At 42.5% G+C, this 72,089-nt stretch overlaps 2 protein-coding genes across 2 annotated transcripts in view; both read left to right on the top strand.

Moving 5' to 3' along the window:
- Positions 1–3,836, top strand: part of slc2a6 (solute carrier family 2 member 6) — an 11,722-nt gene extending 7,886 nt beyond the window's left edge. Inside the window, exons 5-11 of the mRNA XM_046345428.1 lie at positions 796–895; positions 1,009–1,220; positions 1,311–1,460; positions 2,009–2,117; positions 2,362–2,538; positions 2,671–2,816; positions 3,458–3,836. Of these exons, the coding sequence (XP_046201384.1) occupies positions 796–895; positions 1,009–1,220; positions 1,311–1,460; positions 2,009–2,117; positions 2,362–2,538; positions 2,671–2,816; positions 3,458–3,619 (1,056 nt within the window). The 3' untranslated portion in view covers positions 3,620–3,836. The remainder of the gene's footprint in view (positions 1–795; positions 896–1,008; positions 1,221–1,310; positions 1,461–2,008; positions 2,118–2,361; positions 2,539–2,670; positions 2,817–3,457) is intronic.
- A 12,021-nt stretch (positions 3,837–15,857) lies between these two features.
- Positions 15,858–19,836, top strand: LOC124033401. Its single transcript, XM_046345427.1, has 6 exons — positions 15,858–16,094; positions 16,759–16,902; positions 17,684–17,749; positions 18,213–18,422; positions 18,584–18,730; positions 19,058–19,836. Exons 1-6 carry the CDS (start codon positions 15,978–15,980, stop codon positions 19,208–19,210), a joined length of 837 nt encoding a protein of 278 aa, XP_046201383.1. The 5' UTR covers positions 15,858–15,977; the 3' UTR covers positions 19,211–19,836.
- Positions 19,837–72,089: the final 52,253 nt, after the last annotated feature.

The raw sequence follows: 72,089 nt of genomic DNA, 5'->3' as shown, positions 1-72,089 counted from the left end.
ATGTTGTGTGCTCTCAGTGGTGGTAAAAGTACCCGATTGTCATACTTTAATAGAAAATGACTCAAGTAAAAGTCACCCAGTAAAATACTAGAGTAAATGTCTAAAGGTATTTGGTTTTAAATATACTTTACTATCAAAAGTAAATGGAATTGCTAAAATATACTTAAGTATCAGAAGTAAAAGTATAAATCATTTCAAATTCCTTATATTACCCATTTTTATGTTTTTTATTTATTTATGTATAGCCAGGGGCACACTCCAAAACTTAGACATAATTTACAAGTGAAGCATTTGTGTTTAATGAGTCCGCCAGATCAGAGGCAGTAGGGATGACCAGGGGTGTTCCCTTGATAAGTGTGTGAACAGGAACATTTCCCCGTACTGCTAAGCGTACAAAATGTAACAAGTATTTATGGGTGTCAGAGAAAATGTATTGATTAAAAATGTCGTTATTTTCTTTAGTAATGTGGTAAAGTAAATGTTGTCAAAAATATAAACAGTTAAGTCATTTTTGGGGGGTATCTGTACTTAAGTAGTCCTTTAAAGTATTTTTTACATAAGTACTTTATACCACTGTGTGCTCTTCTGATGCTTTATCCAATAACAAAGAGTTGGACCATTTAGATACTGCTGTGGACTTCAGAATATGTTATGGTTAACCTGATCTATTGATGTGTCCTGAAATCCCCTCTCCAGGAAATATAAACCCATCTTAGACAACAGGCTTATGGGCTTACTGTCACACCTTACATTAGTGATGATGTTGTTGTGTTCTCTTCTCTTGCACTGCTCCAGGTGTATATATCAGAGATCTCCCACCCCAAAGTTAGGGGGGCTTTGGGATCGTGCCCTCAAATCACTGCTGTGTTTGGAGCCCTGTCACTCTATGCCCTTGGTAAGAACCAATCTCCCTCTGACACATCTCATACATGGGTAGATACTGTAGGTGGCCATCCAGGAGGTCTATGTTGCTGTTAAGATCTTTGAGTTTGTTTGCGTTTGGTGAAGGGCTGGTGGTTCCATGGCGGTGGCTGGCTGTGGTGGGGGAGATCCCAGCTCTGCTCATGCTGCTGCTGCTGTGCTTCATGCCCAACTCTCCCCGCTACCTCACCATCTGTGGCAAACAGGAGCAGGCCTGCAAGGCCCTGGAGTTTCTGAGGGGGCCCGACTCAGACTTCATGACAGAGTTCAACAGGATTGAACTCAGTATCTCGTCTCAGGTACACAGACAGTACTTTGGTTTGACTGCCTCCAAAGACTTACTGTAGATGTTCGGATTGAATACATTTGGTGTTTCTCCTTTCCTCCAGGGGAGAATCAGGTGGTCCGATTTGACAACTCCATTTTACTACAAGCCCATCCTGATCTCCATAGTGATGAGGTTCCTTCAGCAGATGACTGGCATAACTCCCATCCTGGTGTATCTGGAGCCCATCTTCCACAAGACTAATGTCTTCCTGGTACGTGTCTTTTGTCTCCCTGCTATGGGGCTTTTCACACTACTGAGCCAAACCAAGTTGCACTGAGCTGGTCTGGTTACGCATCTACCATAGTTTCTGAAACTGCTGGAATATTTGGAAATATCTGAGCCAGCTCAGTTTGGTTCAGGTTGGAACGATTGTGAAAAAAGGGTAATGGATTAGGTGGGATCAAGTTAAACTGTATCGGTGTAACAGGCATTGTGCTGCTTAGCAGTATTGCTTCCCCGCTCACATCTTTACCGGTACTTGGTCTCGTGCCCTCTGCCTCGCCAACACACGTATCCACCCTGTTTGACAACGTACTAACCAGCTGCGCCACAGAAAAGCTAGCAATTTGGCTGCGCCAGTGGAGACATTTCAAGCTGTGGGGTGAGCTTACGACACAATCTGTTAGATCAGGAAATGTCTCCTTTACCTCAGTACCTTGATGTTACAGAACATGATGTTACAGAACCATGTCATTTATAACCCAGGACATTTTATATTACCTTTGCCAGTTGAAAAAAAATGCATCCACTTTGATCTAGGAACCTAAGTATGATGCTGCACTGGTGGGAGCAATTCGACTGCTGTCTGTGGTGATTGCTGCCAGTTTGATGGACAAGGCCGGAAGGAAGGCCCTCCTCTATACCTCAGGTGGGTGCGTTCGTAGGCCAAGTGACAATAACATGTTCCGTACTCTGACAGGGACCAGAGTCATGATTTTCAAACGAGTAAAGCCATAAAATCATCACTGAGCTCTGCGAATAGGCCCTTCAGAAGTGACCCACAGATTTAACCAGTGTACCATAAGTGTAACTGTATTATCGCAAATTATTTTAATTAAAAAAATTACATTTTTATTTGACTTCATTTCTGTTCACTTGTTCTTCCTCTGCAGGGTTCCTGATGTTTCTCGCTACCCTTACAATGAACATGTACTCCCACACCACACCCTGCCCCTCCGGTAACCTGACTGGTACTGTGCTCCCCACAGACCTCATAGCACAGCAGGGGGAAGCTGCCTCCAACGCCCTCACCCTCATCCCATTAATAAGCACCATGGTCTTTATATTTGGTAGGATTTTGAGTCTTGATTGAGGAAATACACGTTTAATGCGTAATTTCCCAAACACACTCAACACACTTGGGTGGTTTCACATAGGCCTGCTGTAATCTTTTTTGCCCATGCTGCTCCTTTCTCATCAAGGTTATGCTCTGGGATGGGGCCCAATCACTTGGCTTCTGATGTCTGAGATCTTGCCTCTGGGAGCACGGGGGGTCGCGTCAGGCCTGTGTGTGGGGGTCAGCTGGTTGACTGCCTTTGTCTTGAGTCATGTCTTTATTCATGTGGTGGTGAGTTCATTGCTCCATTACTCTGACTACTAATCCAATGTGTGGGTACATTTTAATGACAAATATTTAACAGACTACAATTAACATAAATCCTCTTACTATGACATTCAAAGAGTGTAATTTTCCTACCCATCTCTTTAACTGAACTTGAGGGGATCTGGGTTAGCATTTATTGCATTCAATTTGGAACCGGGCTCCTGGGCTTGAGCTGGGTGCCTGTTCTGGCCAACTGCGAAGTTGGTTAAGTATGATTCAGTATGATTATGTGTGAAAAGTGATTGCTTTTGATTAAAATGCTTTATTTGCCTTCCCAATGAAAAACTAGTTTTAAAATTAGAGCATGTATTTTATGGAAAAGAGATGTATGTATCTGAATGCATCACTGTTGCATTGTTGACATTATGATAGAGCAGCTGCAGATTACCGGTCACGTAACGGGCCATAGCCCAGCTCAGCCTGGGACAGCTTAATCTAATCCCATCCGTGTATGTTGTTAATGTGAAATATTCATCCTTGTCCCTTATACATTATTACTCACCACCAACAACATCCCAAATTACAATCCTACATTCAACGACTAATAGAAAATGGTTTTGTGTTACAAAGCTCGTGTAATGAGATGTTGTCCATGTTTTCTACAGGAGACCTATGGACTGTTTGTTCCGTTCCTGTTCTTCTCAGTGGTGTGTGTGGTGAACATCATTTTCACCGCCGTGTGTGTCCCTGAGACCAGGAACAGATCACTGGAGGAGATTGAGAACTATTTCCGGACTGGACGCAGTTTCACCATCATTGACACATAGCACCTCTTTGCTGTTACTTACTGGAGCATTGTGGACTTCATCAACATGATGCAGTCATTTGTATGAATTGATTTTATTCAGGTGTTCAATTCCAGGATTGAAATGTTTTTTAAAGGACAAAGGCACTGTTCTTGGATCTTAATGATATCGTTGTATTAATCACTCATACATATATTTAATTGTAAAAGGACTTTACATACATACACATGTGAAAATACCATTGTCTGCCTGTCAACTTCATGTACCTGTAACAAAAGGTTATATATTTGAACATTGGGAATGGAGGTTAGACTGTCAAAGTAACACACAGAAAAATTAACCATAAACCAGTTTCAGAATTAGATGGCTCAATTCCCTTTAAGTATTCAAACTCACCCTTACCCTTTTGCCTTCTTCCACAAACAGCAATGAGACGTTTCCTTTTACCAAAAAAAGTGAAGATGATCATACACAATTACCGTGGCAAGAAAAAGTATGTGAACCCTTTGGAGATACCTGGATTTGGTCATCAAATTTAATCTGATCTTCATCTAAGTCACAACAATATACAAACATAGTGTGCTTAAACGAATAACACAAACATTATTGTATTTTTCTTGTCTATATTGAATACATAATTTAAACATTCTTAGTGTAGGTTGGAAAAGCATGTGATCCCCCCTAGGCTAATGACTTTTCCAAAAGCTAATTGGAGTCAGGAGTCAGCTAACCTGGAGTCCAATCAATGAGAAGAGATTGGAGATGTTGTTTAGAGCTGCCTTGCCCTATAAAAAAAACACTCACAAAATTTCAGTTTGCTATTTACAAGAAGCATTGGCTGATGTGAACCATGCCTCGAACAAAAGAGATCAGAAGACCTACGATTAAGAAGTGCTGACTTGCATTAAGCTGGAAAGGTTTACAAAAGTATCTCTAAAAGCCTTGATGTTCATTAGTTCACAGTAAGACAAATGGTCTATAAATGGAGAAAGTTCAGCACTGTTGGTAATCTCCTTAGGAGTGACCGTAACTGCAAAGTTGACTGCAAGAACACAACGCAGAATGCTCAATGAGGTTAAGAAGAATCCTAGAGAGTCAGCTAAAGACTTACAGAAATCTCTGGAACATGCTAACATCTCTGTTGACGAGTCTACGATACATTAAACACTAAACAAGAATGGTATTCATGGGAGGACACCACAGAAGAAGCCACTGCTGTCCAAGAAAAACATTGCTGCACGTAAGAAGTTTGCAAAAGTGCACCTGGATGTTCCACAGCGCTACTGGCAAAATATTCTGTGGACAGATGAAACTTCAGTTGATTTGTTTGGAAGGAACACACAACACTATGTGTTGAGAAACAAAGGCACAGCACACTAACATCAAAACCTCATCCCAACTGTAAAGTATGGTGGAGGGTGCATCAGTTTGGGGCTGCTTTGCTGCCTCAGGGCCTGGACAGCTTGCTATTATCATCGACGGAAAAATGAATTCTGAAGTTTATCAAGACATTTTGCAGGAGAATGTTAGGCTATCTGCCGCCAATTGAAGCTGGTGTATGTAAACTTCTGACATCAACTGTCCACATGGGCAGCAGGTAGCCTAGTGGTTATAGTGTTGGACTACTAACCGGAAGGTTGCAAGATTGAATTGCTGAGCTGACAAGGTACAAAATATGTTGTTCTGACCATGAACAAGGCAGTTAACCCACTGTTCATAGGCTGAGTTGCCTAGTTGAATAAAGGTAAAATGTTTTTTTTAAATAGGGTCACTGTGGGAATGATGTCATTGCACTTATTGACGAAGCCAATGACTGATGTGTACTCAATGACATTGGAAGAATCCTGGAACATATTCCAGTCTGTGCTAGCAAAACAGTCCTGTTGCTTAGCATCTGCTTCATCTGACTAATTTTTTTATTGACATTGTCACTGGTGCTTCCTGCTTGAATTTATTCTTGTAAACAGGAATCGGGAGGATGGAGTTATGGTCAGATTTGTCAAATGGAGTGCAAGGGATAGCTTTGTACGCATCTCTGTGTGTGGAGTAAAGGTGGTCTAGAGTTTTCTTTCCCCTCTGGTTGCACATTTAACACGCTGATAGAAATCTGGTGAAACAGATTTAAGTTTCCCTGCATTAAAGTCGCCGGCCACTAGGAGCGCTGCCTCTGGATGAGCATTTTCCTGTTTGCTCATGGCGGAATACAGCTCATTGAGTGCGGTCTTAGTGCCAGCATCGGTCTGTGGTGGTATGTAGACAGCTACGAAAAATAAAGATGAAAACTCTCGAGGTAGTGTCACAATGTGGCCCTTTTGGGGTGTATATCGTGGCTCCCCCCCCCTCTCACTCTCCCACATCAGGTTTTACAATGGTCATAAATTGTAAAACTCTCTATCTTTGCTGCCATGGAGTATGGAGGGAGAGAGCCTATGGAGAACAGACATTATTCTTCCCAAAACGTCTAATCCCCAAAATTGATGAACAATATTTATATTTTTCAGAATAAGGGAATAGTCCGTGGACACTTAAGGGACAGTCATGTCAAGTGTGTTTCATTTGGTGATCTCATGAAGGACAGGAAACACACATAACTATATCTCTTAAAGTGTACATTTTCCAGCTGTCAGGTTTACTACTGAATGTAAGGAATGTAAGGAATAAGAATACTTTTGAAAAGGTAACAATGTGATTTAGACTTCTAAATGGTTGTTTTATGGTAACTAATGCACAGTCAGAGGTCCACGCCCAGTTGGGCACAAATTTGATGAGACTGCCCCTTTGCTACCCAAGTATAAAAGCCCCGTGACGCAATTTACATTAGACCATGCAAACCACGGTGTAAGCTAAGGTTGCAAGTGGTTGAATTTCTAAGACCAGAAAATATGAAGCGGGAGCTACAGTGGGGGAAAAAAGTATTTGTTCTCCTGCTGATTTTGTACTTTTGCCGACTGACAAAGAAATGATCAGTCAAAAAAATGTAATGGTAGGTTTATTTGAACAGTGAGAGATAGAATAACAACAACAAAAATCCAGAAAAACGCATGTCAAAAATGTTATACATTGATTTGCATTTTAATGAGGAAATAAGTATTTGACCCCTCTGCAAAACATGACTTAGTACTTGTTGGCAAAACCCTTTTTGGCAATCAGAGGTCAGACGTTTCTTGTAGTTGGCCACCAGGTTTGAACACATCTCAGGAGGGATTTTGTCCCACTCCTCTTTGCAGATCTTCTCCAAGTCATTAAGGTTTCGAGGCTGATGTTTGGCAACTCGAACCTTCAGCTCCCTCCACAGATTTTCTATGGGATTAATAAAGGTCTGGAGACTGGCTAGGTCACTCCAGGACCTTAATGTGCTTCTTCTTGAGCCACTCCTTTGTTGCCTTGGCCGTGTGTTTTGGGTCATTGTCATGCTGGAATACCCATCCATGACCGATTTTCAATGCCCTGGCTGAGGGAAGGAGGTTCTCACCCAAGGTTTGACGGTACATGGCCCCGTTCATCGTCCCTTTGATGCGGTGAAGTTGTCCTGTCCCCTTAGCAGAAAAACACCCCCAAAGCATAATGTTCATCTATCAACTCTCTATGTGTAATTATTATTACGTGATTAAACTAATCATGTGAACTTTAATTAACTAGGAAATGTGGTCTACAGCTTATCATAAGATACTCTATCTCAGGCGAGCAAAACCTTGAGACTTCCTTAGTGCACTAGTTGTTGTTTACAAATATACATAGTCTGGCTCGTCGGACTCGTTAAAGGAAAAAAAAGCTTCTGCCAGTTTGTGGTGAGTAATCGCTGTTTTGATGTCCAGAAGTTCTTTTGGTCATAAGAGACAGTAAAGGCAACATTATGTACAGAATAAGTAAGGAAGTAAGTTGCAAAAAAACAACAAAAAAACATAGTTGGTTAGGAACACGTAAAATGCCATCTTCTCAGGCGCCATGATACATGGCCAGTACATGATCAAATGTCCTGGTAGTTGGTAGACTTCATGATGCCGTTGACCTTAACTTAACAAGGGCCCCAGGACCAGTGGAATCACAATAACACCGCCAGATAGTGCAAAACGGCATTGGCACTTGGATTGGAACCGGTGCTATGGTCAAAAGACATGAAAATAGAGGTCTTTGTCCATCCAAACCTGCGGTGGATTTGGCCTTTGCAAAAATATGCATAAATATCCTAGTCCTTACTGTAAAAAACTGGGGAAACAGGGGATCCAATAACTTATATTCTATTTTCCTTTTGTATTACTTGTTAAACAAAATCTCTTTCTCTGAGCAATTGTATTAGTATAAAATTGGAGCATACAAATACTGAGCTATATTGTATGTATTTATTAGTCTTTTTTTCTCATCTTTATCAAGGGATCCAATAATTCCCGGACCCCACTGTATATCTGTTTCAGTGAAGACAATTTAAAGGTGATGTCACATTGGGATGTAACCTACAGTAACCTACATGCTGTTTAGCTGGAAGGTCTTGTAACTGTACCTGCTTTGTCTCCCCTTGATGACACAGGATTTGTTGATGTTGATCATTGCTTGGCAATATTCTTCCTCGCTTGTCTTTTGAAATTCATTCAGGAAATTCTCCTCATCACTTGACCACTGGCTGATGAAGCAATAAAGCATCAGTAACAGGGTTCAGATCAGATGTTATAGCTGGCTTTAAGGGACACAAATGCATAGTTAGAAGTACACAGGTACTGCCTTGGAAAAATTACAATGTAGGCGCTTTTATCTCAATATCAAATAATATCTGGTTAAGTACCTTACTTATATTATTATGTATTGTGTGTTCATTGGAGTTTTTTGTCAACAGAGGGCAGACTGTCGTCCTCTCCCATATATAATCTGGGCTCGTTTGCTCATTTCTATCACCTGAGACCTGAACTAGCAGTCATAGAGCTGGAAAGAGGGCACACCTCCTACCTACACTCTTACAGAAAAAGGTTTCAAAGGGACTCTATCAATTGCTTCATACATGGCACCTCTAAAGGTTCTATACAAAGCCCAATTAACCCTTTCCTCAAGAAAGCAATAGTGTGCTTCATATATGACACCTCTAAAGGTTCTATACAAAGCCCAATCAACCCTTTCCTCAAGAAAGCAATAGTGTGCTTCATATATGACACCTCTAAAGGTTCTATACAAAGCCCAATTAACCCTTTCCTCAAGAAAGCAATAGTGTGCTTCATATATGACACCCCTAAAGGTTCTATACAAAGCCCAATTAACCCTTTCTGTCATGCAGGTGATAGAGGACCCAAAAGCGACTTAACAGAAACAGAGTTTATTCAAGTCCAAACAGGGAATAACAGAAATCCTCTAGTCTGTAGAGGGGAATAACAAGAGAAGCGGCCACAGACTGCAGGTCGCTTCGGGTAGGCGCAGGCCGTAGTAGACAGAGACACCTGCTCACACGCAGCATCTGATGAAGGCAAAAAACACGACAGGACAGGGCGAAACACAATCACAGCATGGTGAATACAAAACAAGGAACCGACGGGACAGGAACGGAACACAAAGGAATAAATAGGGACTCTAATCAGGGGAAAGGATCGGGAACAGGTGTGGGAAGACTAAATGATGATTAGGGGAATAGGAACAGCTGGGGCAGGAACGGAACGATAGAGAGAGAGAGAGAGGGAGGGAGAGAGAGGGATAGAAAAAGGGAACGAACCTAATAAGACCAGCAGGGGGAAACGAACAGAAGGAAAAGCAAAATGACAAGATGATATAAGACAAAACATGACAGTACCCCCCACTCACCGAGCGCCTCCTGGCGCTCTCGAGGAGGAACACTGGCGGCAACGGAGGAAATCATAGATCAAACGGTCCAGCACGTCCCGAGAAAGAACCCAACTCCTCTCCTCAGGACCGTAACGAAAAACGATAAAAAGGGAAACTAGGGTACTACTCTAAAAAAAATGAGAACTAGGGACAGACTGAGACACAGCAAGGGCAGGAACAAGAACAGGAGAGATGCGATGGCAGGGAACAGACTGAGACCCAGCAAGACCAGGAGCAGAAGCAGAAAAAAATTACCAGACTTCTTCTGCGCGCAGTCTGAACACGCAGCCACGAAACGGCGCGTGTCACGCTCCTGAGTCGGCCACCAAAAGCGCTGGCGAATAGACGCAAGAGTGCCTCGAACACCGGGATGACCAGCTAACTTGGCAGAGTGAGCCCACTGAAGAACAGCCAGACGAGTGGAAACAGGAACGAAAAGGAGGTTACTAGGACAAGCGCGCGGCGACGCAGTGTGCGTGAGTGCTTGCTTAACCTGTCTTTCAATTCCCCAGACTGTCAACCCGACAACACGCCCATAAGGAAGAATCCCCGAGATCAGTAGAAGCCACAGAAGAACTAAACAGACGGGATAAGGCATCAGGCTTGGTGTTCTTGCTACCCGGACGGTAAGAAATCACAAACTCGAAACGAGCGAAAAACAACGCCCAACGAGCTTGACGGGCATTAAGTCGTTTGGCAGAACGGATGTACTCAAGGTTCTTATGGTCTGTCCAAACGACAAAAGGAACGGTCGCCCCCTCCAACCACTGTCGCCATTCGCCTAGGGCTAAGCGGATGGCGAGCAGTTCACGGTTACCCACATCATAGTTGCGCTCAGATGGCGACAGGCGATGAGAAAAATAAGCGCAAGGATGAACCTTATCGTCAGACTGGAAGCGCTGGGATAGAATGGCTCCCACGCCTACCTCTGAAGCGCCAACCTCGACAATGAATTGTCTAGTGACGTCAGGAGTAACGAGGATAGGAGCGGACGTAAAACGTTCTTTTAGAAGATCAAAAGCTCCCTGGGCGGAACCGGACCACTTAAAACACGTCTTGACAGAAGTAAGAGCTGTGAGAGGGGCAGCAACTTGACCGAAATTACGAATGAAACGCCGATAGAAATTAGCGAAACCTAAAAAGCGCTGCAACTCGACACGTGACCTTGGAACGGGCCAATCACTGACAGCTTGGACCTTAGCGGAATCCATCTGAATGCCTTCAGCGGAAATAACGGAACCGAGAAAAGTAACGGAGGAGACATGAAAAGAGCACTTCTCAGCCTTTACGTAGAGACAATTCTCTAAAAGGCGCTGTAGAACACGTCGAACGTGCTGAACATGAATCTCGAGTGACGGAGAAAAAATCAGGATATCGTCAAGATAGACAAAAACAAAAATGTTCAGCATGTCTCTCAGAACATCATTAACTAATGCCTGAAAAACAGCTGGCGCATTGGCGAGACCGAACGGCAGAACCCGGTACTCAAAATGCCCTAACGGAGTGTTAAACGCCGTTTTCCACTCGTCCCCCTCTCTGATGCGCACGAGATGGTAAGCGTTACGAAGGTCCAACTTAGTAAAGCACCTGGCTCCCTGCAGAATCTCGAAGGCTGATGACATAAGGGAAGCGGATAACGATTCTTAACCGTTATGTCATTCAGCCTCGATAATCCACGCAGGGGCGCAGAGTACCGTCCTTCTTCTTAACAAAAAAGAACCCCGCCCCGGCCGGAGAAGAAGAAGGCACTATGGTACCGGCGTCAAGAGACACAGACAAATAATCCTCGAGAGCCTTACGTTCGGGAGCCGACAGAGAGTATAGTCTACCTCGAGGAGGAGTGGTCCCCGGAAGGAGATCAATACTACAATCATACGACCGGTGAGGAGGAAGGGAGTTGGCTCGGGACCGACTGAAGACCGTGCGCAGATCATGATATTCCTCCGGCACTCCTGTCAAATCGCCAGGTTCCTCCTGGGAAGTAGGGACAGAAGAAACGGGAGGGATGGCAGACATTAAACACTTCACATGACAAGAAACGTTCCAGGATAGGATAGAATTACTAGACCAATTAATAGAAGGATTATGACATACTAGCCAGGGATGACCCAAAACAACAGGTGTAAACGGTGAACTGAAAATCAAAAAAGAAATAGTCTCACTGTGGTTACCAGATACTGTGAGGGTTAAAGGTAGTGTCTCAAATCTGATACTGGGAAGATGACTACCATCTAAGGCAAACATGGGCGTAGGCTTGTCTAACGGTCTGAAAGGAATGTTATGTTTCCGAACCCATGCTTCGTCCATGAAACAACCCTCAGCCCCAGAGTCAATCAAGGCACTGCATGTAGCACCCGAACCGGTCCAGCGTAGATGGACCGACATAGTAGTACAAGATCTAGATGAAGAGACCAGAGTAGTAGCGCTCACCAGTAGCCCTCCGCTTACTGATGGGCTCTGGCCTCTTACTGGACATGAATTAACAAAGTGTCCAGCAACTCCGCAATAGAGGCACAGGCGGTTGGTGATCCTCCGTTCCCTCTCCTTAGTCGAGATGCGAATCCCTCCCAGCTGCATGGGCTCAGTCTCAAAGCCAGAGGAGGGAGATGGTTGCGATGCGGAGCAGGGAAACACCGTTGATGCGAGCTCTCTTCCACGAGCCCGGTGACGAAGATCTACCCGTCGTTCTATGCGGATGGCGAGAGCAATCAAAGAGTCCACATCTGAAGGAACCTCCCGGGAGAGAATCTCATCCTTAACCACTGCGTGGAGTCCCTCCAGAAAACGAGCGAGCAGCGCCGGCTCGTTCCACTCACTAGAGGCAGCAAGAGTGCGAAACTCAATAGAATAATCCGTTATGGACCGTTCACCTTGGCATAAGGAAGCCAGGGCCCTAGAAGCCTCCCTACCAAAAACTGAACGGTCAAAAACCCGAATCATCTCCTCTTTAAAGTTCTGGAACTTGTTAGAGCAATCAGCCCTTGCCTCCCAGATAGCTGTGCCCCATTCTCGAGCCCGGCCAGTAAGGAGTGAAATGACGTAAGCAACCCGAGCTCTCTCTCTAGAGTATGTGTTGGGTTGGAGAGAGAACACAATCTCACACTGCGTGAGAAAGGAGCGGCATTCAGTGGGCTGCCCGGAGTAGCAAGGTGGGTTATTAACCCTAGGTTCTGGAGGCTCGGCAGGCCAGGAAGTAACAGGTGGCACGAGACGTAGACTCTGGAACTGTCCAGAGAGGTCGGAAACCTGAGCGGCCAGGTTCTCCACGGCATGGCGAGCAGCAGACAATTCCTGCTCGTGTCTGCCGAGCATGGCTCCTTGGATCTCGACGGCAGTGTAACGAGCGTCTGAAGTCGCTGGGTCCATTACTTGGTCGGTTCCTTCTGTCATGCAGGTGATAGAGGACCCAAAAGCGACTTAACAGAAACAGAGTTTATTCAAGTCCAAACAGGGAATAACAGAAATCCTCTAGTCTGTAGAGGGAATAACAAGAGAAGCGGCCACAGACTGCAGGTCGCTTCGGGTAGGCGCAGGCCGTAGTAGACAGAGACACCTGCTCACACGCAGCATCTGATGAAGGCAAAAAACACGACAGGACAGGGCGAAACACAATCACAGCATGGTGAATACAAAACAAGGAACCGACGGGACAGGAACGGAACACAAAGGAATAAATAGGGACTCTAATCAGGGGAAAGGATCGGGAACAGGTGTGGGAAGACTAAATGATGATTAGGGGAATAGGAACAGCTGGGAGCAGGAACGGAACGATAGAGAGAGGAGAGAGAGGGAGGGGGAGAGAGAGGGATAGAAAAAGGGAACGAACCTAATAAGACCAGCAGGGGGAAACGAACAGAAGGAAAAGCAAAATGACAAGATGATATAAGACAAAACATGACACTTTCCTCAAGAAAGCAATAGTGTGCTTCATATATGACACCTCTAAAGGTTCTATACAAAGCCCAATTAACCCTTTCCTCAAGAAAGCAATAGTGTGCTTCATATATGACACCTCTAAAGGTTCTATACAAAGCCCAATTAACCCTTTCCTCAAGAAAGCAATAGTGTGCTTCATATATGACACCTCTAAAGGTTCTATACAAAGCCCAATTAACCCTTTCCTCAAGAAAGCAATAGTGTGCTTCATATATGACACCCCTAAAGGTTCTATACAAAGCCCAATCAACCCTTTCCTCAAGAAAGCAATAGTGTGCTTCATATATGACACCTCTAAAGGTTCTATACAAAGCCCAATTAACCCTTTCCTCAAGAAAGCAATAGTGTGCTTCATATATGACACCTCTAAAGGTTCTATACAAAGCCCAATTAACCCTTTCCTCAAGAAAGCAATAGTGTGCTTCATATATGACACCTCTAAAGGTTCTATACAAAGCCCAATTAACCCTTTCCTCAAGAAAGCAATAGTGTGCTTCATATATGACACCCCTAAAGGTTCTATATAAAACTCAAAATAAAACTTATTTCAAGAAATAGTCTATGTAGAACCTTTAGGGGTGTCAGATATGAAGTACACGATAGAAACCTTTTGGGTTCTATATAGAACCTTTTTTTCTATGTAGAACCTTTCTGAAAAAGGCGTTGTTGCAAGTGCGCCCGCTGTCCATCTCTATGGGTGGATTCAAGGTCTAGCAACAGAGCCAGTAAGATATAAGAACAGCGCACCCTGCTGTTGCATTGAACATATATATCAAATCACATGTTTAGTTGTCATATGCACAGGATACAGCAGGGTGTATACGGTACAATAACAACTTGTGAGCTATCCTCTCAAACAGTACAGTATCAATATAAAACATATATATTCAATAAAGGCAATAGATTGGGAAGAGGTACTGTATGCACAGATGACCACTATTTCCATATTTGCTTGTTTCAACACTTTGGTTCATGCATATTTTCCAGCCTTTACTCCAGACCTCCCACTCCCAGAACTGTGTCACACATATAACATGTGTCATAACAAAAACAGAAATGATTCCACTCAGAAGCCAACTCGGAAGGAACTCAGAAGCCAACTCGGAAGGAACTCAGAAGCCAACTCGGAAGGAACTCAGAAGCCAACTCGGAAGGAACTCAGAAGCCAACTCGGAAGGAACTCAGAAGCCAACTCGGAAGGAACTCAGAAGCCAACTCTATACACACATTCTGCTTATGTTAGTAGGCCACATTTCCTCTTTCCCCTCACAGAGTTCCTAAATTAATGACTTTATCTCATTCTATGGGCAATTGTAATCCTGTTAGGTCACAAAACACAAATGGCAAATCATGTGATAATCAGTGTGCCGTGGATTTAAGAGGATTGTCCAGTATTTTACCCTGTGTAAACACTGTAATGTTATACAGGTCAGAGGTAAACATGCTAAATTATAGGCCTAGCCCTAGTATACCTGTGCAATATGCATGTATAATCACACCCCATTCTAATGATTAAAAACAGCTTCTATCTCAAGGCCATCAGACTGTTAAACAGCCACCACTAACATTGAGTGGCTGCTGCCAACACACTGTCATTGACACTGACCCAACTCCAGCCATTTTAATAATGGGAATTGATGGGAAATGATGTAAATATATCACTAGCCACTTTAAACAATGCTACCTTATATAATGTTACTTACCCTACATTATTCATCTCATATGCATATACTGTACTCTACATCATCGACTGCATCCTTATGTAACACATGTATCACTAGCCACTTTAACTATGCCACTTTGTTTACTTTGTCTACACACTCATCTCATATGTATATACTGTACTCGATACCATCTACTGTATGCTGCTCTGTACCATCACTCATTCATATATCCTTATGTACATGTTCCTTATCCCCTTACACTGTGTATAAGACAGTAGTTTTGGAATTGTTAGTTAGATTACTTGTTGGTTATCACTGCATTGTCGGAACTAGAAGCACAAGCATTTCGCTACACTCGCATTTAACATCTGCTAACCATGTGTATGTGACAAATAAAATTTGATTTGATTTGATTTGATTTTAACCAAGTCACTAAGAAGATTATATAATACGTTTGAATTGTGACACTGCATTTTACTTTAGTGGTGTTACTGGTGGAAAAATAATTGCTGGTCATTAAAGTGAAATAGACCAGATTTGTTTTGGTTGGGGGGGTTACCCTAATTGTTCTGGAATTATTGATCAATAACTGACATGTTAGAAATATATACCAAATATTATCTTATCACTCTGCTAAGATAACAAAAAATTGCAGCAAGTTTAGCAGGCATTATTTCGTTCAAAGAGTTCATCTTGTTCGTTCATTGGGTTACACTAAAGTCATGATTTATATAGTTATGCAAGTAGCATACTCGAGTCCTCAAAAGCGATTGGTCGACCAGAAACAGGAGGATTGTCCCCTGTAGAGCGAATCCCTCACCGCCTGCCATCGACTTAGCTTCCACCCGTGAGTTTCGTAAGGATCTTGTGTAAGGCTGTTGTTACATAGTCTTCAATGGCTATTACATATATATGTAGTAGCTATCTACAGTGTTTCCAGAAGTCCGGAAAATTGTCAGTCGCTCAAGTTGCATGTGAAGATGTATCCGAAAAGAAAAAGTGCAACGGATAGTCAAATTATTTCGGCAGAAATTGCTTTAGGTCTTGTTCTGTGTACAGCATATCGGATAATTTCGAAGAACATTTTCAGTCAACAGGTAGGCTATGTTTACATTACTTTTGATACAAGCTGAATTTATAATGCTAAAATTAAATAATATTAGGTAGGGGTTAGGAGAAAGATAAAATGAAAATGTAAGATGTTACTGCATGAGTAAGAAATCAATAGGCCTAGTTTTTGTCTTTTGACATATGCATTTTGAAAGTGTTATTATCCCTTTTGTTCATGATCATTTCAAATTATAGCCCACTGTTTCTTGTCTATTGATTCTTGAAGAAGCTTTTCTCTTATAACATCAGTAACCCCATACGGTTGATTTAGATCTATTGCTGCGTTCACTTGCTAATCGGAACTAGGAAACTTACATTTCTACTTGCAAATACAGTATGTTTGAACGCGGCACGTATAACAACAAACAGTTTAGTCCAAGAGTCCTAGTTCCCGACTAGCATGTGAACGCGGCATATGTGAGTCTTTGTAAACCTTGTAAACCAACAGTGTATACAGTAGCTTCAAAATATATATATAAAATAACTATAATTTAAGTGCTTCTGGCATCCATCATCTATGAATTTGACATTGTTTCCATTTCTTCAGACACATCCCTCATCTTAATAGCAAACCAAGTGGCAGGGCTGCCATTTGTTTGCTTGAATTCAGGATTGTGACTTTAATCTGTGCATTTATTTTCTATTTCTTAGGTGGAGAGTCATGCTGTTGACAGTGAAAAGTTTGAGCTAACAAGGTCAATAGTGTGTGTATGGCTTGCAAGCAACATAAAGTTCCTACTCATTAAATGCAGCAATCCAGTTTCACTGTCTGCACATTCAACATCCAGGCTGATTGTGAGTACTCGAAATCTCTCCTGAATTCATTCATTCATTGATTGTTTGTTTTTGACCAGGTAAGTTCACTGAGAACACATTCTCATTTACAGCAACAACCTGGGGAATAGTTACAGGGGAGAGGAGGGGGATGAATGAGCCAATTGGAAGTTGGGAATGATTAACACCACAAACATAGGCACGGACACATGCATACAAAAACACAATGTTGTGTTGTAGATACGTGGTAGTATAGTAGGGGCCTGAGGGCACACACTTAATATGTTGCGAAATCTGTTGTGAATTTATTAGAATGATTTTAAAATTGTAGAACTGCCTTAATTTTGCTGGACCACAGGAAGAGTAGCTGCTGGCTTGGCAGCAGATAATGGGGATCCATCATAAATACAAATTAGGTGGCCATGATGGTATGAGGGACAGACTGTAAATTTGCCAGGACACCGGGGTTAACACCCCTACAATTACGATAAGTGTCATGGGGTCTTTAGTGACCACAGAGAGTCAGGTCTCCCGTTTAACGTCCCACCCGAAAGACGGATTGATTGATACAACCTTTTATGTTATCACTCTGCTAAGAAAAAACTAATTGCAGCAAGTTTAGCATGTATTATTTTGTTCGAAGAGGTCATCTTCTGGTTCGTTCATTGGGTTACAATAAAGTCATGACTTGTATAAATATGCAAGTAGCCTACACTGAAATCTTCAAACGTGATTGATCGACAAAAAACGGGGATTGTCTTCAGTAGATTGATTGATTTATTGAGTAATTGTCTATTTACAGGCATTTTTGGCACTTCTACTGGATAGCTGCTACGGAATGAATTATCAGAGACTATATACTAACGAAGTAAGTCACCCACTATTATTTGGTTGATACAGTATTGAAAGCTTAGAAATGCTTTTATCATAGGCTACTTGCTACTGCAAATGTTATTTCAAGTTGGTAATAGATTATTATTCTCAGCAGTGCCATATAACTATGAATAGAATAAGCCAGGGGTTCTTAAACATTTTGAGCACGAGTCCAAAATGAGAAATTGACCATACCATGACCAAAATCGTCCTCCAACGACCCAATTTAAGAATAAATTGTGTGTATTATAGATGTATTCTCGTAACTCGCAACCCACCATGCCCGGGGCCCACTTTGGCTCCCGACCCATAGTTTAATAAGAAACCATGGGTTAGGTTATATGTGTATGTCAGGTTTTAAGTGCATAAATATTTTTTTCTCTAATGTTTTAATGATTTAATGATTAGATGTTGGATTGCAATTGTTTTCACTAACAGTCATTTTTTTCTCCTTCTAGCGGCCTACAGTGGACATGGCCGTGTGTTCTTTCGTCATAGTGAGCAGTGTTGTCCTCTTCTTTTTGGACCACAGCCAGCTGCAGAGCAGAGTGGACTTGCACATGATCTTCAGTGACTCTCAGAAGTTCTTCCTTCAGATGGACTTTTTTGCCACCTTTGTCTTTGGCCTCCTCTGGCTGGCCTTCCCCGATTGGCTCCTAGGATTCCAGGTAGGCTCTTAGTACCATAGAAATACTATGTGGCAAGATTTCACATAGTGGAGATGCAGGATGACTAAGAAAAGTCAGTAGCTTCCAGGTTCCAGTTTGACAATGTGCTGTTACAGGAGGGAAGAATGTTTCTGCAATAAATGTTTCCTTCACTCTTTCAGCCCATTACAGGTTCTGAGGACATCTTCCATCTTCACCTCAGTAGAGCCTTTGGCGCCATGATGGTGGGTGACAGTTTTGTCTCTTTTACAACACAGAATTTCCAACCCAACAAAGAAAAGCCATCCGTGTTCATAAGCCGAGCAGTGGTATGTGATATTTCAGCAATCTCTTATTTTTTTGTCTTTATTTTTATTTTTACAGTAGAGAGTTCTGATGCTTCCATATAAATACATAGAATCAATTGAGAATAACACCCCATCATACACACCCCTCCCCACCCACACAAAAAGTTCATGTCAGGCAAGGCTGTGACTAGGTGGCAGTTTCACACAATGAAGGCCTACATGCCATGCTCCTCCCTGTTCTGACTTGAGACCTGCATGCTTAACTGGAATTATCATGCAAGTCTGCCATTGATGTCACTGAATTATTTATGTGAAATGTGACTGCAGTGTTTTCTCTTGGTTTTTCAGGGCAGCTTGGTGCTGCTGGTGTTCCTGGTCCACTCTCAGCTGACCACCTCTGCCTGGGCCCCTGCCCAGATCTGGTTTGGCCTGGTGGGAGCCAGCCTCTGGACAGGAAACTCCATCTTAGGTTACCTCAGCTCTAAACAACAAAATATGTAAGACGTCCATTCACACAGACACTGAACACAACAGTCACAACATAACGGGCATAAGTTACATTGAACCTTCTTCTGTGTCCCACAAGACTGTTAGCCCGCTTAAGTGAAGCTGATCACGTGAGCATGGTTAATCAAACCACAGCTGTTGCACAGAAAGCAGAGGCAGATTCTCTGGGAACCTGGAGTGACTTCGAATGAGTGATTAGTTATTGTTAAACAATTTCCATCCTATGTTGTTCAGTCTTATGATATTCATACTTCACCATGAATGAGATGGTGATGGTCATTGCTGACAGAGGTGGAAAGAGACTCTTTGGAAATCTAAATGTCTAAATATACTGTACTGTACATTTGTAAATGTGTAACTCCTCTGAGAGGAGGTTAGACGCCATCGGAGATTGTAAAAGACACTTGACCCTACCATTCCACTGTACAGAAGTGAATAGTAAGTATGCAGGCTCAGCCTTAGAAACATAATTATGAAATAACTTTTGAGGAACTATTGATGGGAAGCGTGGAGGTGTTGTAGCTGCACCCATATGACTAAATAGATGTAACTGACGTTGAAATTCTGTCAAGGAATAAAAGTGAAGGGAAATGTTACTCAGAAACATTGTGATATTCTAATCTAGTGCTTCCTTTTTATTTATCCTGCTCCAAGGCGTGAACTCTCTGTAACCACTAGATGGTGCTATGCACATGGCCATGGAGTGCCTTTGAATGGATTTGAATCATAGGGAATCTAGGTTTTAATAGCCCATCATTCCTATCATTATATTTCCATGACATAGTCTGACCAGTTGAATCCAGGTGAAAGCTATCATCCCTTACTGATGTAACTTGTTAAATCCACTTCAATCAGTTTAAATGAAGGGGAGGAGACAGGTTAAAGAAGGATTTTTAAACCTTGAGACATTTGAAACATGGCTTGTGTATTTGGTGAATGGGTGTAATGGATGTGAAACAGCTAGCTTAGTTAGCAGTGCGCGCTAAATAGCGTTTCAATCGGGACGTCACTTGCTCTGAGACCTTGAAGTAGTAGTTCCCCTTGCTCTGCAAGGGCCGTGGCTTTTGTGGAGCAATGGGTAACGATGCTTCGTGGGTGACTGTTGTTGATGTGTGCAGAGGGTCCCTGGTTCGCGCCCGGGTATGGGCGAGGGGATGGTCTAAAGTCATACTGTTACATGGGCAAGACAAAATATTTGAGTGCCTTTGAACAGGGTATGGTAGTAGTAGGTGAGTGTGTCAAGAACTGCAACACTGCTGGGTTTTTCACTCTCAACAGTTTCCTGTGGTCCACCACTCAAAGGACATCCAGCCAACTTGACACAACTGTAGTAAGCATTGGAGTCAACATGGGTCAGCATCACTGTGGAATGCTTTTGACACCTTGATACCATGGCAAATTGAAGCTGTTCTGAGGGCAAAAGGGGGTGCAACTAAATTCTAGGAAGGAGTTCCTGTTTTGTACACTCAGTGTATATGTTAGCTGTGGTGAATACTTTAAATTATATAGCACAATGAGTATATATTTTGATGATTGTGCATTGACAGTAATAGGTACACTCACTTCATAGGACAATTTTGGTTGTGAGCTAAAAACACTGACAGGTTCCCTTGTCTTTCTACAAAACATCCTCACAACTGTTAGTCAATACTGACACCTTGACCTTGACCATGATCATGCTTATAAGAATTCACAACAACACAACATCAGAGAACTATAGAGGTTATTTAAATCAGTACAACTGCCAGTTGAGTACAGCAGAGAAGATTGAGGTTGAGGAAAAGGTTACTTGGCTCCACTGGTCCTGACTGCTGATGTGGTTGGATTACCAAACTTCCATTGCTCTTCATGTGCACTTCTCTCAGCTGGCCACATCCTTTGTAGTCACCCTAAGAAAAGGTGACTGGGACCCTGAAAAACGGATACCAAATGACTGACTGTGCTCCGGTGTCTAATGAGCACACAAATGAAGCAGGTAAGCAGTTTACAGAGGAGAGGACAAACCTGGGACAATGAGCAAAACTGGTTGGAAAGATGTCTTTTCAACCAGTTTTGACTTTGAAAATACGTATTTTTAACAAGTTTTGCTTACTGTGGGGTGGTAATGGGTGCATCTGCAATGGCACTTTATTCCCTACGTAGTGCACAACTTTTGAAGTTGAGCACTACAAAAGGAAATGGGTTGCCATTTCAGACAACGTCTAAGTCACAACATGTCCTTACAGATTTCAAATAAATCAGTGTGGGTTAGAATGATCCATCCTCATGAATGATGCAGATATTCTGTGAATAATAACAACACAAGTGTACTTGGTTATAACAGATATTTAAAAAATGTAATAAAGCTGCTTTCCTCTCATCAAGAGGTCAAGCAGGAAGTAGCACTCTATATGTTTTGAGTTTGGAGTGTTGCGCTCGCAAGTCAATAAGAGCCAGTGAGGTTGTTAGAGCCAGTGTGATCACACTTAGTGATTCACAATCACATGGCAAAGGCATTAGCAGCAAAGTATCCCCAGAGCCCAGCAATTCAAAAGTTTTATATCTGGATTAACGCCTATAGGATAAGATTAAATGCATAGAAATATAATGAATAGAACTCGAGTCCCCATTCTAGTAAATTATTTGTCCATTCTATTCAGTTCAATCCTATCCAATAGGCAAAATCCTGATAGATAACTTAAATCCCTAACAAAGGGATAGTTGATATATGCAATTAAACATGTCCCCATTAATGCAAATCCACTAGGCACAGATGTCAATTCAATGTTTAGTTTTGATTTAAATTTGGTTAAGTTGTCAACTAATGTGAAATCAACAACAACAAAATCATCATGTCATTGGATTTAGGTTCAAAATGCGAAATTCCCTTACGTTGATGACTTTTATCAAATCCAATCAGTTTTACAATTTGATTCAACGTCATCACATTGAATTTATTTTTGTTTAAATGATGTGTAAACAGCGTTGATTCAACCAGTTTTTGCCCAGTGGGAAGGCTTTTGCACACCAATCATTTCCTGGTGTCGGAGGATTAGACTGTGCTGACAAACACAAATCTGAAAGGCAAAGGCAATCAGTTGCTTCAAACTGCACTCCCGTGACATAATGTTTCAGTGTGTGTATCTTCTTCTCAAAGGCAATCAGTTGCTTCAAACTGCACTCCCGTGACATAATGTTTCAGTGTGTGTATCTTCTTCTCAAAGGCAACCAGTTGCTTCAAACTGCACTCCCGTGACATAATGTTTCAGTGTGTGTATCTTCTTCTCAAAGGCAACCAGTTGCTTCAAACTGCACTCCCGTGACATAATGTTTCAGTGTGTGTATCTTCTTCTCAAAGGCAACCAGTTGCTTCAAACTGCACTCCCGTGACATAATGTTTCAGTGTGTGTATCTTCTTCTCAAAGGCAATCAGTTGCTTCAAACTGCACTCCCGTGACATAATGTTTCAGTGTGTGTATCTTCTTCTCAAAGGCAATCAGTTGCTTCAAACTGCACTCCCGTGACATAATGTTTCAGTGTGTGTATCTTCTTCTCAAAGGCAATCAGTTGCTTCAAACTGCACTCCCGTGACATAATGTTTCAGTGTGTGTATCTTCTTCTCAAAGGCAATCAGTTGCTTCAAACTGCACTCCCGTGACATAATGTTTCAGTGTGTGTATCTTCTTCTCAAAGGCAATCAGTTGCTTCAAACTGCACTCCCGTGACATAAACTGCACTCCCGTGACATAATGTTTCAGTGTGTGTATCTTCTTCTCAAAGGCAATCAGTTGCTTCAAACTGCACTCCCGTGACATAATGTTTCAGTGTGTGTATCTTCTTCTCAAAGGCAATCAGTTGCTTCAAACTGCACTCCCGTGACATAATGTTTCAGTGTGTGTATCTTCTTCTCAATGGCATCTGTTTGCTCTTACACTCATATGTAACAATTCACAAATCACAACTTTATATATAAAATGATCCTGTGAACCCTGTCAATGTTTGTTTCCCCAACAGTTCTAATAAGAATCTGGCAATAAATTATCCTAGGTCAATAATATTAAACTCTGAGTTCTGAAAAACATTTTTTAAATAAAAAATGTTAACATCATTGTACAGCACTTTGCTCCTCGTGACTCACTCTTCCTGTCTGCCAAAATTTCTAGGTTGATAGAAAACGCACATTTTCCCAAAGTATCATCACCCTGCTGCTACAGACAGGATTCAATTAGTATTTGCTTGCCAAATACTTTAGCTGCACTTGATTGAGCTTGCATGGCGCAAAGTAGTCAATGGAGTAGTCCCGAAAGTGGAAACCCCATCTAAGCCTTCCAGGAAGGCTCAATCAAACACATAACATTTTAAAAAGAAAACAAATAATATTCAAACCCCGGTCTTTCATGCTAATGAGTAGGGAATCATCATGAACATTCGGTAGCCTGTGACCAAGTCTGGTCTGCCTCAGCGATCAACACATGCACGTATTCGCCTCTAATCTGTCTGCCCTCTCATTCCTATCTGTATAATAACAATACAATAGGAGAGCAGAGTTGGAACCTATATCGTATGTTGAGCATAGGCCTTTGCCTTCAAAGGTATTATTTTCCACTAACAATGTGAATTTGCCAGCTGAAAAACGCATGTTGTTGCTGTCGGATGAAAACGGATGAAGAATTGAGAAAAAACATTGCTATATTTACCATTGACAACAAAGAATTTCAAAACTTCAGAAGCTATTTTAAATTAATTGTATTGGTCCTAGAGTCATGAAATGTCCAGAGCACATTGAGGAGAGTTACTCATTTGAATACATGTAAAACAAAATGAAAATTGTCAAAGATTGAGTTTCAAGGTTTTCATCAGACAGCGGCGATGTACATTGAGTGTACAAATAAGGTGAATCCAGGTGAAAGATATTATCTCCTATTGATGTTACTTAAATCCACTTCAATCAGCATAGATGAAGTGGAGGAGACAGGTTAAAGAAGGATTTTTAAGCATTGAAGCAACTGATACATGGATTGTGTATGTGTGCCATTCAGAGGGTAAAAGGGCAAGAACATACATTGAATTGCCTTTGAATGGGGTATGATGGGTGCCAGGTGCACCAGTTTGAGTGTGTCAAGAACTGCAACACTGCTGGGTTTTTCACACTCAACAGTTTCCTGTGTGTATCTAGAATGGTCCACGCCCCAAAGGACATCCTGCCAACTTGACACAACTGTGGGAAGCATTGGAGTCAACATGGGCCAGCATCCCTGTGGAACACTTTCGACACCTTGTAGAGTCCATGCCCCGACGTATTGAGGCTGTTCTGAGAGCAAAAAGGGGGTGTTCCTAAAGTTTTGTACACTCAGTGTATATGTATACCTGTGTTGTATGAAAGTATCCTCGAGATTCTTGTGTTTGGGGTTGAGTGAAATTATGGATGAACAACAACTTCAGGTAGAGTAACCTACAGAGCATAACCACTGTCATCCCCCAATCACCAGCTGACCACCTTACTGCTGTAGGTTTCCATGTATTTAACCTGTGATTTCTGTCCCAGGGCCTTCCAACCCCATGGCCCAAACATACATACATCTTTTAAACAAATGACTGCTCTAGCCTTCCAAGGTCAGAAGAGACAAGAGTGGTTGTGATGGAGTTAAGATGATTGTCTGAGCTGTTCTAGCAATGCCCTTCTGTTAAAACACTCCTGTATGAATTATAATGACAAATGAATTCTGCACAGCTGAAGGAGGTATCATTGGTCTCTAGTACTAGCACATTGTGAGAACCATAATCATCCTTACAGCTCATTTTTCCAATTGCAATTCAAAGATGTATGGCCGGGGTTGCCTGGTTCCAGGCAGGAGAGCTCAAAGGACCAGGTTCAGTTTTGTAATTAATTTGTAGCAATTTCTCTGTGCGTTTGGCAGCTGTTTAAAAAGGCAAACTCGGGGAAATTCACGTAGTCTTTTCCAAATGTTTTATTGAGATTTGTGAGCTGCTCATTTAATCTACTGTAAGTGTGTCTCTCAATATGACTAGAGGTCTGCTGCCAAATCTCAAGATTAATAGAAATGAAACACATTTAAGGAGTTGTAGAAAGATTTCTGGCATTGAAAGTTACAATTCTAGCAAAATTATAATGTACTTTTGGGCCAGTGTCAATTTTTTCACCTTCACTAATGATCCAGAGGTCAGGAAAACAAAATTGAATATAGTGATCTTCCTTGACATATCCCTTTAGGTATTATCACCTCTCACTGCATTTGCATAATACTCTATAATATTACATTCACCTGTCATTTAGTTCCATTTGATTTGATTTGCCATAGGGGAAACATGAACAAATATGAGGTTAAAAAAGAAGGCAATGAAAACTTTCATACAGTTTGTTGTCCCCATCTGTACAATGAGATAGGTATACAGTTACTGCCAGTACCAAGGGATTATACTGTAAATATGAATCTATGAAATATACAGAATGCTGCTGAATGTGTGTGAGAGATGAGCAGAGGTCATCTACACCCTGCTAACACTGTTTGAGCTGCGTTCTGTGTTGTTATAGTCTTTGTTTCTGTGTTATTGTGTTCTATGTTGTTGTGTTCTGTGTTAATCTGTTTGTGTTGCTGCGTTCTGTGTTGCTGTGTTCTGTGTTGCTGTGTTCTATGTTGTTGTGTTCTGTGTTCCTTTTTTCTGTGTTGTTGTGGTTTTGTTGTTGTGTTCTGTGTTCTATTTGTTGAATTCTTTGTTCTGTGTTGTTGTGTTATGTTTGGTTGTGTTGCTGTGTTCTGTGTTGCTGTGTTGTTGTGTTCTGTGTTGCTGTTTTGTGTCTTTGTTATTTTTTCTGTGTTTCTGTGTTGTGTTCTTTGTTGTTGTGTTCTGTGTTGCTGTGTTCTGTGTTGTCATATCTATCCTGTGAGGATCAGAATGGGTCAGATCAGACCGTCGAGATTGTGACAGTAACCAGTTCTCTCTCTCTCCCACAGAGGGGAGAGGGGGAACTGCTGGGTGGGCGACAGTTCACACTCAGTCATAAATTACAAGACAGGGAGGTTCTCTCTCTTGCTCTTTAGTATCAACCATAGGAATGTCACAAACATTTTTGCCAGCCCAAAATCGAATGTTCAAAACGTGATAATGGAACGATATTGTTAACATACCAATGTGGGAAGTGGTCAGTGGGGAACTATGGAAAACGAATTTCATATTGTTTGTCATTTTGTGATGTTCTTTGTGATGTTCTAAAATCTGTACGGACCAAATACTGTAACTTGTGAAGCATACACCCTTTATCTGTTAAGTTTTCATTCAATATGTTGTGAAAACAATATGAAAAATGATGAAGGAATTTGTGTTAAGATATGAATGTGATTTTAGTTTTCTAATTAGATAATAGTTTTGATATCCTTTGCACATTAAGTAGCCACGCCCCAAATGAGGTCACAGAGCTTGTCAGCATGACGGAACACACCTTTTGACCAAGATTGCATAAAGGCTTGGAAGAGGAATCAACCTTTAGACCAGGAAACGTGCAGCGGAGAGCTACACATTTGAAAAAGTTTAAACTTTCAACCTCAGCAAGAGGTGAAGAAAATTAACTCACCTACCAGACCAGGACACTGCCAGTCTACAGCTGCACGTGTCAAGTGATTTGGAACTTTGACTAGCTACCACTGGTACAGCTAAGTAGCTGTTCTGAGGAATGAACACCGATGGATACCGGACAACTAAGAAGAAGGACATTGCGACCTCAGATGGACAATCAGAGCATGTACAAGTGGCCCACAGGAAAGGCCCACCAAACCCTCTCCAAGAAGGCTTGGTTCTGACAGAGATAAATGACAAATGAAGGCATTCGTCAGGGTAGCCTAGTGGTTAGAGTTTTGGACTAATAACCGCAAGGTTGCAAGTTCAAATCCCTGAGCTGACAAAGTAAAAATCTGATGTTCTGCCCCTGAACAGGTAGTTAACCCACTGTTCCTAGGCTGAAAATAAGAATTTGTTCTTAACTGACTTGCCTAGTTAAATAAAGGTAACATTTAAAAAAATTCCACATAAATGCATGAATGATTTCTTACTCCATAACGGGCGGCGGTTCATGTGGAAACTATATGATTTTATTTTGATCTTATTTTATTAGGATCTCTTTTGGTCCCTATTTGGACTAATCTTCCAAGAGTCCTTAAACATTAAAATACAACTTATAATAGGATCACATTTTCACATATAACACACTGTTACAAACAGACATAATACGCTAACATATTGACCAGATAAATACTCTAACAGTCTAAAAAGATAGATTGATTCTTCATCTACCATTGTCCAGCACAACTGTCCTATGTATTATATTTAAATGGTTTTAAAGTATTGTTGGAATTTATATATTGAAAGGTTTCTGATTTGCTCAGACAAATTATTCCATTTCTTTATTGATCTAAATCAAAATGTTATTTTTCCGATTTCACTTTTCTGTCTGGATACCACATGGACAATTGATTCCTAGTATTTACTGAATGTCTGTCTCTTACCAACTTAATACTGTTGTGACTAGAGTTTGGCCGTTTTAAATGGTGTATATTATGAAATAAAATAAGCATGTTTTTCAAGTATCTTGTTGATAATTGAGCATAACTACAACAGAAGAACCACATCTCCACCTTAAAACAATCCTTACTGCTTTGTTCCGTTCAATTTGCAGCCTCCTAATTTCACGTTCATTTCCCCAGAACAATAGTTCACCTGACTCCCAATTAATGCTTGGGTTATTTGCTTAGACTTTCCTGGTAAATATTTAGCTATCCTTCTGATCATGCATGCAGTTTTAATATTTTTTTTTACATAGATTAGTTATTTGAGACGACCATGATAAGCAGTTGTCTAGCTGCACTCCTAGTATTTTGGTTTCTGTCACTTCCTCAATTTCTACTCCCCCGATACTTAATTGTATCCCATGCTGTGTTGGCCTTTTCCTGCTGGAACAGACTATCATAACTTTCTTGATACAAATCTACTTGTATCAAATCAAATCAAATTGTATTGGTCACATACACATGGATAGCAGATGTTAATGTGAGTGTAGCGAAATGTTTGTGCTTCTAGTTCTGACCATGCAGTAATATCTAACAAGTAATCTAACAATTTCACAACAACTACCTTATACACACACACAAGTGTAAAGGAATGAATAAGAATATGTACAAATAAATATATGGATGAGCGATGGCCATGCGGCATAGGCAAGATGCAGTAGATGGTATAGAGTACTGTATATACATAGGAAATGAGTAATGTAGGGTATGTAAACATTATATAAAGTGGCATTGTTTAAAGTGACTAGTGATACATGTATTACATCCAATTTTTAATTATTAAAGTGGCTAGAGCTTGATGTACCTGTTGAACCGATTGTCTTGCTGTGTAAATGGTATTATCATCTGCATATATAGTAGCTTGAGTTTCAGATAAGGCATAAGGAAGGTGGTTGGTATATATTAAGTAAAGAAGTGGCCCAAGGCAGCTTCCCTGCAGTATTCCACAGTTTAAAGCACGAGGGGAAGAAAATGAACCATTGATATAGGTGGACTGTTCTTGTCAATTAGATATGACTGTACCCAATTCAATGTTACCTCCTTAAAACCATAATGCATTCATTTGGTCAATTGATCCAATAAATCAAATTCTGCATTAAAATCTAAAAATAGTACTCCCAAAAGCCTGCCCTTATCTATAGCATTGAGCCACTGAGCCACTGACTGACGTTACTGTGAGGATAATTCTGAAATGTCTCAACAATAAGTGTGCATTTCTTCTCTCTCTCTCTCTCTCTCTCTCTCTCTCTCTCTCTCTCTCTCTCTCTCTCTCTCGCTCTCTCTCGCTCTCTCTCGCTCTCTCTCTCTCGCTCTCTCTCTCTCTATCGTCGGAGTGCATGCTGGGAGTGAGTCGGGAAGCAGGAACTATTGTGAGAGCGACTGAAATGTTTTCACTTTATTGGGTTTCGGTGTTTTCAGTGTGTATATATCTATATATTGATTTGTTTATTTGTTTAATGGTTATATTTGTCTCATTGTCACTAAGCACGTATAGGGGAGGTGTGATAGTTCAGGTTGTTTTTCTCGAGGGCACAACCAGCATATGGGGCTGGTTGCAATGGCCACACGCAGAGGGTTGGGGTTTGAAAAGCTTAGTCAGCCGCATGGAGTAAAGATTCCTGCTGCAGCAGGGTGTTCGGTGGAAGAATGCAGCTTAGCAGCTAGCGCTATCATTGGGTATGATAAAATCTGCCTCAAGGATGAATAGCGCTGTAGTGATATTCTTAGATTCCATTGAAAAGGTGAATATGATAGTTGAGAATGGTGTTGTATTACGGGATACGCAGACGTTGATATTTCCTCTTATGAATCCGGCAAAGAACGTTATACTTTATAATGTGCCACCATTCATTAGAGATTAAGCAGGGTAGCCTAGTGGTTAGAGCGTTGGACTAGTAACCGGAAGGTTGCAAGTTCAAATCCCCGAGCTGACAAGTTACAAATCTGTCATTCTGCCCCTGAACAGGCAGTTAACACACTGTTCCCAGGCCGTCATTGAAAATAAGAATTTGTTCTTAACTGACTTGCCTGGGTAAATAAAGGTAAAATAAATAAATAAAGTGTTGGAGCGAGAGTTATCTCCTCATGGTCAAATTGTATCTACAATAAAAAATGTTATTTTTGGATGCAAATCTCCTTTGCTGAAACATGTCATGTCTCATAGGAGACAAGTGCACATGATTTTAAAGAAGGATACTGACGAACTGAATTTAGCATTCCGTTTTAAGATTGACGGATTTGATTATGTGTTATACACTTCTACTGAATCAATGAAAATGCTTTCGCTGTGGAAGAGAGGGGCATTTGGTACTTTATTGTCCCGAGAACGAGCTCGAAGAGCCCGGTAGCAGCTCTAGCGCTGGTGCAGCTAATGCACCACCGCGAAGGGATGAATATGCCAAGGATGCAGGGGAAGGGAGAAGGTGGGCAGATGTGGTTAGAAAAGTAGGAAAGGAGAGCGGGGTGACTACGGGGGAAATTGTGGTGGACCAGAGAAAAGATAGAGGGCAAATAGCCAGTGAGACTGCGACTGGGGTCGCTGACCTGTGTTGGAAAATGAAAGTGGAGTTCAAGACGAGGTTGAAACAATGGAAAATGAAGCAGCTGTATTTAAAAAACAGAGGATTAAGAGGAAGAATTCAAAGGGTGATGAATGTTATAATTCTAAGAGAAAGGAGAAAGGTAGAGATTGATAAACCAGTTGAGAATAAACAGGTTGTAGAGATGGTGGAGTTTCCTCGGGGGAGGATAGCGAGAGTGAGTCATCTGCTGTATCATAACAAAATAGTGAGAGAAATGGAGTGGAAGGGAGCTATGGGATTGAGAACGTATTGTCAATTTCTGAAATTGACCATATAAATATAAGTAGGCTAATAATTTAACAGATGTTTTTCCTGAAAGTAATTTGTTTATTGAATCAGCAAAGGTTTTGATATAAAAAAATAACGGGGGGAGGTTTGACAAGCCCTGAAATAGCTAGACTCAAGAAAGTTGTTATGACAAGTAATTTAAATTATAAAGGAAATGAAAGAGTTCAGTCACAGTCTTAACTATGTAAAGAGATGTGTTTTCTGTCTCTTCCTCTGTATTTTTCCCAGCCATGAGCAGTTTTAAGATTTCTTCTTTAAATGTGAATGGGGCGAGAGACGTTAAAAAAAGAGCTATGGTATTTGAGTTAATAAAGGGAAAGGGAAGGGACATACGTTTTCTACAGGAAACGCATAGTAATATTGAAAATGAATTTATGTGGCAACAGGAGTGGGGGGAGAGTAGTGTGTAGTCATAAAAACTCAAACAGTGGGGGTGTGGCTATCCTGTCCTCAAAGGGTTTTTTGCCTTTGTCATATGAGGTTGAAGAGGTAGTTGAGGGGAGTTTATTAAAATTTAGAGCGAGGTATGAAAACATCACTATGTGTTTAATAAATGTATTTGCCCTAGTAGTGGCAGTTGAGAGGGTATGTTTTTGGAGACATTATGAAATACCATTGAGAAATGTAACACTGAGGTTGATTTATTTCTTGCTGGGGATTTTAACTGTGCAGTCTGTGATTTATATAGAAACCACAAAGAACCTCATATAGCCTCAAGGACTTTTTTTTAAACGCCTTATTGTAACACATGAAATGTGTGATATTTGGCGGAGCCAACATGGAGGCACGAGACAGTACACATGGGGCCAAGTGAGAGAGAACATCTCTCTGGCCAGATTAGATACGTTTTATTGTTTTGAGCATCAATCTCAGGTCTGTAAATCAAGTGTGATAACCCCAGTGGGATTTTTTGATCAATTGTTTAATAAAAATAGGTGGTGTACATTAACGCTGTAAAACCCCAAAGTGCATACTGGCATTTAATAGAACTTTATTGAGTGATGCTCACTTCAGGAAATGTTTTAGTTTTTTCTGGGAGAGGTGGAGGTCTCAAAGGGATAGTTTTCTATCCTTTCAACAGTGGTGGGATATAGGGGAAATCCAGATTCAACAAGTCTGTAATCAATACACAATGAGTGTCACCAGAGATATCACCAGATCAATGAACGCGTTAGAGTCTGAAATAGTGGAACTCCTGACGTTGGTTGAGACCACAGGAGATTGAGGCCATATTCAGGCCCTCAAGAGACAAAAAGCTGCATTGGCAGACCTGCTGGGTATCAGAGCACAGGGGGCATTGGTGAGAAGTAAGTTTCAGGGAATCTCTGAAATGGATGCCTCATCCACATTTTTCTTTGGTTCAGAGAAGAAGAATGGACAAAGAAGAATTATTAATTGCCTCAAATCAGCTGAGCTCTGCAGGTGTGAGTACAAAGAGTATATAACAGTGACACAACAGTTCCTTGATGGGCTCCCACAGGTGGCAGCAGAAGCTCAAGTTGAGCCATGGTCTTTGCAGGAGCTATACACAGCATTTAAAGGCATGGAAAATGGAAGGGCACCGAGCATTGATGGGCTTCCAGTCTTTTTGGGCTGTGTTGGGAGAGGATTGACAAATAGTAGTTAACAATAGTTTGAACGGAGGGTTACTATCGACAAACTGCAGAATGGCTGTACTCACCCTATGCCAAAAAAGGGTGATCCTAGGGCGGTGAAGAACTGGAGGCCGGTGGCCTTATTTTGCACTGATTTTAAGATCTTGTCCAAGGCTTTGTCCAACAGGCTGAGGAAGGTGATGGGGCAAATCATACACACGGACCAGTCCTACTGGGTTCCCGGCAGGCATATAGGGGCATATAGGGGATAACGTTTCCCTGATATAGGGGATAACGTTTCCCTGATTCGGAATATTCTTCCTATTCGTCTCTCAGCCTATGCTGATGTAGTTATTTTAGTGAAGAATCAAGCGGGGGTAGATAGTTTGAGTCTCATGGTTGATCGGTTTAGGGGAATATCCTCTGCAAGGGTAAATTGGGAAGAAAATTTGTGCTTTACAGATTGGGAAATTGTCTGGAGGGATCATGGCTTTGCCAGGGGGTCTGGAATGGTGTAAGGGAGGTTTTAAGTATCTTGGAGTGTACTTACGGGATGACGGGACTATTGAAAACATTTGGAATGGGGTGGTTGAAATTGTGGAAGGGGGGGATGAGGAGATGGCGTTGTTATCTAGCTTGTCATATAGGGGGCGCACTATTCTTGTTAACAATGCGGTCTACACTGTGGCGGTTGTCATGTTAAGAGACACCATCTGGCCTTCTGGTTATGATACAGGCAATTATTGTAGATTTATTTTGGGATAAATATCATTGGGTTCCACAAAGTGTTTTGTATTTGTTAAAAAAGGAGGGGGGACAAGGTCTTGTACATCTTGCTAGTAGGGCTGTTGTTTTCCAGTTCCAGTTTATTCAAAGGTTGCTTTATGGACTGGAAATTGTGGTTTGGAGAGGGGTGGCAGGTCTTGTATTACAGCAGGAAGGGGGGTTAGGTTTAAAGAATTCTTTTTTTGTTTGATAGTAGCCAGATTTCTAGGGAGGGAGTGCCTCCGTTTTATAGAGGCCTTCTTAGGGTTTGTAGTATAATGAAGGTGTCCAGAAGTACTACAGCGGAGTCAGTGCATTGGCTGCTGGAGGACCCTCTGGTGTATGGGGCAAGACTGGATTGTTCAATTGCTGCTGTTCCACATCTCTCCAAGATTCTGGTGAAGGGCAAAAACCTTAATGGATGGAGAAAGGGCGGCTGAACATTTGGGGGTGAGGTCGGAAAGGATTGTCAGATAACTTCTAAGAAGCTGCAGGAAGGATCTGTCAGCAGAAGAGTGTATTATGCTTAACAGTCACAAGAAAAAGGTACAAGATGAAAACGTCCCATTTCCAAGATTAGGGATTACACCCAATATCTCAGAGTCAGAAATAAAGGTGTTATTACTGGATTTGAGAGGGTTGGAAGAGGTGGGTTTGGATGAGGTGAATGGGAAGGATTTATATAGGTGGTGTGACTATCAGGAGTCAAGGTAAGACCCAAGTGCAGACTGTGTGAAGTAACAATGTTTATTGTAACCACAGGTGCATGCAAATGACAGCTCAAGGCAGGCAGGGATCGGTAATCCAGAGCAGGAGAAAATTTACAGCACGGCAGGCAGGCTCAGAGACAGGCAGTGGTCGGGCGGGTACAGGGTCAGGACGGGCAAAAACCAGGAGGACGAGAAAAGCAGAGACTAGGGGGCAAACAGGAGCTTAGACAAAATGCTGGTAGGCTTGAACAAACAAGACGAACTGGCAACAGACAGACCGAAAACACAGGTATAAATACACAGAGGATAATAGGAAAGATGGGCGACACCTGGAGGGGGGTGGAGACAAGCACAAAGACAGGTGAATCAGATCAGGGTCTGACAGTGTCAAGGTTTTGAATAAAGATACATTGAAAAATAGAAAAGACACTCCTTGGAGGGTAAAACTGGGCCTTGATGACAAGGTAAAGCCAGCTTGGAGAGCACTGTACAAGCCACCATTACAAAAGGGTACAGGTGATATGCAATGCAGGGTTTGATTGCAGTTAACGCATTTGTTTCTTTCATTAACTCAGATGTTGGAGATGGATGTCCTTTTTGTAATATAAGATAAACAATGTTTCACTGTTTTATGAAGTGTGAGAGGATAAAGCCTCTCTTTGAAATAATAGAGTCTTTGTTTACAGCTGAAGGGGAGATTTTCAGTAACACTGTTTTAATTTGGGGGTTTCAATATAGTAAACAACAGAAAATAAAATATTTCAAATGTAAAGTGTTATTTTGGGACCAGCTAAGATTTTTTCTGAGTAGGAAATAGAGTATAAGATAGACACGGAATATGGGCAGGATGTAAGATGTGTTTTGAAGGTATTAGTCAAAGCGAGAATAAAAGGGGATTTTGAGTTCTTCTCGGGTGTAAAAGATTTCCCATTGTTTGAGGAGAAGTGGGCTTAAGAAGGAGTTTTGTGGAGGAGGGGGAACTACATGTATTTTTTGTTGATGAAATTAGTTGAATGCTTTTCTTATTTTTTATTTATTTAAGAATTACACATGTGTTGTTTAATTTCTGAAAAGGCACAGTGTGCCATTATTTGTGTTAATACTTGAGTATAAAATAAAGGTTTATTAAAAATAAAAAAAACTATCTCTCTCTCTTTCTGTTCCCCCTCTCCATCTATGTTGTAACAAGCCGTCATATTTTGTCAGCCCACTAGGGACCTTTGTCTCATGTAAAGGGTGTATGTGTTGTTTTATTTTGTGTTGTTATATTCTGTGTTCTGTGTTTTGTGTTGTGTTGTTGCGTTCTGTGTTGCTCTGTTCTGTGTTTCTGTGTTCTGTGTTGCTATGTTCTGTGTTGTTATATTCTGTGTTTCCGTATTGTATGTAGTTGTGTTATGTGTTGTTGTGTTCTGTGTTGTTATATTCTGTGTTTCCGTATTGTATGTTGTTGTGTTCTGTGTTGTTGTGTTCTGTGTTGTTGTGTTCTGTGTTGTTGTATTCTGTGTCGATGTGTTGATCTGTTCTGTATTGTGTTCTGTGTTTCTGTGTTGTATTCTGTGTTGCTGCGTTCAGTGTTACTGTGTTCTGTGTTTCCGAGTATTGTGTTATTGTGTTCTGTGTTGCTGTGTTCTGTTGTGTTGTTTTGTTCTGTGTTTGTGTGTTATTGTATTCTGTGTTATATTCTGTGTTGTTGTGCTCTGTGTTGCTGTGTTCTGTGTTGTTGTGTTCTTTGTTCTGTGTTTCTGTGTTACTATGTTCTGTGTTGGTGTATTCTGTGTTTCCGTGGTCTGTGTTGTTGTGTTCTGTGTTGTTGTGCTCTGTGTTGCTGTGTTCTTTGTTCTGTGTTGTTGTATTATGCGTTGATGTGTTCTGTGTTCTGTGTTGTTGTATTATGTGTTGCTGTGTTCTGAGTTGCTGTGTTCTGTGTTGTTGTGTTCTGGGTTTCAATGTTCTGTGTTGCTGAGTTCTGTGTTCTCTCTTGAAGTGTTTTCTGTTGTTGTGTTCTGTGTTCTCAGCACTTTGACGCTATCAGCCAGCCCATTGCAGCTGCAACAGATATTGTTGCTTTCTGTTAAGTGTTTGATAGAATAGGTGTTACTGGCTGCAGATGTTTAGCAATCCACCATTGCAATGTATGTTATTGGGCCATCAATGCAACATTTAACATAATAGATTATTGTTTTCAATTCAACTGCTCAAATATAGAACATGTAAGAATTAACTATAGCCATTGAATTCTACCGTGCAAATATACCTTGCATTACAGGTAAATAACGCACACTCTAGAATGCCATTAAGCCAACCACAAATGAGTATTCAACAATGCCATGGTATAAACTGCAGCTAAACTCAGTTCAGGATGAAAGGCTCATGTCATGTAAAGTATATAAAGGATGGGTTGGTACCATATTCTTGGCCATAGCTATGTTGCAGGGGAACGACCTAGTGACAGTGTTCTGACCTGTTGTCACTATAAAAACAGTGTGGTCGCCTGTCCCGTCAGGAAGCTTTGTCTGCATTAGAAAATCTGTGGAGAGAAAAGGCTGGCGGCGTTCTCACTGAGCCAGTATTCGGGGCTCATTGTGGTCGTAGACATTGTAGATCAACGCCATTTAGTAATCCCCCCCAGCATCCTCATTTAACCTCTAGTTGAGATTTTTAATGGCTAACATGGAAGTAATTTCCTCGTATTCTCTTCCTCTGCCCTCGCTGCCACTTTCAGTAGAAGGATGTATGTAGTCTCTCTGTGCACGGCTAAAACCACAACAACAGCATGCATGCAGGAACAAAAACAAAACCGCCAGAATGATCAAATCTCCTAAATGTTCCCTTTATTTTGGACTGTAATCTGCATTTAAAATGATTTTCCACAATTAATTATGCATAAGCTTGAAAGTGTTATTGGCTCTGTTAAGTGCATTTTAGAGCTTTGGTTCTTTATTGAAAGTTCTGTTGTATTTGACAGTAGAAAAAAAGTGGTAGTTCATAATAGTAATTTATTACATCAATGGTTGTGTTGTTTACTATGAGGAGATACTCTCTCCCTCTTCCTCTCTCTCTCTATTTCTTTCTTGATTAATTATTTGCCTCTAATGCGTTCAGAACATGGGGCTTGTTCAACGACATCTGCCTGTAGAAAAGGAGCAGTGAAAGAGTCCTTGAGAGACGCTGCTTAGCCCCTTCCTTATGTCGCTGGGAAATGTGATCCTCTTCATCACAGCTAGAGGGCTGTTATCACAGTCTGCATTTGCTCAAGGCTTTATTTATTATTTAAACTCACAGGGTGACATTTTGACAGTACAACAATGCAAGATGTGGCCACACTGCTTGTGTAGCCTTCCAGCAACAAAGGTGACGCATACTATAACCTCGAAAGACGCTCTCCCTCAGTCGCTGGAAGCAAGCCAGATATAAACCTGCTTGCAATGACATCATTTCATCCAGATATCAATATGGTTGCAATTATGTAATTTCAACCAGATATCAAATCAAATCAAAGTTATTTATAAAGCCCTTCTTACATCAGCTGATGTCTCAAAGTGCTGTGCAGAAACCCAGCCTAAAACCCCAAACAGCAAGCAATGCAGGTGTAAAAGCACGGTGAAATGTATGTTTTAGACCTCTATCCTACCAGGTTTTCCTTTGTCCCTTAAAACAAGACACTCATCCTTTGTGGTCGTCAGACATTGTGGAGACCCAAGCACAGTGGACGATGCAAAATCCTCATCACTTCCTTCGCTGTGACATTTTAAAAGGAGGTACTGTGGGATCGACCGACCTGCATGTGGGTAGTCAACACTTCTCTTATTGGGGTTAAATCACCGAACCACCAGCATGCTTTTTCATTATGCGTTGCTGTGTTGATTGTGTTCAGCCTACATCAAGAGAGAGGGAAAGATGGGTACAAACACTTATCCAAGAGCCTTTTGTAGAAGGACGTGTGATTTGCAAAGAGAACTATGGAGGACATAATGGAGTGCATAGCGTTTTTCAGAGAGAGAGAGAGAGAGAGAGAGAGAGAGAGAGAGAGAGAGAGAGAGAGAGAGAGAGAGAGAGAGAGAGTTATTTGATTTCTTCGAACAAACTCAGCCTCTCCTTGTCCACTGCCTCAGCAGCAACCTGCTGAATGTATTCATGTCAATCTCCAGGCAGTGTATTCAGACGGGCCAAAGCTAAATCAATCTGCTCATATCTGGCCAAACAGCACATAAGCAAGAAAATACAGACAGCTTTATTATCTATGCTTTAGTCTGTTGCATGAATATATTCACATTGGGATTTTACGTTGAGTTTTATCCCCTCAATTCCACCCCATACAAGCACACAATATTAATATTAATGTTGTTCTTGTTCAGTGTGTAATTTCCAACCCATTTGGCAAATCTGACCATAATTCTATCCTCCTGATTCCTGCTTACAAGCAAAAACAAAAGCTAGCAAAGACTGGAATATGTTCTGAGATTCATCCAATGGCATTGAGGAGTATATCACCTCAGTCACCGGCTTCATCAATAAGTGCATTGACAAAGTCATCCCCACAGGGACCATACATACATATGCCAACCAGAAGGCTAGAGCTGCCGCTTTCAAGGAGCGTGAAACTAATTTGGACGCTTTTAAGAAATCCCGCTATGCCCTTAGACGAACCAACAAACAGGTGAAGCGTCAATTCAGGACTAAGATTGAATCCTACTACACCGGCTCTGACGCTTGTCGGATGTGGCAGGGCTTGCAAATTATTACGGACTACAAAGGGGAAACCCAGCCACGAGCTGCCCAGTGACGCAAGCCTACCAGATGGGCTAAATGCCTTTTATGCTCACTTCAAGGCAAGCAACACTGAAGCATGCACGAGAGCAGCAGCTGTTCTGGATGACTAAGTGATCGCGCTCTCCGTAGCCGATGTAAGCAAGACCTTTAACCCTTTCATGCGTGAGTTCCAAATATCTCTAACGGTCGCCCCAGCGTGAGTTTTTTATGCACGTGATGTTAGAATGTTCTCTCCATTCCAGAATGTGATTGTTCGGTAACAGTACATTTAATCAGCGCTGCCCTCAAACCAAAGCACGCAGCCTGTTTTTATTTGTCAATTTTTAATTACTTTCTAATAACAGTGTTCCGCCTCATTCATTCACTCAATTTTTTTGTGTAGTTCAAGTCTGCAGACATTTGCTCATCTGCCGTCCTGCACACGTGTTCATATTTTCCAACTGTTGCCTGCATCGCAATCAAAGTTGTTTTCGTTATAAATAATAACTTTGGAAATGTGTGCGTTTCTATCAAAGTGCCTTATTACATTATAATAGTTTCTGCATGTCATTTCTACTGTAGCATAATGTTTTTGTGTGTATTCCTTATAACCGTAGACACACAATGTAACGTTAATCATTTCATAACATTTATGGTGTTATACTCAATGACTAGGTAGCTAGCTACATTCTTCTATTAGCTCTGGAAAACAATGCTAATTGCGTCAGGGAAGTATTAGCATGTGTTGTATTTTGAAGCTACCCTGGCCTTGTGACTCCTAAGTGGCACAGCTTCTCCGTGCTAGAGAAATCACTACAGACACCCATCTTCAAATCCAGATTGCGTTTCTATCAAAGTAAGTGCCTTATTACGTTATAATAGTTTCTGTGTGTCGTGTTATACCGTTTCTACTGTACTGCTACTGCTCACTGTGTGTATGGAGCATAATATATTTGTGTATATTCCTTATAACCGCGGACACCCTAGGTATGGTCACTCACCTTTAATGGTGTTATATTCAATCGTGCTTATGTAGCTAGTTACATTCTTCTATTGGCTCTGTAAAACAATGCTAAACGCATCAGAAGAAGATGATGTATTTTGACGCTACCCTGGAAAAATGAAAAAATATCTTATACCACTTGGTCGTTTTCTGAGTGCATTCCACAAAGCTGTTTATCATGTCAGCCTTGTCTACTGCCCCCATTTTGAGGTTATAGTCAGGCACGCAGTCTGGTTTGATGTTTCTCTGTCTGGTTCATTTCTCTCTCCCCTGTGGCCGACATGGTTGCTGTATGGACAAAGGAGAGGACATGGACGTCTCGTTTGCCATGGAACTTTACTGCCAGCTGTTAACATTTTTTACTTTGTATAACGGGTCATTTCGAATGGCAGTAGCGTTGTTGATGAAATGCAGTCATAGCAGCAGAACTAGAAAGCAGTCTTGAGAAAAGAGGGTGGCAAAGAAGGGAGTTGCAAACACAGGATCTCTGCTCCAGTATTCTCTTAGGGAGTTCTTCTTTACTGTCACCAGGAATGTATACATTTCACTAATTGTGGCTGTCCCCCCACTCCTGGCTCTCTCTTCTCCTGTAGCTCCAAGGCATAGCGATTGGTCTCTACTATGTCTCCCACCAGCTCCTCTGTCAGAAACATCTTGAAGCACTCTGCCTCAGATGGAAATTGCAAGGGGCGTTGCACTCCAGACTGGGACTCATCAAAACAAACAGCAGGGCCAGGAGGGGTGAAATGGCTGGCAACCTTCCAGCTACCACAGAAATCCTGTACTATCGGTCTGCCTCCATCACCACCAGCATCTTCGAAGGGAACTGGGACTTTGTCAGTGGACAAGGGGTCGGTCCTCTGTCACTGTCAGAATCTGATTCCTGACTTTCAGACTCATTGGCAGAATTTATTTTTAAATCTCAATTTCTGCATTTCTGAGTTTTCTCCTTTTGAAAGACATTGCTAATGCTACAGCTTAGCTCATTGGCTACGTACATAACAACACTGAATGGCTTAGAGTGGGAGTGAGAGGTTACGTGATTGACTGCCTGCACACGCCATTTGTATCAATAAATCACTTTCAGAACATGTTTTGTGTGGTGTTGATATATTTACTATTTTATTCACGTTTTTCAATTACCGGTGATAAATCATGCATTCTGATTTTTGCATAGATTGTAAAGGTCACATAGTATGTGTGTAAAATAATGTTTTGAAGGTTGAGCTAAGCTAATTCCAGCTATGCGTGTGGAGCCATGTTTGTTGACATACAATGCATTCTGGGTTTCACTTGATCGTCTGTCGGACCTAAGATGCTATAGCAAAATGAGGACTTCCGGAAATTAATGGTGGGATGTGAATGATGGTAGATGACGGTAGATGACACACCCCTTCAACATGCATACTATAAACAGACCAAACGCATCACCTCTTCTCTTATTATTTTCGGTTTCTGTGAGGAAAAAATGCATGGCTGCGTGCTGAAACTAATCGTCGGATTACTTTCGATTTCTATAAAGTGTTTTACCTAGTTATTTCGATCAATGGTGAGCTCACCCGTGATGTGATTAATTATACATAGGAATTGCTATTAGCTAATTCATATTGTAGTTTATGTCAGCCGAGAGTTAGAAAATATAACTGCTTGTGTTGGGTCAATTTTTCCTCAGTTAGCGCAAGGACAAATGTAGCCTACATTTTTCTGGTTAGGATGATTGTGTTATGCTATATATACTTCTGTGAATATCTGAACATTGCATCCAAAAATAAACTGCTCACATTCTGTACATAACTTTGTAAGGACTGTGTTTGTGTAAATAGTTTCTGAAAAAAGTGTGGCCAGCTCAAACACTGATTGTTGCGTCATTCGAAACTGGCCGTTCTGAACGAGCATTTTAAATTAGTGTTCTAATCACACGGGGTGTGATCATATGCTTCAGAGACCACTGTAGAACGATCACACCCGTGTGATGGTACGTGTGAAAGGGTTAACTTCTTATGGCTGGGGGGCAGTATTGAGTAGCTTGGATGAATAAGGTGTCCAGATGTGCCCAGAGTAAACTGCCTGCTCCTCAGTCCCAGTTGCTAATATATGCATATTATATAATTGGATAGAAAACACTCAGAAGTTTCTAAAACTGTTTGAATGATGTCTATGATTATAACAGAACTCATATGGCAGGCAAAAACCTGAGAAAAAATCCAAACAGGAAGTGGGAAATCTGAGGTTGGTCGATTTTCAATTCAGCCCCTATTGAAGTTACAGTGGGATATTGGTCATGTTGCACTTCCTAAGGCTTCCACTAGATGTCAACCGTCTTTAAAAACTTGTTTGAGGCTTCTACCATGAAGGGGGGCTGAATGAGAGGGGAATGGGTCAGAGGTCTGGCAGCAGTCACGCGCTGGTCATGCGCATTTCAAATGAGAGGTATCTCCCATATTATTGAAGTTTTATGTTAAAAACATCCTAAAGATTGATTCAATACGTCGTTTGACAAGTTTCGTCGGACTGTAACAGAACTTTTTTAGATTTTGTCTGCAACTACTGAACGCGCTTCATGAGTTTTGATTTGTTTACCAAACGCACTAACAAAAGTAGCTATTTGGACATAAATGATGGACATTATCGAACAAATCAAACATTTATTGTGGAACTGGGATTCCTGGGAGTGCATTCTGTTGAAGATCATCAAAGGTAAGTGAATGTTTATAAGGTTATTTCTGACTTCTGTTGACTCCAACATGGCGGATATATGTATTTGTTCTCTGAGCGCCGTTCTCAGATTATTGCTTGGTTTTCTTTTTCCATAAAGCTTTTTTGAAATCTGACACCGCAGTTGCATTAAGGAGAAGTATATCTTTAATTCCATGTATTTGTATTTTCATCAACATTTAAAATGAGTATTTCTGTAAATTGATGTGGCTCTCTGCAAAATCACCAGATGTTTTTGGAACTACTGAACATGCCCAATGTATACTGAGATTTTTTAAATATAAATATGAACTTTATCAAACAAAACATACATGTATTGTGTAACATGAAGTCCTATGAGTGTCATCTGATGAAGATCATCAAAGGTTAGGGATTAATTCTATCTCTAGTTCTGATTTTTGTGATTCCACTCTTTGGCTGGAAAAATGGCTGTGTGTGTTTTTGCGACTTGGCTCTGACCTAACATAATTGTTTGTGGTGCTTTCACTGTAAAGCATATTTGAAATCGGACACTGTGGTGGGATTAACAACAAGATTACCTTTAAAATGGCATAAAATACTTGTATGTTTGAGGAATTTTAATTATGAGATTTCTGTTGTTTTGAATTTGGCACCCTGCACTTTCACTGGCTGTTGCCATATCGAGCCCTAAGTTAAACAGGTCAACATTCACAAGGCCGCGGGGTCAGACGGATTACCAGGAAGTGTACTCAGAGCATTTGCAGACCAAGTGTCTTCAGTGACATTTTCAACCTTTCTCTGGCCGCGTCTGTAATGCTTAGATGTTTCAAGCAGACCACTACAGTCCATGTACCCAAGAGATCGAAGATAAACTGCCTAAATGACTACCATCTTGTAACACTCACATCGGTAGCCATGAAGTGCTTTAAAAGGTTGGTCATGGCTCACATCAACACCATCGTCCCGGAAACCCTAGACCCACTCCAATCGCATACCGCTCCAACAGATACACAGATAACGTAATCTCAAATGTACTCCACACTGCCCTTTCCCACCTGGACAAGGAACATCTACGTTAGAATGCTGTTCATTGACTACAGCTCAGTGTTCAACACCATAGTGCCCACAAAGCTCATCACTAAGCTAAGGACCCTGGCACTAAAAACCTCCTTCTGCAACTGGATCCTGGAATACCTGACGCGCCGCCCCCAGGTGGTAAGGGTAGGAAACAACACATCTGCCAAGCTGATCCTCAACACAGGGGCCCCTCAGGGGTGCATGCTTACTCCCATCCTGTGCTCACTGTTCACCCATGACTGCGTGGTGAAGCACAACTCCAACACCATCATTAAATTTGCTGATGACACAACGATGGTAGGCCTGATCACCAACAATGATGAGACAGCCTATAGGGAGGAGATCAGAGACCTGGCAGTGTGGTGCCAGGACAACAACCTCTCCCTCAACGTGAGCAAGACAAAGGAGATGATCGTGGACTACAGAAAAAAAGGAGGACCGAACACGCCCCCTTTCATATCGATGGGGCTGTAGTGGAGCAGGTTTCAAGTTGGTTGGTGTCCACATCACCAACAAACTATCATGGTCCAAAAGCACCAAGAAAGTTGTGAAGAGGGCACGACAATGCCTTTTCCCCCTCATGAGACTGAAAAGATTTGGCATGAGTCCCCAGATCCTCAAAAAGTTATACAGCTGCACCATCGAGAGGACCCTGACTGGTTGCATCACCGCCTGGTATGGCAACTGCTTGGCATCTGACCGTAAGGCGCTACAGAGGGTAGTGCGTATCCCCCAGTACATCACTGGAGCCAAACTTCCTGCCATACTAAGCGGTGCCAGAGGGAGGCCCCCAAAAATTTCAATTGATTCCAGTCACCCAATCTATGGACTGTTCTGTCTACTACCACATGACAAGTGGTACCGGAGAGCCAAGTCTAGGTCCAAAAGTCTCCTTAACAGCTTCTACCCCCAAGCCATAAGACTGCTGTAGAATTAATCAAATGGCCACCCGGCATAGTCACTTTACCCCTACCTACATGTACAAATTACCTAAACTAACCTGTACTGCCGCACACTGACTTGGTACCGGTACCCCCTGTATATAGTCTCATTATTGTTATTTTATTGTATTGCCTTTTTTATTTATTATTTTTTATTTTAGTTTATTTAGTAAATATTTTCTTAATTCTATTTTCTTAGAACTGCATTGCTGGTTAAGGGCTTGTAAGTAAACATTTCACGGTAAGGTCTACACATTTGTCACGGCACGTGACAAATACAATTTGATTTGATTCGATTTTATAAGCGTGTTAGCACTGTAGAGTGTTGGAAACTGATGAATGTAATGGTATGCACAATTAGCTCAGGGTAGAGGATAGAAAAGACAGCCCCATTGCCTTTGCTCTGCAGCAGATGTGACCTTTGCTGCAGTTTGTTGCTCTGTGTGTTTTCTCTGCAATTACCCAGCTGGCAGTGCCAGCTCAACACTCCCATTTTATGGATGGGTTTTAGAGTGTGTCAAAAAGAGCAAGAGAAATCACATCTCACGAGTCTACATTCCTCACCGGTTTGAATATGAGTTATCTGTGTGGGAAGCTGTTAGAGAGCAATGTACAGTTGAAAGCTTGTAATTATTTAATATCTTTAAGGAAAAGACATGTCCAATGCTTTTCCAACAGTGTTGCTTTGCAAGACCTTTGGCAAACATACAATTGTTATTACATTATAACAATATTTAATAATCAAATGCTAAGTCAATTATTATAATTGAAATTAATGATAAATGTCTACTGGATGTGGAATATATTACTGTCCAGCTAAAACTATTATTTAATACTTGTATGCTCTATCATGTAAATGATAATTGTGAATTTTTGATTACCTTAGTTAATTACAGATATAGTGTTTTTTTATTCCCTAAGTTGATCTCATTAGGCCTATCTTACATACATTAGCTGCATACATTGCCTAGTTAAATTAAGGGTAAATCAAATAAATAGAAAACAGATTTGGGTATTAAAAAATGTATGTGCATTAGATATTCTCCTCGGTGGCAGGGTTGGCTTTATGGGTGAGCCCCAGGGGGCCTGGTCCGCCCTACCGTACACCCTTCTCCTTCCAAATAAAATATTTTCAATATTGATCATTTATTTGACAAAAACGTGGGCCGACAGAAAGACGCATCCATCTCAGTTAAAGCATCCGAGTGAGTGGAACAGCGCCCCCCTGTCTCAGTATGTGTAGACCATGTATCTGATGCTGTCTGGACCAAAAGAGTATGTCATGTCATACTATTTCTGTCCAGACAGCATCCGTTACATGGGCTACATAGAGAGGGGCACTGTTTCGCTCGCTCAGTTGCTTTCTCCGGTAACATAGTTTCAGCAGAGAGGAGAGGCAAAAGCGTGAGGGCTCACTCACCAACATCTGTCCAGAATAAGCCCAATGTGTTTCTATGGGCATAATATGCAGACCTAAGCTTGTCACCTGCCTTCCAGCCTTTGGGACAAAGACTCTTTTGTAAGGGCGGGGACATGAGCATCTCGTCATTATATACAGATACCTCGTTTCAGCCTCTTGTGAATTGGAAAGGAAAGTTGGCTGGTGCACTGCACTTTTTGAATGCTGGGTTGCCCTAAAGTAAAATTATGTTACGCCAAAATTATATAATTACTGCTGTCTAAATAATATCATTCAAAATACTTCACCAGGGAGCATGACAGCCAAAAAGGATCAAATCAAATAACATGCTCCGAATACCTTACAGTGAAATGCTTACTTGCAAGCCCTTACACAACAATGCAGTTTTAAGAAAAAATAAGTGTTAATTAAGAAATAATTAAATAAACTGAAGTAAACATTAAAACAATAAACAAAATAAAATAACAGTTACAAGGCTACAGTTTAAGTCTGAAGTTTACATACACTTAGGTTGGAGTCATTAAAACTCCTTTTTCAACCACTCCACAAATTTCTTGTTAACAAACTATAGTTTTGGCACATCTACTTTGTGTATGACACAAGCCATTTTTCCAACAATTGTTTACAGACAGATTATTTCACTTATAAATCACCGTATAACAATTCCAGTGGGTTTACATACTGTTACAGAATGAGACCAAGGTGCAGCGTGGTAGACGTATATTTTGACGTACATTTTGAATTTATTAAATGAACAACCCAAAAAAACAAGAAAGATAAACGACACCTGAAGTAATGTAGCGCTAAATCAGCAACTAACAAAAACAAGATCCCACAACAGAAAGTGGGAAAAAGGGCTGCCTAAGTATGATCCCCAATCAGAGACAACGATAGACAGCTGCTTTTGATTGGGAACCATACTCGGCCAAAAACAAAGAAATAGACAACATAGAATGCCCACCCCAAATCCCACCCTGACCTAACCAAATAGAGAAATAAAACGGCTCTCTAAGGTCAGGTCAGGGCGTGACAGTACCCCCCCCCCCCCCCAAGGGGTGGACTCCTGGCCGCAAAGCTTAACCTATAGGGGAGGGTCCGGGTGGGTATCTACCCTTGGTGGCGGCTCCGGTTCGGGACGTAGCCCCCGCTCCCTACGCTGATCCCTCTGCTTCTGTGGAACCGGACCGTGGATCGTCGCCGGAGACTCTGAACTGGGAACCACCGCTGGAGGCTCCGGACTGCAGACCGTCGCTGGAGGCTCCGGACTGGGGACCGTCGCTGGAAACTCCGGACTGGGGACCGTCACTGGAGGCTCTGGGCTGGTGACCATCGCTGGAGGCTCCGGGATGAGGACCGTCGCTGCAGGCTCCTTGCCATGGATCATCACTACAGGCTCCGGGCCATGGATCATCACTGGAGGCTTCATGCCATCGATTACCACTACAGGCTCCGGGCCATGGATCATCACTGGAGGCTCTGTGCCATGGATCATCACTGGAGGCTCCGGGCCATGGATCATCACTGGGGGCTTCGTGCCATGGATTATCACTAGAGGCTACATGCCATGGATTATCACTGGAGGCTTCGTGCCATGGATCATCACTGGAGGCTCCGGGCCATGGATCATCACTGGAGGCTTCATACGTGGAGCCAGAACAGGTCTCACCAGACTGAGAAGACGTATTGGACGTACCACAACACATCCTGGCTGGATACCCACTCTAGCTCGGTGAGTGTGGAGAGCTGGCACCGGACGCACTGGGCTATGATGGTGCACTGGAGGCATAGTGCGTAGAGCCAGTGCAGGACACACTGGACCGTGGAGGCGCACCGGAGGTCTGGAGCGCAGAGCTGGCACAACTCGTCCTGGCTGGATACCCCCTGTAGCCCGGCAAGTGCGGAGAGCTGGAATAGGCCGCACTGGGTTGTGCTGGCGAACTGGGGATACCGTGCATAGAGCTGGCGCAGGATAACCTGAGTCGAAGAGACGCACCGGAGGCCAGGAACGCTGAGCCGGCACAATCCCTCTTGGCTGAATGCCCACTCTGGCAACTGCGGGGAGCTTGCAGAGAGCGCACCGGGCTGTGGCTGCGCACCGAAGGCATGGTGCACAGAACCGGATAACACGGTGCTTGACCAGTCACTCGCTCCCCACAGTAAACACAGGGAGTTGGCTCAGGTCTGAACCCTGACTCCGCCAATCTCCCCGTGTGCCTCCCCCCAAAACATTTTTTGGGGCTGCATCTCGTGCTTGCTTCGTTGAGCCAACTCCTCGTAACGTTGCCGTTCCGCTTTAGTTGCCTCCATCTCCTCCTTCGGATGGCAATACTCTCCAGCCTGCGCCCAGGGTCCTTTCCCATCTAAGATCTCCTACCAGGTCCATTCCTCCTGACCACGCTGCTTGGTCCTTTGGTGTTGGGATCTTATGTTATGGCTGTCATCAGAATGAGACTAAGGTGCAGCGTGGTAGGCATACGTTTTGAATTTATTAAATGAACAACCCAAAAAAACAAGAAATATAAACAACAAGTAAAGTAATCTAGCGCTAAACCAGCAACTAACAAAAACAAGATGCCACAACAGAAAGTGGGAAGAAGGGCTGCCTAAGTATGATCCCCAAACAGAGACAACGATAGACAGCTGCCTCTGATTGGGAACCATACTCGGCCAAAAACACAGAAATTGTAACGGCGTTCGTCTGTTGAAAGAAGAGAGTCGGACCGAAATGCAGCGTGTTGGTTACTCATGCCTTTAATGAATGAAAACGCGGTACATGAAATAACTGAAACTAAATACAAAAACAACAGAACGGAACGTGAAACTAATTACAGCCTATCTGGTGACTACAACACAGAGACAGGTACAAACACCCACAAAATACAAAGTGAACTCAGGCTACCTAAATACGGTTCACAATCAGAGACAACGACAAGCACCTGACTCTGATTGAGAATCGCCTCAGGCAGCCAAGCCTAACAACACCCCTAATCAGCAGCGATCCCAAATAATACAAACCCCAATACGAATCACAACATATAAACCCATGTCACACCCTGGCCTACCCAAACATATAACAAAAACACAAAATACAATGGCCAAGGCATGACAGAACCCCCCCCCTAAGGTGCGGACTCCCGGACGCACCTCAAGAGCATAGGGAGGGTCCGGGTGGGCGTCTGTCCATGGTGGCGGTTCTGGCTCGGGACGTGGACCCCACTCCATTAATGTCCTATTTCCTACCCTTCGCGTCCTGGGATGCACACATGACTGTAAGTCGCTTTGGATAAAAGCGTCTGCTAAATGGCATATATTATTATTATTATTATAATCAACCTTCTCCGCCGACCATGGCCTAATAGTCCTCACCCAGATCCCCACATAACTGAGGAGCAGCTCGTGACAGAGGGGCAGCTCGGGACAGAGGGGCAGCTCGGGACAGAGGGGCAGCTCGGGACAGAGGGGCAGCTCGGGACAGAGGGGCAGCTCGGGACCGAAGCAGCCCGGGACTGAGGGGAAGCCCGGTACTGAGGGGAAGCCCGATACTGAGGGGAAGCCCATGAGAGGAAGCCCAGTACTGAGAGGAAGCCCAGTACTGAGAGGAAGCCCAGTACTGAGAGGAAGCCCAGTACTGAGATGAAGCTCAGGCAGGTAGTAGGCTCCGGTAAATACTGGCTGGCTGGCAGATCTGGAAGAGACTGGTTGTCGGGCAGATCTGGAAGAGACTGGTTGTCTGGCAGATCTGGAAGAGACTGGTTGTCTGGCGGCGCTGGGCAGACTGGGAGCACTGGCGGTGCTGGGCAGACTGGGAGCACTGGCGGCGCTGGGCAGACGGGAGACTCTGGCAGCGCAGGAGAGGAGAAAGGCTCTGGCTGCGCTAAACAGGCGGGAGACTCCGACAGCGCAGGAGAGGAGAAAAGCGCTGGCTGCGCTGAACAGGCGAGGCGCACTGGAGGCCTGGTGCGTGGTACTGGAACTGGTGGTACTGGAACGAGGACACGCACAGGAAGCCTGGTGCGGGGAGCTGCTACCGGAGGACTGGTGTGTAGAGGTGGCTCTGGATAGACCGGACCGTGCAGGCGCACTGGAGCTCTTGAGCACCGAGCCTGCCCAAGCTTACCTGGCTCGATGCCCACTCTAGCCCGGCCAATAGGAAGGGCTGGTATGTGCCGCACCTGGCTCTGCACCCGCACTGGAAACACCGTGCGCTCCATAGCATAACACGGTGCCTGCCCGGTCTCTCTAGCCCAACGGTGAGCACAGGGAGTTTGCGCAGGTCTCCTACCTGGCATAACTATTCTCCCTTCTAGCCTCCCCCCAATAATTTTTTTGGGCTGCTTTTCCGGCTTCCAACCGCATCGCCGTGCTGCCTCCTCATACCAGCGCCTCTCCGCTTTATCCGCATCTATTTCTTCCTTGGGACGGCGATATTCTCCAGGCTGAGCCCAAGGTCCTTTACCGTCTAATTCCTCCTCCTATGTCCAATTCTCCAAGTGGTGCAGCCTCTCCCACTGCAACGGCTCTTCACGATTAACAGGGAGAGTTGGCTCAGGTCTGAACCCTGACTCAGCCACTCTCTCTCTGCGCCCTCCCCCAATAAATATTTGGGGGTTACTTTCGGTTTTCGCTCTGCGTCGCCGTGTTTTCCTTTTTGACTCCATTAGCCTGTAGCCCTCTTCGCACTGCTGAAGCGAATCCCAGGCGGGCGCCTGCACTCTCTCTGGGTCGGCCGCCCACTTGTCGATTTCTTCCCACGTTGTATACTCCATGCCTTTACCTTCCATAACGTCCTCCTTTAGCTCCTGCCAGTTCACACGCTGCTCGGTCCGTGAGAGGTGGGTGTTTCTGTAACGGCGTTCGTCTGTTGAAAGAAGAGAGTCGGACCGAAATGCAGCGTGTTGGTTACTCATGCCTTTAATGAATGAAAACGCGGTACATTAAATAACTGAAACTAAATACAAAAACAACAGAACGGAACGTGAAACTAATTACAGCCTATCTGGTGACTACAACACAGAGACAGGTACAAACACCCACAAAATACAAAGCGAACTCAGGCTACCTAAATACGGTTCCCAATCAGAGACAACGACAAGCACCTGACTCTGATTGAGAATCGCCTCAGGCAGCCAAGCCTAACAACACCCCTAATCAGCCGCGATCCCAAATAATACAAACCCCAATACGAATCACAACATATAAACCCATGTCACACCCTGGCCTACCCAAACATATAACAAAAACACAAAATACAATGACCAAGGCGTGACAGAAATAGACAACATAGAATGCCCACCCCAAATCACGCCCTGACCTAATCAAATAGAGAAATAAAACGGATCTCTCAGATCAGGGCGTGACACATACACTAAGTTGACTGTGCCTTTAAACAGCTTGGAAAATTCCAGAAAATTATGTCATGGCTTTAGAAGCTTCTGATAGGCTAATTGGCATCATTTGAGTCAATTTGTGGTGTACCTGTGGATGTATTTCAAGGCCTACCTTCAAACTCAGTGCCTATTTGCTTGACATCATGGGGAAATCAAAAGAAATCAGCCAAGACCTTAGAAAATAATGTGTAGACCTACACAAGTCTGGTTCATTTTTGGGAGCAATTTCCAAACGCCTGAAGGTACCATGTTCATCTGTACAAACAATAGTATGCTAGTATAAACACCATGGGACCACGCAGCCATCATACCGCTCATGAAGGAGATGCCTTCTGTCTCCTAGAGATGAATGTACTTTGGTGCAAAAAGTATAAATCAATCCCAGAACAACAGCAAAGAACCTTGTGAAGATGCTGGAGGAAACAGGTACAAAAGTATTTATATCCACAGTAAAACTAATCCTATATCGATATAATCTGAAAAGCCGCTCAGCAAGGAAGAAGCCACTGCTCGAAAACCGCCATAAAAAAGCCAGACTACGGTTTGCAACTGCACATGGGGACAAAGAGATTACATTTTGGAGAAATGTCGTCTAGTCTGATGAAACAAAAATAGAACTGTTTGGCCATATTGATCATCGTTATGTTTGAAGGAAGAAGGGGGAGGCTTGCAAGCCGAAGAACACCATCCCAACCATGAAGCACGGGGGTGGCAGCCTCATGTTGTGGGGGTGCTTTGCTGCAGGAGGAACTGGTTCACTACACAAAATAGATGACATCATGTGGTATGATTATGTAGATATATTGAAGCAACACACCAAGGAATCAGTCAGGAAGTTAAAGATTGGTCGCAAATGGGTCTTCCAAATGGACAATGACCCCAAAGCATACTTCCAAAATAGCTTAAGAGTGTCTCTGGTGGTAAACTGAATACTTGGCAGTGTCGTGTTGTTTGTTAGAAGAGATCCTTTGTCTGTCCTTTCCAAGCCAACATTTACAGCGGCCGCTGCTAACTCAACGGCTAGGAGGTATCACTTCTGTAGTGAATAAGAGTTCAAAGTTCATACCATTTGCAACCAAAGCTGAGGTTGGCTTAGTTCTGTAGTTATTATCTGAATCCTTCTGACATCGGACCATTGCCCTAATGTACCCAGAACAGCTTATTATCTGAATCCTTCTGACATCGGACCATTGCCCTAATGTACCCAGAACAGCTTATTATCTGAATCCTTCTGACATCGGACCGTCGCCCTAATGTACCCGGAACAGCAAGTTATTCGCCGTTTTAACGCAGAGGCTGCAGGGCTCGCATACTCGGAACAGGAAGTTATATGGGCTTATATAGTGGAGGGAGAGAAGGGTGTGTTTCATAGTTTATAACCAATGTCTCTTCACATGGGCGGGCCACTGAGTGAGCAGAGCTCTAACCTTATGAAAACCCAATTCTCTTATTTGGAAGCTAGAATTCCATTGAATCATTTTGCAGGGCTCTGGCAGTGCTCCTCCTGCTCCTCCTTGCACAAAGGTGGAGGTAGCGGTCCTGCTGCTGGGTTGTTGCCCTCCTACGGACTCCTCACGTCTCCTGATGTACTGGCCTGTCTCCTGGTAGCGCCTCCATGCTCTGGACACTACGCTGACGGACACAGCAAACCTTCCTGCCACAGCTCGCATTGATGTGCCATCCTGGATGAGCTGCACTACCTGAGCCACTTGTGTGGGTTGTAGACTCCGTCTCATGCTACCACTAGAGGTTTTTGTATGTCAAGGGATTTTCCTAGTCTATGTGTTTATATGTCTATGGTTGCCTAGATTGGTTCTGGGGCAGCTGTTTATCATTGTCTCTGATCGGGAACCATATTTAGGTAGCCATATTCCTTAGTTATTTTTTGGGTTGTTATTCTATGTTTAGTTGCCTGTTCTACACTAGCCATATTGCTTCACTGTTCGTTTTGTTGTTTTGTTAGTTTTGTTCAGTGTTCGTTCTTCTATTATATAAGTATGTTCGCTTACCACGCTTGGCCTTGGTCTCCTCTTTATGACGACCGTGACAGTGCTTAATGTCCCTGCCAGCTTATGTTGCACTTGCATATGCTTCACAATGTATTTTATGTGTGGGCTATAGGTTTGAAATAATTGAAATAATAATTAAATAATTAATGTTCATTCCTTCTTAGACTACATGTCTAGCTCCTGACCTATTTAGAGCGTTTATATGCTTATCACGTTTCAAGAGAAGACCCAGATGCAGACAAAGTAACAAAAGTTTATTACAAGAACAGGGGCAGGCAAAACGACAGGTCAAGGGCAGGCAGAGGTCAGTAATCCAGATCGGAGTCCAAAAGGTACAGAACGGCAAGCAGTCTCAGGTTCAGGGCAGGCAGAGGTCAGTAATCCAGATCGGAGTCCAAAAGGTACAGAAAGGCAAGCAGTCTCAGGGTCAGGGCAGACAGAGGGCAGGCAGAGGTCAGTAATCCAGATCAGAGTCCAAAAGGTACAGAACGGCAAGCAGTCTCAGGGACAGGGCAGGCAGAGGTCAGTAATCCAGATCGGAGTCCAAAAGGTACAGAAAGGCAAGCAGTCTCAGGGTCAGGGCAGGCAGAGGGCAGGCAGAGGTCAGTAATCCAGATCGGAGTCCAAAAGGTACAGAACGGCAAGCAGTCTCAGGGTCAGGGCAGAAACTAGAACAAGACAAGAGCAAGGGGAAAAACGCTGGTAGGCTTGACGAACAAAACGAACTGGCAACAGACAGACAGAGAATACAAGTATAAATAAACTGGGGATAATGAGGAAGATAGGCGACACCTGGAGCGGGGTGGAGACAAGCACAAAGACAGGCCGAAACAGATTAGGGTGTGACAATGCTATTTAATAGGACATTTCAAATTATGAGCGCTTTTTATAGTCACCTTTTCATGTTGTTTACTAAAATACTTTTCATTCCAATCATATGGTTTAGTTTCAATACTTCAAAACCAAATGGTAGGTCACAGAAATAAATGGCTGCTTGTTAAATGGGGATTTTAATGAATGAAGCGAATTAGGAGTGGCAGTTTTTTTTCCCAGTGAGCAAAGAGGGGTTTTAAGCGGAGGTTTGAAATGTCCTGGAGTGCTGGAGCACACCGCTCTGTGAGAGATAAGCATTTCCAACCGCTCAACTCCGCTCACATACTCTAGGCCAGTGATGATTTGATACAATATTGTACTTCAGTAGCAATAGATCAAGTCAAGACAGATAGATAGGGAGGCAGACACACAGAGTGGAGAGAAAAATGTGATTGAATGAACCAGAATTTTCTTCACAATATTTTCCACAGTTTTTATTTGTTGCTTTAGACCCATGAATTTTGCTTAATTGGCAATGATTTTGAAAAACGAAAATGTTATTTTTGAAATTAAACCGTTTTTTCCATGAAAATACTGAAACGAAACTGTTCCAAGGAAAATTATGAAATTAAATTGTTCCACGAAAATGTGAAAACAAAATAATCATTCCTGGCACACAGATTGGTAGAAATGGTAGCATAAATTGTAAGCTTCTCCAAAATTAAAACTCACAAGCTGCATATGGTCTTTACTATTTATTCACAACCAAAAAAACATGCCTGCCTATGGAAATCAAAGGCCTGATATGTTCTGGTGCCAGACCTGCTCTGTGTTATATTACATTAGAGTGCATTTATATGCAGTGCATTTCTACATGGGTTTACAGCACAGCAAGGAAATGTAGAGTATCGGACTAGCCAGACAATATATATACAATTTGCTTGGAGGCAGAATTCAGAGTGCATAATTAAGTCTATAGTAGCACCATGGGCCCATTCACTTTAGAAGTAATGGCTTCAAGTTACTGTAGAGATGGTCAAGTTGATCCAAAGTAATTCCTCCCAAAACCAGAAGCCAATTCACTGCTGTACACAGGGTTTTCTCTTCTTTGTTTTTTAATTAGAAAATGACCACTGTTTGGCTATACTTGGCATGTGTAAAGTAGGAAACCTCCTCTGAAAGTGATGGATATGATGTACATATTGGCATCAAATGCCTTCTACTGGTGCTAGGTCAGTGTAATTCCCCATGGCTTCCCTCTTCAAGAGTTGGGAGGGTTCACCATTGCGTTGCAAAAAGCATACTCAGGATTACGTTAGAATACATATATTTTGCAGGGCGGGAGATATTGATTTATATGCATGTTTTATCTACAGTATGTATCCCCACTGCAATTGTCCTCGTTACCTGTCAAATAAATGTACTTTCGACTACAAAGCAGTTGTTGGCTATCAAGATCTGGTCAACAGGCACGCGTAGAAGGTGACCATCAGACAGAGATCAGGGGGGCCTCCTCACAACCTGTTATTGACATTTACATTTACATTTAAGTCATTTAGCAGACGCTCTTATCCAGAGCGACTTACAAATTGGTGCATTCACCTTATGACATCCAGTGGAACAGTCACTTTACAATAGTGCATCTAAATCTTAAAGGTGGGGGGGGGTGAGAGGGAATACTTCAGATTATAGGGTTCTGTCACATCGTCCCTAACAAGCAGCTGGGTGAGGCTGAGACACATTGGCGGCAGGGTAGCCTAGTGGTTAGAGCGTTGGACTAGTAACCGCAAGGTTGTAAGTTCAAACCCCCAAGCTGACAAGGTACAAATCTGGCGTTCTGCCCCTGAACAGGCAGTTAACCCACTGTTCCTAGGCTGTCATTGAAAATAAGAATTTGTTCTTAACTGACTTGCCTAGTTAAATAAAGGTAAAAAAAATAATTTAAAAAATTTAAATATCCCGTGGCTCTGAGCTCATGGGACAGTGAGGAGGAAAGGGCTGAATTGCTTATTCCCAGTTTGGAGCAACATAGCTTCCAGCTGTGTTGGGATGAGCCAAGGGCAGCTGGGGTTAATGAAGCAGTGTGGGAGGATGTTTAGGGCCAAGGGTGAGAGCGTCAACTATGGATCCTGAAAAGCCCTCAGGCCATTATTTTCAGACTTTTGCAGTTATTTTTGTATGTTTTGTATACTTGCCAAACCTTAATACAACATGTGCGGCCTCTTGACATTCGAATAGCTCAGTTGGTAAAAGTTGGTATCAAGTTGATGTTGATGTACAATAATGAAATGAATGGATGCAACACCAAGCAATCCCAATCAATCTACCATCTGAGCATCCCTAAGGGACTTGGACACCTTTAAATGAATGTTTAATGTTTAACTTTGACCTGGTTACCTGTGGCACCTTGTGCTGTTTCAAAGCTATTGAAGTTCATGTCAAATGCACCATTAGAACAACTAGATACACAAACCACATATACTGTATCACTAGATACACATACCACATGCCACATGCCACATACCCATGGTGAGGAAACCATGTGTTTGATGTATTTGATACCATTCCAGTAATTCCACTCCAGCCATTACCATGACCCCGTCCTCCCCAATTAAGGTGCCACCAGCATCCTGTGATACACACTGTACACACGCATGTTCTACTTAGGATTATTTACTTTACTTAAATCCTTCAAGTTAAAAGCTGGTGGCCGATGGCGTCTGTCGTTGGTGTTAATGCTCTCTTTGATTTCACGTAGCTCTGTAATCCTCTCAGCTAGCTATCCCGCCTGCCAACATGACTTAACAACCATCTGACCCTGGGAGCCTAGAAATGTGCTAAAACGATACACATCCATACACTCAAACAAAACGCAATTATAATTTGTACTCATATTCAGATGGCTAATAACACTATGAAAGAGCGCAATAATTATTTATCTATGAATGAGAAATCAATTGGCACTCTGTTAGCGACCAGCTCTTATCTAAATGTCTTGTATTGAATTATCTAACAGCACAAAACAAAAGGTAGGCTACTGCTGCATGTTGCCAGATAAATGTTTTGTACACTCCTACACGTTGTTGTTGTTGTTGTTGTTTTCAATTTGGATAAATAACTTGTCAAAGACCTGAATGAAGTCTTTGACATAGCACTAGTATTCTGCAATATTTTGGCAGGGCTTTCAGAAGGAACAAAACAGGAATAGTTTATATCCTCTATTTCAGCTAACCAGATCACTTCCATATCCTGGGGTTCTTTGTGACCACTGGCAGGTTATCCCAACTATTCTCACACTCTGCTGGGATTTAGCCTGGAAAGGCCTCTGTCACTGGTTATTCCTCACTTGCAGATTACCTTGACTTAATCAGTAGTTCTTTCTAAGAAGTTAAAGCTTCTTCTCTGTTGCCAGGCTGACCTCCCAGCTCCAGAGAATTATCATGGCAGCTGCACAACACAACAAGCTCACCTCCAACACACAGTCCAAGTCATAAACAATCTAACGACTTGTCCTGGAGTGTCCTATCCGATCTGACCTGTCCAGCTGGCCTGGCCAGAGTCCCAGGTCCAACACCTTCACACAGACAACAGGTCTGGAAACACAGGGTCAACAGACTCTCTGGAGGACTTAGCTAACTTGGGCCAGCGAGGATAAGATCAGATCAGGACTGTCAGTTTAAGTTTCAGGCGACGAGATGTAATCAAAGATGTGAGTTTACGCCGGGATTTGCTTCCTCCTAATAAAACCCCATGTCTCCAAGTTAATTCATCTGCAGCCATCTCCATGATTAATGTTGAACAGGACAGGCCTTTCTAATCACACAGCTAGAACGGTCACTTAACACTTCACAAGGCTCTCTGTCACTTCCTTTATGAATGTGTGGCTGTGGGTCATCTGGTCATGGAAGGGTCACGGTTGACTTAATTTCCCGATTTAGGAACGTCTGAACTCCACCTTGAGAGCTTGCTTTCTCCCTTGTTTGCTATATGTATGTTTCCTGCTATAAGCCAGCCCCAATAGACCCCTACCTGTCTTCAGTGTACTGCTGCCTTGATTCCACCAACTCCTACACAAATCACTGTGAGATTATCCCCTAAACACAATGTTTTGATTTAGAACCCAGATTGCATCGTGTCTGAACTCAAATCCCTCACAGAAGGCGGTGAAATGAGTACAGCTTATAACTGTTTGCAAACTGTAATAGACTGTGCTGCTGGGAGGAAGCTGTAGCTTAGTCCTGTGGCAATGCTTCATTTCATCAGCTTGGGAAGGATCGCACTCAGTTTCACCAGTGTTCATACATACCAGTATACTGAAAACCAAGTTCCTACAGAAAAAAAGGAGACTGCAGCCTTTCAACTCTATTCTAGCTTACTGTTTCAGGTTTCCCTTAATTATTTAGTAAAGCGATAACATAATGTGATGAAATAGTGCCGACTGTGTGGTTTCAGCCAGGCCTGTACGTTCTTCCCTGTTCCTGGAGCCTGGGGTGAGCACGTCCCTCGTCCTATCCTTTGGGCCTCCTGGTTATATGCACACCCACCACCTGTTTTATGTGTCGTTTGGTGGTCATGTTTACTGGAGCTGCAGTGGGATCAAAGTGGAAACTGTGTAACAAAAGGGGCCTCTGGGAAGGAACAGCAGGTGTCCACTGTGGCTGCCTTTTACTGTAATTTTCCACACCCATTTGTCTTGTTGCCACCAACCCCCCCCACCCCCTCCCCCACCCACCCCACCCCCCAACCATTCCTGTCCAAAGAACCCAACAAGGGTTAAAGAAAATTGTGATAAATAAAAAAGTATACCAGTTTCATTTAAGGACCAACAAATTGACAGCTGTGCAATACAGGTTGTAAAATAGTTGGGAAGAGATTTTCGATGTACTGATTCCATGGCACATGGTTTATGAACTGATACAAAAAAATTATGCCAGATTAGAGTTTTTCAATGTAAATGATCATACTGTATAGAATTCTTGCAGCCAATAGGGATGTTAGGGTTAGCGGGAAATAATAAAGAAGGAAAATACAGTACCAGTCAAAAGTTTGAGGGTGCTTTTCTGCTGACACTTGTCAGTCATTTATTTAAAATTCAAGGCACACTTAACCAGCATGGCTACCACAGCATTCTGCAGCGATACGCCATCCCATCTGGTTTGCACTTAGTGGGACTATCATTTGTTTTTCAACAGGACAATGACCCAACACACCTCCAGGCTGTGTAAGGGCTATCTGACCAAGAAGGAGGGTGATCGAGTGCTGCATCATCAGATGACCTGGCCTCCACAATCACCCGACCTCAACCCTATTAAGATGGTTTAGGATGAGTTAGACCGCAGACTGAAAGAAAAGCACGCAACAAGTGCTCAGCATACATGTATGTGGGAACTGTTGGAAAAGCATTCCAGGTGAAGCTGGTTGAGAGAATGCCAAGAGTGTGCAAAGCTGTCATCACGGCAAAGGGTAGCTACTTCGAAGAATCTCAAATATAAAATATATTTTGATTTGCTTAACACTTTTTTGGTTACTACATGATTACATATGTTTTATTTCATAGTTTTGATATTTTCACTATTATTCTACAAAGTAGAAAATAGTAAAACATAAAATAAATAAATATGTAACCTTTATTTAACTAGGCAAGTCGGTCTACACCGGCCAAACCCAGATGATGCTGGGCCAATTGTGTGCCACCCTATTGGACTCCCAATCACATCCTGGATGCAACCAGGGCGTCTGTAGTGACGCCTCTAGCACTGAGATGCAGTGTCTTGCACCGCTGTGCCACTCGGGAGCCCCAAAGAGTAGGTGTGTCCAAACTTTTGACTGGTACTGTATATAATAAATATATATTTACCCCAAAATATATGGGGGATTGAAAATGTGCAGTCAATTACATTGATTGAAGCCACAAGGACTTGCACAGGACTTCAACGTAGGATGAGTGTATTTGTAGGAGCCAGTGAGTAAAGAGCAGGATTCATATATGGTTGTTGCTGGAAAACTTTTCTTTATAGATCTGTTTCAAATTGTATTTATCTGGTATTTATTAAGGAAATATGTGTTACCAATATGTACTTTTTTTTCATGAAAACTATGATTGTTCAACTTCATGTAGGGTATTGGTGGTGTTCTGATGGCCTTGTTGTCCTGAGAAATGATTCGTTATGACAGCCAGGGTTAATTAATAACATCACGTATGCCACTTATAATTGTGTAATTAATAGATCAATGGGGGAAAACAACTCTATGATGAAGTGTTTGTATCTGAGCCTATAGCTCCATCCTTCACTCATGGCCTGCATGGTCGTGAGCTGTATGTTATGGTTACCGTTATCGCTCATAATTAATAGCATAGTGATAGGATGACAGCTCCCCTGCAATATTCTGACTAAAACCTGGGTCTGCTTTAAAAATAGAATGAAACGTGGATTAGGGTAGAATTGTTTATACATTTGATTCATCTCTCTTATCACAATCATTACACATTGGAGCAGAAAGCAAATTTTTAACCAGCAATAAGAACACACTGGTCATCTTGCATTAGGAAATCCATTGCCATTACAGTTCCTATATAACCCGCCATTCTTATAAATCACTGTATTAAAAGTAGATTTGCCCAGTAATTGGCATCATTTGGATGATTCTGTATGTAATGTAAGAGGATCAATTAAAATGTCAACATTTTTGTACACACTTGTAACAGTGGAGACAGGGTAGAGCGTTGAATTAAGCTTTTGATGAATGCCTACTACCAATAAAAAGTACTCTCATCCATACCACTGGCACTGCTTCATCCTCATTTCCCCCAACACTCTTAGAACATCCTTGTACCTATCAAGGCTATGAGAGACCACAGTGCTGCTCCCTTCTGAGAGATACCACAGTGCTGCTTCCTCTGAGAGATACCACAGTGCTGCTTCCCTCTGAGAGAAAACACAGAGGCCACAGTGCTGCTCCCTTCTGAGAGAGACCACAGTGCTGCTTCCTCTCTGAGAGATACCACAGTGCTGCTTCCCTCTGAGAGAGAACACAGAGACCACAGTGCTGCTTCCTCTCTGAGAGATACCACAGTGCTGCTTCCCTCTGAGAGAGAACACAGAGGCCACAGTGCTGCTCCCTTCTGAGAGAGACCACAGTGCTGCTTCCTCTCTGAGAGATACCACAGTGCTGCTTCCCTCTGAGAGAGAACACAGAGGCCACAGTGCTGCTCCCTTCTGAGAGAGACCACAGTACTGCTTCCTCTCTGAGAGATACCACAGTGCTGCTTCCCTCTGAGAGAGATCACAGTGCTGCTTCCATCTGAGAGAGAACACAGAGGCCACAGTGCTGCACCCTTCTGAGAGAGACCATATTACTGCTTCCCCCTGAGAGAGACCAAAGTCCCCCTCCCCTCTGCAAAGCTACAAACCGAAGGTAAAGTGGCTTCTACAACAAACCTAGCGGTTGTCGATTCAGCGCTCTAGTGAACAAATAAATTAAATGATATATTTTTCAACTAAAAGAGAGATTTTATTTTCTGTTATTAAGTATTGATATGTTTTTCCAAAATGCACTATGGTATGTTTGCAGTAATTCCACTTCAACCAGAAAGAAACAATACATCTTGAGTGCAAAGATGAAGAAATGCCGTATTGTTTGTTCTGTTTCTGTGTCAGATGTTGAATCGTCTGTATACTTTCCCCATACATCTTCACTTTCATTCCTGCAATCAACTGTTGAGAGTCAGGGTGGAGGAAATGTAAAGGCCCATGTGAGCGAGCGGCATTCAAACCAAAGGCTTCTCCACACTACAAGCCTATGGCCGGTGTTAGCCCGCTGAGCTAAAGCCTACTGTATGTGGTGGTGAGCAGTGCTCCACAGGATTGCACCTGAAATTCATTGGCTCCAAAGTGTTTTTGCGGCTTTAATTCAGTGGTTGTGATAAAGTTGGGTGAGAAATACAAAAATCTGTACTCTATCATGCTCAGCTCTCTTTTTATTAGTGCAGTCATTTATACATTCCAAATGACAAAATTGTCACAATAATGAAAATATTGATTATGCTACTCTGAGCCTTTTCCTTTCAACATCACAAAAAACTAGACTTCCCCTCATAATGGACTTTTATGATTACTCTGAGATAGGCAGTTTCACGCAGTAGTTCTGTGTAATACGCCTGGACGTTAGATTCCCATACAGTACCAGTCAAACGTTTGGACACACCTACTCATTCAAGGGTTTTTCTTTATTTTTACTGTTTTCTACATTGTAGAATAATAGTGAAAATATCAAAACTCTGAAATAACACATATGGAATCATGTAGTAACCAAAAAAGTGTTAAACAAATGTCACGTTCTGACCTTATTTCCTTTGTTTTGTCTTTGTTTAGTATGGTCAGGGCGTGAGTTGGGTGGGTTGTCTATGTTAGTTTTTCTATATTTTCTATTTCTGTGTTTGGCCTGATATGGTTCTTAATCAGAGGCAGCTGTCTATCGTTGTCCCTGATTGAGAACCATATTTAGGTAGCCTGTTTTCCATGGTGTTTTGTGGGTGGTTATTTTCAGTCTTTGTGTGTCTGCACCAGACAGAACTGTTTCGGTTTTCACTTTGTTTTTTGTAATTTGAAGTGTTCAGTTTGGATTATTATTAAATAAGATGAACACTAACAACGCTGCACTTTGGTCCTCTCCTTCTTCCCAAGACAGCCGTTACAACAAATCAAAAAATATTTTATATTTGAAAATCTTCAAAGCAGCCACCCTTTGCCTTTTTATTTTTTATTTGATTTATTTCACCTTTATTTAACCAGGTAGGCTGGTTGGTGACGAGTATGAAGCGAGGGCCAACCAACGAGACCTGTACACAATGGTGGGTAGTGTATGGGGCTTTGGTGACAAAACAGATGGCATTGTGATAGACTGCATCCAGTTTGTTGAGTAGAGTGTTGGAGGCTATTTTATAGAGGACATCACTGAAGTCGAGGATCAGTAGGATGGTCAGTTTTACAAGGGTATGTTTGGCAGCATGAGTGAAGGATGCTTTGTTGCGATATAGGAAGCCGATTCTAGATTTAATTTTGGATTGGGGATGCTTAATGTGAGTCTGGAAGGAGAGTTTACAGTCTAACCAGACACCCAGGTATTTGTAGTTGTCCACGTATTCTAAGTCAGAGCCGTCCAGAGTAGTGATGCTGGACGGGTGAGCAGGTGCGGGCAGCGATCGATTGAAAAGCATACACTTGCGTTTAAGAGCAGTTGGAGGCCACGGAAAGAGAGTTGTATGGCATTGAAGCTCGTCTGGAGGTTAGTTAACACAGTGTCCAAGGAGGGGCCAGAAGTATACAGAATGGTTTCGTCTGCGTAGAAGTGGATCAGAGAATCACCAGCAGCAAAAGCAACATCATTGATGTATACAGAAAAGAGAGTCGGCCCGAGAATTGAACCCTGTGGCACACCCATAGAGACTGTCAGAGGTCCAGACAACAGGCCCTCCGATTTGACACACTGAACTCTATCAGAGAAGTAGTTGGTAAATAAGGCGAGGAAATCATTTGAGAAACCAAGGCTGTCGAGTCGGCCAATAAGAATGTTGTGATTGACAGAGTCGAAAGCCTTGGCCAGGTCGATGAATACGGCTGCACAGTAACGTCTCTTATCGATGGCAGTTATGATGACGTTTAGAACCTTGTGCATGGCTGAGGTGCACCCATGACCAGCTCTGAAACCAGATTGCATAGCGGAGAAGGTATGGTGGGATTCGAAATGGTCAGTAATCTGTTTGTTAACTTGGCTTTCGAAGACCTTAGAAAGACAGGGTAGGATAGATATAAGTCTGTAGCAGTTTGGGTCTAGAGTGTCACCCCCTTTGAAGAGGGGGATGACCGCGGCAGCTTTCCAACCTGATGACAGCTTTGCACACTCTTGGCATTCTCTCAACCAGCTTCATGAGGTAGTCACCTGGAATGCATTTCAAATAACAGGTGTGCCTTGTTAAAAGTTCATTTGTGGAATAACTTTCCTTCTTAATGTGTTTGAGCCAATCAGTTATGTTGTGACAAGGTAGGGGTGGTATACAGAAGATAGCCCTATTTGGTAAAATACCAAGTCAATATTATGGCAAGAACAGCTCAAATAAGCAAAGAGAAACGACAGTACATCATTACTTTTTAAGACATGAAGGTCAGTCAATCTGGAAAATTTCAAGAACTTTGAAAGTTTCTTTAAAGTGCAGTCGTAAAAACAAATAAATGCTTCACAGAGTTCAAGTAACAGACACATATCAACATCAACTGTTCAGGGGGAGACTGTGTGAATCAGGCCTTCATAGTCGAATTGCTGCAAAGAAACCATTACTAAAGGACACCATTAACAAGAAGAGAATTGCTTGAGCCAAGAAACACAAGCAATGAACATTAGACCGGTGGAAATCTGTCCTTTGGTCTGATGAGTCCAAATTTGAGATTTTTGATTCCAACAGTCGTGTCTTTCTGAGACGCGGAGTAGGTGAACTGATGATCTCTGCATGTGTGGTTCCCACCGTGAAGCATCGAGGAGGAGGTGTGATGGTGTGGAGGTGCTTTGCTGGTGACACTGTCAGTGATTTATTTAGAATTCAAGGCACACTTTACCAGCATGGCTACCACAGTATTCTGCAGTGATACGCCATCCCATCTGGTTTGCGCATAGTAGGACTAATTTGTTTTTCGACAGGACAATGACCTCCAGGCTGTGTAAGGGCTATTTGACTAAGAAGGAGAGTAATGGTGTGATGCATCAGATGACCTGGCCTCCACAATCACCCAACCTCAACCAAATTGAGATGGTTTGGGATGAGTTGGACCACAGAGTGAAGGAAATGCAGCCACCGTTCAAAAGTTTGGGGTCACTTAGAAATGTCCTTGTTTTTTAAAGTAACATCAAATTGATCAGAAATACAGTGCAAACATTGTTAATGTTGTAAATGTTTATTGTAGCTGTAAACGGCACATTTTTAATGTAACATCTACATACAGAGGCTCATTATCAGCAACCATCACTCCTGTGTTCCAATGGCACATTGTGTTAGCTAGTCCAAGTTTATTCTTTTAAAGGGCTAATTGATCATTAAAAAAACATTTGGCAATTATGTTAGCACATCTGAAAACTGTTGTTCTGATTAAAGAAGCAATAAAACTGGCCTTAGACTAATTGAGTATCTTTAGCATCAGCATGTGTGGGTTCGATTACAGGCTCAAAACAAAGTACTTTCTTCTGAAACTCGTCAGTCAATTCTTGTTCTGAGAATTGAAGGCTATTCAATGCGAGAAATTGCCAAGAAACTGAAGATCTCGTACAACGCTGTGTACTACTCACAGAACAGAACAGCGCAAACTGGCTCTAACCAGAATAGAAAGAGGAGTGTGAGGCCCCGTTGCACAACTGAGCAAGAGGACAAGTACATTAGAGTGTCTAGTTTGAGAAACAGACACCTCACAAGTCCTCAACTGGCAGCTTCATTAAATTGTACCTGCAAAACACCAGTCTCAACGTCAACAGTGAAGAGGTGACACCGGGATGCTGGCAAACAAAGTTGCAAACAAAAAGCCATATCTCAGACTGGCCAAGATGGGCAAAAGGACAGAGGAACTCTGCCTGGAGTCACCTCTTCACTGTTGACATTGAGACTGGGGTTTTGTGGGTACTATTTGTTTCTCAAACTAGACACTCTAATGGCTTTAGTTTCTCTGCAATTTCTCGCATGGAATAGCCTTCATTTCTCAGAACATGAATAGACATGAATAGACTGACATAGTTTTGATGTCTTCACTAATATTCTAAAATGTAGAAAATAGTCAAAATAAAGAAAACCCTTCAATGAGTAGGTGTGTCCCAACTTTTGACTGGTACCAGACCTCTTGGCCCCAGGGCTATGTTGACAGAGAGAGGTGCTGGGAGACTGTATAAGAGTGCCTGCCACACACACACACACACACACACACACACACACACACACACACACACACACACACACACACACACACACACACACACACACACACACACACACACACACACACACACACACAGTTGATTATCAGATGCCACCACATTCAGGAGACCTGAAGCTGCTCCAATCGGCCTGATTATTCTGAGATAGGTTCTGCTGCCAGAGATCCCCCAGGAACAATAGAAATTCCATTTGCCGTTGCATTGTTTCACTTCTCCTTGGCAGTAATAGAACAGGCCTAGTAGCAACCCTCCACTGCTCGATGCATGACTGGCACAAATACTGTACATGAACAGATTTCCCTGTGTGTTTATGCTAGAGACTTACCGTTCATTGTCTTGGCTGCAGTGCAATCCCTCTTTCCGCTGAAATAAAGTATGCACCTATTCCATTACATGGGGCTTGTGAAAGTGGTCTTTTTCTACACATGAGAGGATCCAGACAAGAAAATCATCACAAAATCGTCTGTAAAAACCGAACTGTAAAACGTGCCAAAAATAACATGACCAAATATGGGTCTATTCAAAGGTTTTCTTATATCTCTCAGATTTATGACCATATTAACCCTTGTGTAGTCTTAACATTCTGTATACTCCCCTAGTTCTAAGGGTCAGAAATTACCCGCCTTCACTAAACCCCTCAAATAAAGCAGCTTAACCCTTGTGTTGTCTTAAGGGTCAAAAATGACCCGCCACTATGATTAACAGCAGAGAAAACCCCCTAAATTATATTTTTTCAACTTGAAATTTTATGACTTTTCCTAGAGTGACCCCATCATTAGAAAAAGTGAAACATCGCCTTTGTTCATATTTTCATGAAAGCTGTACACCACCAGAATACAAAGATTGTCTTAGGGTCATTTTTGACCCGGCAGTTATAAAATAATTTACACACCACAAAAACACACACACAATGAGAATTTGAGAGATTGTGTGCTACTGATTGAACTCAGACAAAACTAACACATTCTTGTGCATGTGCAGCATCTCAACTCCACAACCCCACACATGACTCAAGTACACAGACAAAATAAACAAGATATCTGACAAAAAAAAAAAAATTGAAACCATTGTTTACTAATGGGGAATGCAGTCAGAGGCTATAAAGGTTCTGCAGATGACAGTCCCCACAGTTATCTCTTTGCTGAAGCCATGAGTGCATTTTTCAGTGCCCAACAGGTCGTAGATCTGATTTTTTCAGATGTCCAGGAAGAACAAGAGAATGATTTAGAAGAGGAGGAGTAATCTGAAGAAGAATATGGGGAAGAATACAATTCAGAGCACGATGCATCCTCTTCAGATGAAGAAGAAATCCCCCAAGCTCAAAGAGAGACATTTCTGTCAAAGAACAGCAAAATAACATGGTCCTTGTCACCATATGACAACCAGGGAAGGATGTCAGCACAAAACGTCATAAGGATGACCTCAGGGCCCACAAGACATACAGTTGCCCATATGCCCAGGACATCGCCTCAACATTCTACATGTTCATCACACCAGCCATCGAAAAAATCATCCTGGAGATAACAAATTTGGAGGGGTTTTCCGTAAATATAGAGACAACTGGAAAAGGATGGATGAGATTGACCTGCATGTCTACATAGGGCTGCTAATCTTAGCAGGTGTGTATAGGTCCCTAGGCGAGGCTACATGTAGTCTCTAGGATGCAGAGAGTGGAAGGGTAATTTTCCGTGCCACGATACAACTGAAAGTCTTTCACACTTTCTCAAGAATGCTACGATTTGATAACCGTAAGTCAAGACATGCAAGACGTGTGCGAGACAAACTGGCGGACATAAGAGAGGTCTGGGAGAAGTGGGTGGATCGTCTGCAATACCCCTACAACCCTGGAACCTGAAGTAACAGTGGATGAGCAAGAGATAAATTCAGAGATTAATTTACCGATAATAATTACTGATAGTAAATCTCTTTTGTCAAAAGGTTGCTGTCTTTTCTGGCAGTATATGCTCAGCAAGCCAGCAAAGTATGGCATCAAGATATGGGTGGCCTGTGACGCACAATCCAGCTATGCTTGGAAGATGCAAGTCTACACAGGGAATACGACCAGTGGAGGCCCGGAGAAGAACCAGGGGATAGGGGTTGTGTTTGATGTGACAGATGGATTGAGGGGGCACAATGTCACGTGTGACAATTTCTTCACCTCTTATGAACTCAGCCAGCAGCTCCTGAAGAGGAAGATCACCATGGTTGGCATAGTTAGAAAGAACAAGCCTGAGCTCCCCCCTGCATTCCTCGCAACAAGGAGAGAGGCCTTCTCGTAAAGTTTGCATTCTCCCCCACCACCACTCTAGTTTCTTACCTCCCAAAGAGGAACAAGAATGTGGTACTCCTGAGCACACCGCACAAAACGGCTGAGGTCAGTGATCAGGAGGACAGGAAGCCAGCTATCATTTTGGACTAAAAACCACAACAAAGGAGGTGTTAACAACCTGGACAAGGTGATTGGAACTTACAGCTGCAGGAGGATGACTGCCTGCTGGCCCCTGGTCATCTTCTATAACATCATTGATGTGTCATACAATGCCTTTATGATATGGAACAAAATCAACTCTACCTGGATGCCTGATAAGCGGAACAAGAGGAGGGTGTTCCTGGAGCAGCTGGGAAAGGCAATTGTAACCCCACACATTCAAAGAAGGAGCGCATCCCCCGCACAACAGCCTCTGCAGCGCTTGTGAAAGCTGTTCAGGGGGATGAATCTTGTCCTGATCCACCTGAGGCTGAAGCTGCAAGAGGAGGAGATGCCAATCCCCCCCCCAAAGAAGGACTGTAAAACAAATAATATGTGCTGCACATGTGAGAAATACATCTGCAAAGTCCATGCACAGACACTTGCATAATGTCCTACATGTGTTAACTAGAGTTGATTGATTTATGTTCTTCATGTTTTTGTATTGTATCTATTATCTTATTTTATTCTTATTTTTTGTTCTTGTTTATACACCTTGTGGGTGGGGGCAATTGTTTAAAAAATGGGAGAAGACTAGTATTTTGTAGTTGAATTCCTTATTGTACAGTATATAAGAATATATCACTATGTTATCAAAAAAGTTCAAGACTGTTATTGTTTCCCTTCAATAAAATGCATTCAAAACTACTTTCTGCTTATTTTTGCTACTTTCTTAGGCTATACAAGTGCTATGTTTAAATGTTTACACCTATGCAGTACCTTTAGCAATATAAATAATACACCTCTACTATAGTAACGAAAACAATTATGACAGGTGTTGTAATAAAAACGAGTGGTGTCCACTGATTAAATGCAATCTTTCTGCATTGTGAAGAGGGAAAACCCAGATATTCACAAAGTTTGTGATCAATGACAGGTTGTTTCTTCATACAAAATAGATTTAGGGTTTAAAATTAAATTAAAACATCCATATGGTAGCTTGGTAGATATTGCGATCTAAGGGCATCGACCTACACAAGGTGGTTTTACTACCAGAAGACGAGTTTAATCAAGTTCGGTACCCACCATCTCCTCTTCATACAGCTATACTTATTATATTATATTGATGTTTTTGGAACACATTTGTTCATCACACTTGACAGCTACTACAGTATACCTTTGTAATTGAGATTACCATGAAACATTTTTCACACTTTCGTGCTGACCAGAAGCATGCTGTGGTGTCTCAGTATGTTATTTTCTTTGGTGAGAGAGAGAGAAGCGCACCTGTATCTCTCACAGAACTAGAATGACATTCACTTTCTATGATGCTTTGTTCGTACCTTCCAAGGCAATTGAACTTATCCCAGAGGCTGCTACAAGATGTTGCTTGCGGAAAAGAGGTCTTCAGAATGGACTTTTAGTCCGACTCAGGAGGCGCGCAGACCATCCACCGCTTCGGAGTATATTACTTGCTAATGTTCAGTCCCTGGACAATAAAGGATACAAACTCAGGGTGAAGATCTCCTTCCAGAGAGGCATTAGAGAATGTAACATATTCTGTTTCACGGAATCATGGCTCTCTCCAGATATACTGTCCCCATCCATACAGCCAGCTGTGTTTTCAACACATCGTGCGGATAGAAATAAACAACTCTTCAGGAAGACAAAATGCGGAGGTGTATGTTTCATGATTAACTACTCATGTGATTGTGGTAGCGTACAGGAACTCAAGTTCTTTTGTTCACCCGACCTAGAATACCTCACAATCAAATCCCGACCGCATTACCTCCCAAGATAATTTTCTTTGGTTATCATCACAGCCGTGTATATCCCCCCTCAAGCCAATACCACCACGGCTCTCAAGGAACTACACTGGACAGAGGCCATATTTATTATAGCTGTGGACTTTAATAAAGCAAATCTGTGGAAAATGCTACCGAAGTTCTACCAACACATTGACTGTAGTATTTGTGCTGGAAAAACATTGGACCATTTCTACTCAACTTTTCAAAATGCCTACAAGGCCCTCCCGTTGGCAAATCTGATCACAACTCCATTTTGCTCCTCCCTTCCTATGGCAGAAACTCAAATAGGAAGTACCCATGCTAAGGACTATTCAACGCTGGTCTGGCCAATCGGAATCCATGACTGGGACATGTTCCGGGGTTGCCTCTGAGAATAACATTGCAATATACACTGACACAGTGACTGTGTTTATCAGGAAGTGTATAGGGGATGTTGTTCCCACTGTGATGATTAAAACCTATCCAAACCAAAAACCGTGGATAGGAGGCAGCATTTGTGCAAAACTGAAAGCGCGAACCACCGCATTTAATCACGGCAAGGTGACAGGGAATATGATTGAATACAAACAGTCCAGTTAAGCCCTCCATAAAGCAATCAAACAGATGCAATTCAACGGCTCAGACAAAAGACAAAGAAGTATGTACCAAGGACTGAAAACAGCAGGTCTGGGACAGGTAGCACATCCGGTGAACAGGTCAGGGTTCCATAGCCGCAGGCAGAACAGTTGAAACTGGAGCAGCAGCATGGCCAGGTGGACTGGGGACAGCAAAGGAGTCATCATGCCAGGTAGTCCTGAGGCATGGTCCTAGGACTCAGGTCCTTCGAGAGAAAGAATGAAAGAGAGAAAGAGAGAGAGAATTAGAGAGAGCATGCTTAAATTCACACAGGACACCGGATAAGACAGGAGAAATACTCCAGATATAATAGACTGACCCTAGCCACCAGACACATAAACTACTGCAGCATAAATACTGGAGGCTGAGACAGAAGGGGTCAGGAGACACTGTGGCCCCATCCCATCGGATGCCCCCAGACAGGGCCAAACAGGCAGGATATAACCCCACCCACTTTGCCAAAGCACAGCCCCCACACCACTAGAGGGATATCTTCAACCACCAACTTACCATCCTGAGACAAGGCCGAGTATAGCCCACAAAGATCTCCCCAGAATAAGATCCTGAGATATTATAGAGATACCCAAGGGGGGGCGCCAACCCAGATAGGAAGACTACGTCAGCGACTCAACCCACTCAAGTGACACACCCCTCCTAGGGACAGCATGGAAGAGCCCCAGTAAGCCAGTGACTCAGCCCCTGTAATAGGGTTAGAAGCAGAGAATCCCAGTGGAGAGAGGGGAACCGGCCAGGCAGAGACAGTAAGGGCGGTTCGTTGCTTTAGAGCCTTTCCGTTCACCTTCACACTCCTGGGCCAGACTACACTCAATCATATGACCTACTGAAGAGATGAGTCTTCAGTAAAGACTTAAAGGTTGAGACTGAGTCTGTGTCTCTCACATGGGTAGGCAGACCATTCCATAAAAAATGTTGCTCTATAGGAGAAAGCCCTGCCTCCAGCTGTTTGCTTAGAAATTCTAGGGACAATTAGAAGGCCTGCGTCTTGTGACCGTAGCGTACGTGTAGGTATGTACGGCAGGACCAGATCGGAAAGATAGGTAGGAGCAAGCCCATGTAATGCTTTGTATTTTAGCAGTAAAACCTTGAAATTAGCCCTTGCCTCAACAGGAAGCCAGTATAGAGAGGCTAGAACTGGAATAATATGATAATTTTGGGGGGTTCTAGTCAGGATTCTAGCAGCCGTATTTAGCACTAACTGAAGTTTACTTAGTGCTTTATCCTCGTAGCCGGAAAGTAGAGCATTGCAGTAGTCTAACCTAGAAGTGACAAAAGCAAGGATTAATTTCTTTCTGCATCATTTTTGGACAGAACGTTTCTGATTTTTGCAATGTTACGTAGATGGAAGAAAGCTGTCCCTGAAACAGTCTTGATATGTTCGTCAAAAGAGAGATCAGGGCCCAGAGTAATGCCGAGGTCCTTCACAGTTTTACTTGAGACGACTGCACAACCATCAAGATTAATTGTCAGATTCAACAGAAT

Source organism: Oncorhynchus gorbuscha, linkage group LG04 (assembly GCF_021184085.1).
Source record: "Oncorhynchus gorbuscha isolate QuinsamMale2020 ecotype Even-year linkage group LG04, OgorEven_v1.0, whole genome shotgun sequence".
NCBI classification, from domain to species: Eukaryota; Metazoa; Chordata; class Actinopteri; order Salmoniformes; family Salmonidae; genus Oncorhynchus; species Oncorhynchus gorbuscha.
This window is presented reverse-complemented; position numbering and strand designations above follow the sequence as displayed.

Excerpts from the sequence above, each read along its gene's own strand:
- LOC124033401 (XM_046345427.1), top strand. The coding sequence starts at position 15,978 with ATGTATCCGAAAAGAAAAAGTGCAACGGATAGTCAAATTATTTCGGCA. Across the intron at positions 16,903-17,683 it reads ATTCAACATCCAGGCTGATT|GCATTTTTGGCACTTCTACT; the intron begins GTGAGTACTCGA and ends GTCTATTTACAG. Across the intron at positions 18,423-18,583 it reads ATTGGCTCCTAGGATTCCAG|CCCATTACAGGTTCTGAGGA; the intron begins GTAGGCTCTTAG and ends TCACTCTTTCAG.